The sequence below is a fragment of the Salvelinus fontinalis genome, chromosome 29, assembly GCF_029448725.1.
Source record: "Salvelinus fontinalis isolate EN_2023a chromosome 29, ASM2944872v1, whole genome shotgun sequence".
Lineage (NCBI taxonomy): Eukaryota > Metazoa > Chordata > Actinopteri > Salmoniformes > Salmonidae > Salvelinus > Salvelinus fontinalis.
Genome location: NC_074693.1, coordinates 29,700,997 through 29,753,407, shown reverse-complemented (window position 1 = coordinate 29,753,407; position 52,411 = coordinate 29,700,997). Strand labels below are relative to the sequence as shown.

The 52,411-nt window shown below is 42.8% G+C and overlaps 1 protein-coding gene, 1 long non-coding RNA gene and 1 pseudogene across 2 annotated transcripts; 1 reads left to right on the top strand and 2 right to left on the bottom strand.

Annotated features, from left to right (window-relative positions):
• Positions 1-11,724: 11,724 nt before the first annotated feature.
• LOC129827812 (uncharacterized) lies at positions 11,725-17,303 on the bottom strand. Its single transcript, XR_008755222.1, has 3 exons — positions 16,838-17,303; positions 12,115-12,153; positions 11,725-11,990 (listed from the first exon to the last, which is right to left on the bottom strand). It is a non-coding gene; the product is annotated as an uncharacterized LOC129827812 (long non-coding RNA).
• An 84-nt stretch (positions 17,304-17,387) lies between these two features.
• LOC129827811 (regulator of G-protein signaling 14-like) lies at positions 17,388-30,552 on the bottom strand (annotated as a pseudogene).
• A 1,706-nt stretch (positions 30,553-32,258) lies between these two features.
• On the top strand, positions 32,259-42,688 carry LOC129827810 (uncharacterized). The gene is made up of 7 exons (XM_055889009.1): positions 32,259-32,341; positions 32,578-32,670; positions 33,441-33,491; positions 41,500-41,520; positions 41,667-41,939; positions 42,195-42,293; positions 42,387-42,688. The coding sequence occupies exons 1-7, from the start codon at positions 32,278-32,280 to the stop codon at positions 42,446-42,448; spliced, it is 663 nt and encodes a 220-aa protein (XP_055744984.1). The 5' UTR covers positions 32,259-32,277; the 3' UTR covers positions 42,449-42,688.
• Positions 42,689-52,411: the final 9,723 nt, after the last annotated feature.

The window sequence follows — 52,411 nt, the reverse complement described above, 5'->3', positions numbered from 1 at the left end:
TGCATGCCAGGTGACAACCTCATGAAGCTGGTTGAAAGATTACTAAGAGTGTGCAAAGCTGTCACTAAGGCAAAGGGTGGCTACTTTGGAAAATCTAACATTTAAAATACATTTTGATTTATTTAACAGTTTTTTGGTTATTACATGATTCCATATGTGACATTTTATAGTTTTGATGTCTTCACTGCTATTCTACAATGTAGAAAATAGTAAAAATTAAGAAACCCCTGGAATGAGTAGGTATGTCTAAATATTTGACTGGTACTGTATACCAACAACTGTCTATAGCCATTGTGGTCCTCTTTTGTAGGCAAGGGTAGCACGGCAAAAATAATTGACATGGGCGCTATTTGCCATACATTCAATTTGAACTCAAGATGGGAGCAGTTTAAAACTTCTTAAGACTAGGGGGCGACATTTTCACTTTTGGATGAATTGGTGCCCAAATTAAACGGCCTCGTACTCTGTCCTAGATCATTTGATATGCATAGTATATTACTATTGGATAGGAAACACTCTGAAGTTTCTAAAACTGTTTGAATTATATCTGTGAGTAAAACAGAACTCATATGGCAGGCAAACTTCAAAACAGGAAGTGAAAATTCTGAAATGGGTCACTGTGAAAGGCATCGCCTATTCAATTGCCTTATATTTATGGATCTGTATTCACTTCATACGCCTTCCACTAGATGTCAACAGGCAGTAGAACGTGGAATGAAGCGTTTAGCCTGATGTGGGACCGAATGAGAGCCTTTGGAGTGACAGGTCAGGCATATTGCCAGTTCTTGGTCACGCACATTGGGAATGTCATGTCCTTGTCTGCAATGCGTTAGATAGACATGAAGAAATGCTCCGTCTGGGACGTTATTGGATAAAAATGAGAAAAACATCCTGAAGATTGATTCTCAACTGAGTTTGACCAGTTTATTTGATTTGTAATATCACTTTTTGAAGTTTTCGTTCATTAGCGTAAAGTTCTATGGACACGTGAACTACACATGCTAGCCAAAGTTGCTAATTCGACAGAAGTAATGGACATTATAAAACAAAAAAATGATTTATTGTGGAACTAGGATTCCTGGCACTGCATTCTGATGAAAGATCATTAAAGGTAAGGGAATATTTATGATGTAATTTCGTATTTCTGTTGACTCCAACATGGAGGAGAATGGCTGAGCGCTGTCTCAGATTATTGCATGCTGTGCTTTTTACTAAAGTTATTTTTTAAATCTAACATAGCGGTTGCCTTAACTTCTTGCAACTATAGGGGGTGCTGTTTCGCATTAGCATAATTTTCTCTACAGATTAAACTGCCTAGTACTCAATTCTTGCTCGTACAATATGCATATTATTGTTATTATTGGATAGAAAACACTCTCTAGTTTCTATAGCCGTTTGAATTATGTCTCTGAGTGAAACAGAACTCATTCTACAGCACTTTTCCTCCCAGTGTGTGAGATTTAGACATCTTGGCTTCTGGTTCCAGATCAGTTTTAAAAGTCTCTGTAAATCCTATGAGATACAAACACTGCCCACGCCTTCCTCTAGATGTCAGTAAGTGGTGACAATTTGAATGGAGTCGATTGCGCAATCATGGGCTCTATAAATGACAAAATACCGGAAGTAGCGTTCTTTCGGACTCTGCGCTCAACGCAAGAAGGATATCTGACTGGCCTTTTTCCAAGCCTTGGTTTAGCCAGTAATATAGCGTCGGTCATGTTTTTACTCGTTATAGGTGTTAGAAACATCATAAAGTAGTTAATTTAAACCGTTTTATAGCAATTTATATCCTTTTAGTGCGATTTTGAGGGATTGCTTTGTAATACACTTTGAAGCTCCGGGCACGTTTCGGGGTCCCGGTCGTACGTTAGTGGGCATTTCGACGGACAGATGGCATCTTTCGACCAAAAGAAGATTAGACCCAAGAAAGGATACATTGCCCAAGAATCTGATGGAAGATCGACTCATAGTAAGAAATATTTAAGATGATAAATCGTTGTTCTGTAGAAAAATGTCAAACGCACGTTCCGCCATTTTGTTAGATGTAGCTTTGCTTGGCGCAACCTGTATTGAAAAGTAAGGATAATTTAAAAAATGTAATTCCGCGATTGTATTAAGAATTAAATTGTCTATCAATCGTTGTCCACCCTATATTTTTTAGTCAAGTTTATGAGTATTTATGTATAAGACTAGATCACTGTCTAATATGGTGCACGACATTTTCTTACCAGCTGGTCTACTTTTGTCATTGTCTAACCATGATTTTGGTGGATAAATATGCATATTTTCGAACAAACTCTATATGTATGTTGTAATGTGATGTTACAGGAGTGTCATCTGAAGAATTCTGAGAAGGTTAGTGAAAAAATTTATATATTTTGGCGATGTTGACGTTATCGCTCTCTTTGGCTAGAATCAATGCTCTGGTAATGTTTGCACATGTGGTATGCTAATATAACGATTTATTGTGTTTTCGCCGTAAAACACTTAGAAAATCTGAAATATTGTCTGAATTCACAAGATCTGTGTCTTTCCATTGCTATGTGCTGTGTATTTTTAAGAAATGTTTTATGATGAGTAAATTGGTAATACTCTCTGTAGTAATTCTAGGAGCTTTGGTGAGATTTGTGATGGTGTCTGCAATGGCAAACTATGATTTATACCTGAAATATGCACATTTTTCGAACAAAACCTATCCTATACCATAAATATGTTATCAGACTGTCATCTGATGAGGTTTTTTCTTGGTTAGTGGCTATCAATATCTTAGTTTAGCCGAATTGGTGATAGCTACTGGTGGAGAGAGAAAATGGTGGACAAAGAAAAGTGGTGTCTTTTGCTAACGTGGTTAGCTACTAGATTTACATATTTTGTCTTCCCTGTAAAACATTTTAAAAATCTGAAATGGTGGCTTTATTCACAGGATCTGTATCTTTCATTAGGTGTCTTGGACTTGTGATTTAATGATATTTAGATGCTACTATTTAATTGTGACGCTATGCTAGCGATGCTAATCAGTGTGGGGGGGGGTGGGGGGTGCTCCCGGACCCGGGGTAGAGGCTCGTGAAAGGTTAAGAACCAGTGTATCTTTAATTATATGTTAAACATGTATCTTTCATCAAAGTTTATGATGAGTATTTCTGTATTTCACGTGGCTATCTGTAATTACTTTCGCTATTTTTGAGCCATTTCTGAACATGGCGCCAATGTAAAACCACGATTTGTGGCTATAAATATGCACATAATCGAACAAAACATAAATGTATTGTATAACATGATGTCATATGACTGTCATCTGATGAAGTTGTTCAAAGGTTAGTGATTAATTTTATCTCTATTTGTGGGTTTTGTGAAAGCTACCTTTGCTGTGAAAAAATGGCGGTGTGTTTTTGGATATTGTGGTGAGCTAACATAAATATATGTTGTGTTTTCGCTGTAAAACATTTTAAAAAATCGGACATGTTGGCTGGATTCACAAGATGTTTTTCTTTAATTATATGTACAACATGTATTTTTCATCAAAGTTTTATGATGAGTATTTCTGTATTTCACGTTGCTCTCTGTAATTATTCTGGCTATTTTGGAGCCATTCTGAACATGGCGCCAATGTAAAACCACGATTTGTGGCTATAAATATGCACATAATCAAACAAAACATTAATGTATTGTATAACATGATGTCATATGACTGTCATCTGATGAAGTTGTTCAAAGGTTAGTGATTCATTTTATCTCTATTTGTGGGTTTTGTGAAAGCTATCTTTGCTGTGAAAAAATGGCTGTGTTTTTTGGGATATGGTGGTGAGCTAACATAAATATATGTTGTGTTTTTGCTGTAAAACATTTTAAAAATCGGACATGTTGGCTGGATTCACAAGATGTTTATCTTTCATTTGCTGTATTGGACTTGTGATTTCATGAAATTATATTATATTATATCCCTGTGGCGCTAGGCTAGGCTATGCTAGTCAGCGTTTCTGATGACAGTTATCCCGGATCCGGGATGGGTGGTCCAGAGAGGTTTTAATAAAGAAACAAAAAGGCCAACCCTCTGTAAGTCCTTCATTTATTGTGAATATGCCAATTCTAGTCACAAGCTATAAAATGAAAAAAGTCAACACTAGCTTTAATTCCAAGGTTGAGACTGCAATACCTACATATCAGATAGACATGGAACAGGGACAAACGCTGCCCTTACCTTTCGTAACCCTCTCTGCTTTCACTGTGTTCATCCTTTCACCAGCTAGCTAAAGAGAAGGTGTGATAGCAGCCTTTGATAGCAGCTAGCTAAAGAGAAGGTGTGATAGCAATTAAATGTGAACAAAGGCAGGCTACATTGTATTAACTGACAGCAGTCCTTGATGTAAAGGGTCAACAGTCCTCTGCTCTCTGGCAGTACTCAGATAAACTTGTCTTGTAGACATCATCCCTACCAGTAAAGGCCTTGTTAGATGAAGATAACACTTCTGTTCTCAGAAACATCACTCTCCTCAGAAACATCACTCTCCTTAGAAACATCACTGTCCTCAGAAACATATCTGTCCTCAGAAACATATCTGTCCTCAGAAACATCACTCTCCTTAGAAACATCTCTGTCCTTAGAAACATCTCTGTCCTTAGAAACATCTCTGTCCTCAGAAACATCACTCTCCTTAGAAACATCACTGTCCTCAGAAACATATCTGTCCTCAGAAACATCTCTGTCCTCAGAAACATATCTGTCCTCAGAAACATCACTCTCCTTAGAAACATCTCTGTCCTCAGAAACATATCTGTCCTCAGAAACATCACTCTCCTCAGAAACATCTCTGTTCTCAGAAACATCACTGCCCTCAGAAACATCACTGTTCTCAGAAACATCACTGTCCTTAGAAACATATCTGTCCTCAGAAACATCACTGTCCTCAGAAACATCTCTGTTCTCAGAAACATCTCTGTCCTCAGAAACATCACTGTCCTCAGAAACATCTCTGTCCTCAGAAACATCACTGTCCTCAGAAACATCAATGTCCTCAGAAACATCTCTGTCCTCAGAAACATCAATGTCCTCAGAAACATCAATGTCCTCAGAAACATCACTGTCCTCAGAAACATCTCTGTCCTCAGAAACATCACTGTCCTCAGAAACACCTCTGTCCTCAGAAACATCACTGTTCTTAGAAACATCACTCTCCTTAGAAACATATCTGTCCTCAGAAACATCAATGTCCTCAGAAACATCACTGTCCTCAGAAACATCTCTGTCCTCAGAAACATCAATGTCCTCAGAAACATCTCTGTCCTCAGAAACATCTCTGTTCTTAGAAACATCTCTGCCCTCAGAAACATCACTGTCCTCAGAAACATCACTGTTCTTAGAAACATCACTCTCCTTAGAAACATCTCTGTCCTCAGAAACATCAATGTCCTCAGAAACATCAATGTCCTCAGAAACATCACTGTTCTTAGAAACATCACTCTCCTTAGAAACATCAATGTCCTCAGAAACATCAATGTCCTCAGAAACATCACTGTTCTTAGAAACATCAATGTCCTCAGAAACATCTCTGTTCTTAGAAACATCACTCCTCAGAAACATCTCTTTCCTAAGTTTCCCCTCTAAATTTCCTGTGCTTAAGGTCGTCAGACTGCCTGCCGACACTTTCTACGGAAATCAGACTCCCTTCCTTCAAAGTTGTCTTGTTCTCTCTGTAGGGGAAAGCTTTTTTCATGTCTAAACTGTCGCTTAGAGGTTTTCAGATCGGGGACACCTGCGGAGTTGTTAACTCTAATGTGTTCTTAAAAGCCTAGAACCTTTTCTGTGACTGTGAGTTGAGTAATTATTTTAGAGTGACGGTAGCACTCAGATGTTCTGTGCCATCTTGCTGGTTGAGCTGTGTGAGGAATCCAGGCACCAACAGAGTTACAGCAGGCTAATATATACATCTACAGAAAGAAGTGAGTGCAACTCTGAATTCCTTTATGTGAGTGTGAGTGTGTGCGTCTGTGATCGTGTGCGCGTGTTTGCGCCTCTGCGGGTGTGTCCGTGTGTGCCTTCTAATTCTACCTACATGATGTACCTCTCCAAGATGAGAATTATTTTGTGGTTTGTATTCATTGTAAATAATGATGAGTGAGAAAGTTACAGACGGTCAAAGATAATACCCCCAAGACATGCTAACCTCCCCTGTTATTGGTAATGGTGAGAGATTAGCATGTCTTGGCATGCACATTATTGTAGAAGTGTTTCAAAAGATATGATATTGTTATTTATGTTAAAAGTTACTCCAAAATGACAATACATTATTTATCATTCATTTCTATTTGGCAAAGAATCTTCTGAAACACAACCAAATCAAACTGCAAATGCATCCAACAAGTTTGCAAAGTCACAAGCTTGATGTAGTCATTTTGTGCTAGGAATATGGGTGTGTATATGCGTGCGCGTGTGTGCACGTGTGTAAGTGCGTGTGAGTATGTGCGATTGACTTCTAATTCTATCTACACGGTGTACCTCTACAAAATGCGAAATATTGTGAGGGTTTCTTGAAGCACAGCAAATCCCTTGAATCAATTATTAATAGGATATAATTAAGCAAGCATCATGATGGATGGGAGCTCTCCAAAGACAAAGCAATATGTATTCATTGGAATGGAGTTATGCATTTACATTTGTCATTCAAAATTGAATCATTTATGCAACTCATGTAATGTCTTTTGTATAAAGGTTGAACAGCTTCGAAACACTGGGGTTGCATACATGGTAAAGTAATGTGATGATCATTATCCTTAGTTTGTAGACTTACCTTTGGGCTTATCATAAAATTATACTATCACATCACTACATAGACCTTATAAAGTAGATCTCACATCACTACATAGACCTTATAAAGTAGATCTCACAACACTACATAGACCTTATAAAGTAGATCTCACATCACTACATAGACCTTATAAAGTAGATCTCACATCACTACATAGACCTTATAAAGTAGATCTCACATCACTACATAGACCTTATAAAGTAGATCTAGATCTTATAAATTAGATCTCACATCACTACATAGATCTTATAAAGTAGGTCTCACATCACTACACAGATCTTATAAAGTAGATTTTACATCACTACATAGATCTTATAAAGTAGATTTTATATCACTACATATATCTTATAGTAGATCTCACCGTGGTTTGTCCCTTAGCTTAATGTTCCTTTGATGAAGTGTGTCACCTAAAGTCACTCCCAAAGAAGAGACTCTTCATGAGGAAAATGAAGAACCAGTCGTATTATATACCAGCTGACTGAGTTTAAGTTTAAAAAGGGACACCACATGTCTTACTGATTAACTGGTCACATCATTGGGCCTCACACCATTAATCAATAACACCAATTGAGAACATTAATATCACATCACAAACTGAGGTATGCAGGATAGTGGCTGTTATGTTGTACCATTTTAGTTTATGTCATGGTTGAGCTGAGGTGGTTGTTCAATAGGGCATCATTTAATATAGACCCTCTGAGTGTAGATTAGAAACTGCATGGGAGGAGGAATTTTTCTATTTAATTAATAACTCAAATTATGTGCTTCTAAAAGCAGGGTAAATCTGACACCTAGTGGTGAGAGTGGAATATTCTAAAAGTTCTTCATTACGGACTGTCCGGTAATTCAAGGTGAGGTTTTCTCCACATTATGAATCTAGGATGCTTATTATGTATTTCTCATCAAACAGCACTGGTGACCTGATAAGACTCTGTAGAATGAATGCTTTAATGGAATAAGATGTCTTACTGAAGATCTTCTGAACACACAGCAAGCGAGCGAGAGAGAAACGGAGAACATTCAGGGCCTCCCGTAAGTTCCCCGGGGTAAAGGCCTCCAGAGAGAGGGAAATGTCGGATGTTAATTATTACTCTGTTCACAGAACTTTCATATCAGCAGTATTTTCACCCAGATCTTCTGAACCCAGGCAAGTAATAACCCCTGACAAACAAGAGAGAAACGGATTCAGTGTCTCCATTCTTCCTCAGGGGAGATGGGAAGGTCCCCCATGGAAGATACAGGATCATGATATTTGTAGGTCTTCAGCTGGTATTGAAAAGAGATTAAGATGTCGGTTAGCAGGTGGGAGAGAAATCCTGGATTTTAGCATCACACACAAACCCGTGATAGAGGCAGTCTGGCACAGGTCCAGGATCACCAGGTAAATCCTGGGTAATGTTGCTAATTCAGGCCAACTGTGCCAGGGCCAGGGCATTGTCTCTGCTGCCCAGCGTGGCACGGGGAGAAACAACACAGAGCACTAATGGGCCAGCCATAACACATGCCAGCCAAACTACTGCTACCTTCAAACATGCCAGTGTAACACTGAAAACAGTACCATGAGAACAGTGAAACATGCCAATTGACATTGCAACAACTTAAGGTAAAATGAAAACATGGCAACTTGATTAAAATGAAGGATGCGTCATATACTGTACACCTAGTGTGGAGGTACAGAAATGACCCATGTTGTGGAAGTACATTGGAGTCTGTCATAGTTGAAGTGTATCTATGATGAAAATTACAGGCCTCTCTCGTCTTTTTAAGTGGGAGAACTTGCACAATTGGTGGCTGACTAAATACCTTTTTCCCCCACTGTAAATGAATGGTAAATACTGTAGTGTCATTTTGGAGTCACTTTTATTGTAAATAAGAATGTTTCTAAACACTTCTACATTAATGTGCATGCGACCATGATTTTGGATAATCCTGAATTAATCATGAATAATAATGCATGAGCAAGTTAGAGCGTCAAAGATCATACCCAAGACATGCTAACCTCCCCTGTTATTGGTAAAAGGTACTCTAAAATGATAACATTATTTACCATTGATTTATATGGGGGAAAAACTCAGAAATAACCTGCAAATGCATCCAACAAGTTTGTCAAGTCACAAACTTGATGTTGTCATTGCATGCAAGGAATATGGGAACAAATACTCAACTTTGGACTACTTTTTTTATGAGAATGTTTAAGGGTGTCAATTTTGACACCTACCTTTGAAAAAAAATATTTTTAAATAAAATCTCTTTCTCTGAGCAATTGTTTTGGTACTCTTTCCATGAGAGACTGACTTGGTGAAATTAGTCTGAAAAGGGGATAATCCGTCATACTGGTGACCTTGCAATCACTGGAAAATAAACTGTATGAGCTCCGTTCGAGACTATCCTACCAATGGGACATTAAAAACTGTAATATCTTATGTTTCACTGAGTTGTGGCTGAACCATGACATGGATAATATACACAGTTGGCTGGGTCTTCTGTGCGTCGGCAACACAGAAGAGCTACATCCGGTAAGACAAGAGGTGGTGGTCTGTGTCAATTTGTCAACAACAGCTGGTGCGTGATCTCTAATATTAAGAAAGTCTCGAGGTTTTGCTCACCTGAGGTAGAGTACCAAATGATAAGCTGCAGACCATACTATTTACCAAGAGAGTTGAACTATATTTTCTGTAGCTCTCCATTCACCACCATAAACCAATTCAGGCACTAAGACCACACTCAACAAGCTGTAAAAGGTCGTAAGCAAACAAGAGAATGCTCACCCAGAAGCAGCATTACAAAGTGAAACCCAGACGCGAGCTGCCCAGTGAGCCTACGGAAGCCTACCAGAGGAGGTAAATGCCTTCTATGCTTGCTTCGAGGCAAGCAACACTGAACCATGCATGAGAGCACTAGCTGTTCTGGACAACTGTGTGATCATGCTCTCTATGTCCGATGTGCGTAAGAACTTTAACATTCACAAGGCCAGAGGGTCAGATGGATTACCAGGACGCATACTCAAAGCATGTGCTGACCAACTGACGAGTGTCTTGACTGACATTTTCAACCGCTCCCTGACCGAGTCTATAATACCTACATGTCTCAAGCAGACCACCACAGTCCCTGTGCCCAAGAACTCCAAAGTAACCTGCCTAAATGACTACCGCCCCCGTAGCACTCACGTCTGTAGCCATGAAGTGCTTTGAAAAGGCTGGTCATGGCTCACAACACCATCCTCCCAGAAACCCACTACAATTTGCATACCTCCCAAACAGATCCACAGATGACCCAATCTCCATTGCACTCCACACTGCCCTTTCCCACGTGGACAAGAAGAACACGTATTGTGAGAATGATGTTTGTTGACTACAGTGCAGCTTTCAACACCATAGTGCCCTCAAAGTGCAGCACTAAGCTAAGGACCTTGGGACTAAACATCTCCCTCTGCAACTGGATCCTGGACTTCCTGATGGGCCGCCCACAGGTGGTGAGGGTGGACAACAACACATCCGCCACGCTGATGCACCATTGATAGCATCCTGGCTGGTTGCATCACCGCTTGGTATGGCAACTGTTCGGCATCTGACCACAAGGCGTTACAGTGGGTAGTGCGTACAGCCCAGTACATCACTGGGGCCAAGCTTCCTGCCATCCAGGACCTCTATACCAGGCTATGTCAGAGGAATGCCCTAAAAATTGTCAAAGACTCCAGCCACCTTAGTCAAAGACATTCTCTCTTCTACTGCACGGCCAGCGGTACTGGATTGCCAACTCTATGTCCAAAAGGCTCCTTAACAGCTTCTACCCCCAAGCCATTAGACTGCTAAACAGTTAATCAAATGGCTAACCAGACTATTTGCATTGACCCCCTTTTTACACTGTTGCTACTACTCGCTGTTAATTATCTACGCAGTCACTTTACCCCTACCTACATATTACCTTGACTAACCTGTACTCATGTACAGGGGCTTCTGGTACTTAAGGGATCATAGCTTTCACCTGGATTCAAATCCATTTGTCACATACAACAGGTGCAGATCTTACAGCGAAATGCTTACTTACAAGCCCTTAACCAACAATGCTTTATTTTTTTATAAAGAAAATAGATTTTAATTAACTGCCGTAAGAAAAGTAACAACAAAATGAGGCTATGTACAGGGGCTACTCAGTTGTGTTACTTTTCTTACTGCAGGTATTTATTGATTTTATATTTTCTTTTTCAAAAAATCTGCAATGTTGGTTAAGGGCTTGTAAGTAAGCGTTTCACTGTAAGGTCTGCTGCACCTGTTGTATTCGACGCATGTGACAAATAAAATTGGATTTGAATCCAGGTGAAAGCTATGATCCTTTATTGATGTCACTTAAATCCACTCCAAATTAGTTTAGACGAAGGGGTGGAAACAGGTTAATTTATTTTCTTTCAATTGCAACATGGATTGTGTGTGTGTGTTCCATTCAAAGGGTGTATGGGCAAGACAAAACATGTAGGCGTCTTAGAACTCGGTATGGTAGTAGGCATCAGGCGCACCGGTTTGCATTAAGAATTGCAACACTGCTGGGTTTTTCCACACTCAATTTGCCAACACAACTGTGGGAAGCATTGGAGTCAACATGGGCCAGCATCCTTGTGGAACGCTTTCGAGACCTTGTAGAGTTCATGCTCCAGCTGTTCTGAGCGCAAGTGTAGTCATTATTGCTAATCTTAATCAAGGGCGTTAATTTCAGACCCCACTGTACATACACAAACACAGCGCTGAGCCTAATGAATCACACTTTTCCCCAGCCCAACTTGGTTCACAAGGAGAGGGACAATGTTGACAAACACTTTTTCTTGCTTAACTCAGAAAATGTCATAGTTCCTACTTAAAATCACATCAACAATTAAATGTTTTATCTTCTGTATTTTGATCAGGTCTAAGGGAAGAGATGGGTCCACTCAACGGGATTGATTTATTGTGAAGAATACACATTCAGTTTGGTAGATACAGAACCATCATGGGTATCCCTGTCGCATGTGTGTTTCTAATTACTCACCAACTCAGTGTTTGCTTTAAAGTAAATGTGGAAAGGCAAGTGACTAAGCATGCATGCATGTATAAATAATGAGCAGATGGAAGGCTCATGGCCCGATATTCCTGCAGGGCCAAGCAGTCGTCACTTCAGCTCCTCTGTAGAGGACGTCTCAGAACCTTCTGGGCCCTCCTAAAAATGGGCACACAGTTTGGGACATCACGGAATAAAGTACCACACACTTAATTCATCTTGAATTAGTGACTATTGATTCTGGTAATGCTGTTAGTAAATATAAGGATTCCAAACCACACACCTTGACTTTGTCCAGGTCCGGCCCACCTGGAAGGGATCTCTGTGGAAAAATAGAGAATAGGCTAGAGATGTGTCAGGGAGAAGGAGGGAGGGTGGAGGCAGGATGGGAGGTTGCTCACCCCCTTGATGGGCTGGATCTCGTCACTGGATATTGACCGGTTCTTCAACTGTTTCTGGGGGGGGGCACTGGCTAGACGGATCATAAAACAGGGAGTGGCTCAAATCAGAATCACACCAGTCAATAAAGCCTGGAGGCAACAGTACAGCCAAGTGCTGAATGAAACAGGATTTCTGTGGCATGTTCAAATGCCAGCCAGGAGTTACGATGATACAGCTGGAACTCACTTCTTTGATCTTCTGCTCCATGGCCGTTAGGTTCATAATTATAACAAATCTAGAGTTGGCTGTACACAAATGATTTAACTCCTGTGGCCAATCTGAGGAGGATAAGAGGATTAGCTCATTAGTTCATATATGTCAAAGTCCACCAAGTGGCAACACTCCCAAGGGAGAGTATTCAAATCAAATGGTATTTGGTCACAGGCACCAACCTTGCAGCGAAATGCTTACTCACAAGCCTTACACCAACAAGGCAATTAAGAAAAATAAGTTAAACATTTATCATCAAGAGAGCTGGTAATCACTTCACTGAAAAAAAGAAGAGCAGCAGTAAAATAACAGTAGCGAGTCTATATACAGGGGGTACCAGTACAGAGTCAATGTGCGGGGGCACAGGTAAGTCAAGGTAATATGTACATGTAGGTAGAGTTAACCTGACTATGCATAGATAACAAAACAGGGAGTAGCAGCAGCGTAAAGGAGGGTGGAGACATTGGAAATAGTCTGGGTAGCCATTTTATTAGATATTCACTTGTGGCTTTAAGCTGTTTAGAAGCCTCTTGTAGGTAGACTTGGAACTCCAGTACTGCTTGCCATGTGGTAGCAGAGAGAACAGTCTGACTAGGGTGGCTGGAGTCTTTGACCAGTTTTAGGGCCTTCCTGACACAACCTGGTATATAGGTCCTGGATGCCAGGAAGCTTGACCCCCGGCGATGTACTGGGCCGTACGCACTACCCGCTGTAGTGCCTTGCGGTCAGATGCCGAGCAGTTGCCATACCAGGCAGTGATGCAGCCAGTCAGGATGCTCTCGATGGTGCAGCTTTGAGGATCTGAGGACCCATGCCAAATCTTTTCAGTGTCTTGAGGGGAATAGGCTTTGTCATGCAGTCTTCATAACTGTCTTTGGGCCATGATAGTTTATTGGTGATGTGAACACCAAGGAACTTGAAGCTTCCAACCTGCTCCACTACAGCCCTGTCGATGAGAATGGGGGCATGCTCGGTCCTCCTTTTCCTGTAGTCCACAATCATCTTTGTCTCGATCACGCTGAGGGAGAGGTTGTTATCCTGGCACCACTCCTCCCTATAGGAGGCCAGAGTCTAGGCCTGCGAATGGTGTCTTTCAATCATGCTGTGGTAGCGTGACAAGCGATTGAGCCTGCGTAGGTGAAGGTACCCTGTGGATGAGGAGGGTTTATAATCCAACTTCCTGTAGGCTTCAGCCCTGTCTCCAACCATCTCATTAACTATGGATGACAGGTGGTATAAATTGACCCATTACCATGATGTGATTGTAGCTAATATTTGACCACAGGTACCATTCCATTTCCATGAAGCATCAAACCATTCATCTGGTCAACAACAAAAAAAGTATCCCTAGCCCAGCAATAGATTAACACTTTTTTCAAAGAGCTGACCCAACACCAGCTTGAACTGTTAGTATACCCTTACAAACACAGGGGCCACAATTCACACAAAACATTGATTCACACCACAGTTGATGCCTCATTACTCTTAAAAGGAGCAATGTATAGCAACATCATACACTGAATGTATAGTACATGATATTGCAACATTGTATTGAATGGATAATGCATCATACTGTAACATTGTATTTCAACAAAGAGTTACTGGCATGAGCATCTCTCCCTCAGCAGGTGGATGGAGTGTTATGGTAGTCTGTCAGTCTGAGGCAATTGAGCTAGATGTTGATTTCAGGCCTGACTGGACTCTTTCCTCCATTCCAGAATCCCTTGTTTTGTATAGCACTTCTACAACAAGGACCTGTAGAATAATGTTGCACTGACTCAGAAAACACTGCCTATCGATTAGTCCACATGACTGACTCAATAACAGCCAAGGTGACAGATCCAAATAGGACACTTAGATGTGTTTACTATCCACACAGCATCATTGGCACACAAACACAGCAAGAGGAATGTCCCCTTAGACTTCAGTAAGGTTGGCAAAAAACACCCTGGCTGCAACTCAAGTCTCTTCCCCCCCATCCCAGTTTCATCCCTCCACCATGAGACAGAAAAGGGTAGCTAGGTTTCCATCCAATTGGTGACAGATTCATGCAAATATTCTAAAATCTGCTGCATTTTCCCAGGGGGTAGCTGTAACGTACCATAGAAAATGTTTTCATTTGTGGATTTCCATCAAATGTATGAAATGTTACAAATTCTAAAGTTAGCTAGGTAGCTAACACTCCTTAGGTGAATAACATTAGCTAGGCTAGAGATTAGGGGGTTAAGGTCAGGGTTAGCTAACATGCTAAGTTGCAAAGTTGCTAATTAACTAAAATGCTAAAGATGTCCATGAAATTCAAACACGCGTTATAAGCCCGATCATCCTACTTCCACAATTAAGTAACCTTCTGTTTTTTGTAACCACACCAAAATGTATAATATTCTAATTTGAGCATCTTGGATTTACATTTACTACGTTAAGTTTAGTCTGAGACCAGGCTGACCGCCTTTCTAGCAAAATGATTTAAAATAAAATCAGTACGTGATGACGTAGCACACATATTTACTTCTGCCACTTAGGTTTTCATGTACCGAATAAAAATCAAAAGTTCAATGTGTTTCTATTATATTTGACTCTACCGATAGTGGTGACAATAAGACAATTTATGCTTGATCCAAAAATGTGGTCTGGGCCTTCGTATGGAAGGGGTGACAATTGCGGAGCCTCTGGAGGAATGCAGAGGCCAAAATGAGCACCATCGTGTGCCTCCGAAATGTTGTGACAATGCTGAGGGCTCCGTATTGACATGTTTGGTTAACGATAGGTGGGAGGGGGGGGGGGGGGGGGGGGGTCCTGTATAAACAAACTCACTTCCTTGGCAACAGCACAAGTAGTATGAATGCCCTGACTTCTGCAGAGGCTGTATCACCGTAACTGCAGATGCTGGATTGACCATGCGGCACCTGCCCGCACAGCATCTGTTGGCTCAAGTCTGTGCCAAGGCCAGAGTAGGCACATTTGCTATTTAAACACAACAGTTATAGCCGCTGCATGGTCAAATCTACAGTCCGCATTCACCACCTGCTGTTCTGAGTGAAGACATCACTAATCTGCAGTTCTGAGTGATGACAACCTGCCATCCACTCTTACACAGATATGACTTGATATTTACCTCGGTATTGAGTGCACTTATTCCCACAACCACTGAAATAATCATATGGTCTTTTCAAACTCAGTTGATCCCCCCCCCCCCAAAAAAATTGACATTTAACACCCCTCCTCCACAAAGTAGTGACCTGTCAGAGGCACATTATCACTTGAGCCAACCTATTGGGTGTAATTTAGCTACAGCAGCAGAGTATTAGAGTGGGTAGAAAACCCCACAGTTCTGTCACTCAGGTGGTTCCAAACACCTATTAGGCATTTCCCCAATGTCAGTCAATTCATACCTAATAAATAAACTGACAAGCAGAAACGTGGAGGGCCGAGTGTCACCACCTAGCTAGCATCTGTGCTGGTGACAATTCTATCAGAGATGTGGGAATTGGAGATTCACAATTACAGCCTACGAACACAAACGAAGTCATGAGAATCACAACCACCCCACTGATTCCAAGGACGTGTCCTACACAGTACATGATCACTGTCCATCAGCTTTACTACACTCAGTTATATACACCCTTTCTACGGATCCTGAAACAGTTAACAATACTGCCTCACTCTCCCTGGCATGGAGTCACAACTCAGCCATAGACGGCTCACCTGATCCTGAAATCAGTTCCTTAGGTCGCCCCAATCGCCCTCATTTCAGTGTTACCATAGAACAGTCTCCATCCCCCACTGGCCAAGCACACGTCCTGCCACTGTGTTGAGCCTATAGCCATTAACTCACCAACTGTTTCTACAAGCATTTACTGTCTAATGGATGGGTCTAGTTTTACACAAGCCATGCATTCCAATGCATAGCCTAATGCCTGCCGGAACAATGAGTATCTCAGCACCCATTAAATTAAAAGGATTGAGTTCAGAAGATTTAGGACAATTATGCCACACAACCTGATTTATATTCTACACATACATAGACCGGGATAATGTATATTACGTCAAATATGGAACACATTTGAACTACTGTGAATACCGTTTTCAAATGACAAAGCGCTCACACACCACACTTACCTTGTCCCCTGCCTGTTTCTTTTGGCACTACCTGGATATTACATATGGGTCTGCATGAGATTAGACCAAATTGCCTTGATAGCTGACAGCGTCAATTACAGCAAAGCATCATCCGAGAGCGAGATAAAACAGACAGAGGATGAGTACACGTAGAGCACAGATGACTGAACACGTCCAGAAATCGCCAGAGGAAAAATGACAGATTGCAAACCATGGGAGGGGGGGGGGATACTAACCTCTCCTTATTTCTTCCCTTTTCCTCTCAGATAAGTGCTGGTGGGGCGATCACTTGTGTACTGCTTCCTCTGACAGTCACACCCGTCACTGTCCATTCATAGTCCCACTGGCACACTAGGCATGTATGGATGCATACACACCCGCACTAGATGTGCATCCTCTGATCAGTCCGGTGTGTGTAATATAAAAAGGTGAAGACACTACTCCATTAACTTTTACATTTCTCGTACTGAAGGATTGTTTTTCTTTGACTGAACAGAAATGAATTGTGTAATAACTAATGCTTTCAAATCTGTCACACTATTCCCATCCAGAGACGGGGGAAGTGGCTTTAGAGGGGCACCGTCAAGCAACACGTTTATGGAGATTAAGCCAAGCTGCGATTGGCTGAAAGACAGGTGACCAACCAATCGCAGCCCAAGTGGCATGTGAAATTCAGATGACATCACTCAGATCAGAGAACTAAAATAGTGTGTAATTACGTTGGATGCTCGTAGTCTGTCCTTGAGACATTACACTGACAGACATGTGCAACCAGTCAGCTGGAGGTAGATAGATCAATGATACCTGATTTATTAATGTGTAATGCATGGAAAGATAAGTTAATACTGAAGTTAGACCCTGAATAGCACTCTGATAACACAGACAGAAGGATTGACCATCACAGAGGACCTGGCATTCAAAGGATTGACCATCACAGAGGACCTGGCATTCAAAGGATTGACCATCACAGAGGACCTGGCATTCAAAGGATTGACCATCACAGAGGACCTGGCATTCAAAGGATTGACCATCACAGAGGACCTGGCATTCAAAGAATTGACCATCACAGAGGACCTGGCATTCAAAGAATTGACCATCACAGAGGACCTGGCATTCAAGGGATTGACCATCACAGAGGACCTGGCATTCAAGGGATTGACCATCACAGAGGACCTGCCATTCAAGGGATTGACCATCACAGAGGACCTGGCATTCAAGGGATTGACCATCACAGAGGACCTGGCATTCAAAGGATTGACCATCACAGAGGACCTGGCATTCAAAGGATTGACCATCACAGAGGACCTGGCATTCAAAGGATTGACCATCACAGAGGACCTGGCATTCAAAGGATTGACCATCACAGAGGACCTGGCATTCAAAGTGCAAACACAGCAAACAATGATGTGCTCAAAAGTATTAAATGCCAGATAATTAAACTTTTACAAGAGAAGTGCTAAAATAAAACCAGTTAAATCTCAAATCACAAAGAACATGTACTCAAAGTGCTTAGTTAAATATAAAGTTAAACTTAGAGATGCAAGACCCTCGTGAATGAAGTCATTCCTTGATTCCAAAATAACTGAATTCAGGGGAGGAATTGGAACCTATAACAGACTCGGCATTTCATTTTGTACATAAGGTATGATAAGACATGTCTCTGAGCTTAGACAATCATAGGCAAAAGTGCTAGACTATTGTCCTCTTAATAGTTGGGGTCTTCATGTATACAGTGTTAAATTTAACACCAACTCCCCCCACACACGTTTCCTGTGAGCTTGGAACCTGATGAGTGACAGACTCCAGGCTCTGCTGCTACAACAGGGGTGGGAGTGGGATGGTTCTCTGACTCCTCAGTGTCTGTGGGGGCTCCATCCCCCTGTCACCTCTCCAGCCTCCCCCTGTTGAGTCTCCTGGTCGTGGACAGGGGGTTTCAGGAGGAACCGGGGCAGCTCCAGGTGTTCCTTGGTCAGCAGGCCTCTCTGGTCATCCACCCTACAGGCCTGGGCCCTGGACAACAGCTCTATCATCACTGAGAGACAGGAGGGAGGAGACATGGAGAAAGAGAAATACATTAAGTTTGTCTCAGACTAGGGCTAACGTGAGTCTTAAGAGTACAGGTACTAGGTAGTCTATGGCATTTAGTCCCATTACAGCTACTAGGTAGTCTATAGGGTTTAGTCCCATTACAGCTAATAGGTAGTCCATAGGGTTTATTCCTATTAAAAGCTACTAGGTAGTCTATAGGGTTTAGTCCAAGACAGGTGCAGTAAATAAGCCATGACCCCATGGTTCTGACTCGTACCCTCCATCTCATGGTTTTTCCTGACCCTGGGCTTGGCTCCGGGTCCGTCTGCCTGGGGAGACACGTGGACCTCTGGGCCTACTGGAGATCTACCGCTCTCCTGAAAAGGGATTTTCACATTTTACTTTAAGCTTTGGACTCCCAAACATCCTGTCTGTCAACAGTGCAGTACTCACCTGTGTGACTGGAGTTTGGCCACTGATCCTGGGACTGCTAACTGAAAAGACAACACAGCAGTAAGTCATAGGCTACTGAACACATTATGGGGTTTGATATCTGGGAAAACCTGAGAGTCACATAGAAGAATCAAACATAAAAAGACACACCCAAGTAACTCACAGTAATGATTAGTCCTCAGGGAGTGACCACTTATCTAAAGTGAAGGCAGTTGTGGTTACTGAGTTTAAAAAGGTCTGGAACACCAGTTAGGATACATAACACCAGAACAAAGCCTGGTCCTGTCCACCATCGGGACAAAGCACTAGTTAGCATGTGTGTGCTAATCTGTAATGTATTCACCTTTGTCCAGCTGCAGCTTCTTATTGGCCAGTTTGAACACACTAGTGCTCATGCTCAGTGGCACATCACTCTCACTCTGCAATACAGGGATGTTTACACGTCACTCCCACTCTGCAAAACGGGATATGTTCACACAAACCACACACTCAAAATCATATTTTCCCTAACCCATACCTTAACGCTAAACCCCCTAGAAATAGCATTTGACCTTAAGGGGATGAACAAAATGTACCCAGTTGGTCAAATGTGTTTGTTTACTATTCATTGGTACTTCTCGTCCCCACAAGTACAGGTAAACACGTCCATACACACCCACCATGGTGACCCGGGCCTGGTGTGATGCGAGTTGGTGTTTCTGTAGTACCGCAGACAGGGCATCCTGCAGAGTCTTACTGGACTTCACCATGATGCCCACTGTCTTACCAGTGAACACCACCTCTAACCTGAAACACACACAAGCACAACACAGTAAACACATTAAAAACACACAAACACACACGACCCTACGCGACGCCGTAAAAGGGGCAAACGTAGCGGTCTCCTGGTCAGGCTTCGAAGACGGGCACATCGCGCTCCACTCCCTAGCATACTACTCGCCAATGTCCAGTCTCTTGACAATAAGGTTGATGAAATCCGAGCACGGGTAACATTCCAGAGAGACATCAGGGATTGCAACGTGCTCTGCTTCACGGAAACATGGCTAACTCAAGAGACGCTAACGGAGTCGGTGCAGCCAGCTGGTTTCTTCACGCATCGCGCCGACAGAAACAAACATCTTTCTGGTAAGAAGAGGGGCGGGGGGGGGATGCCTTATGATTAACGAGACGTGGTGTGATCATCATAACAACACAGGAACTCAAGTCATTCTGTTCACCTGATCTAGAACTCCTCACAATCAAATGTCGACCGCATTATCTACCAAGGGAATTCTCTTCGATCATAATCACAGCCGTATATATTCCCCCCCAAGCAGACACATCGATGGCCCTGAACGAACTCTGACTCTTTGTAAACTGGAAACCACACACCCTGAGGCTGCATTCATCGTAGCTGGGGATTTTAACAAGGCTAATCTAAAAACAAAACTCCCTAAATTCTATCAGCATATCGATTGTGCTACCAGGGCTGGTAAAACCCTGGATCATTGTTATACTAACTTCCGCGACGCATTTAAGGCCCTCCCCCGCCTTTCGGAAAAGCTGACCACGACTCCATTTTGTTGATTCCAGCCTACAAACAGAAACTAAAACAAGCTCCCGCGCTCAGGTCTGTTCAACGCTGGTCCGACCAATCTGATTCCACGCTTCAAGACTGCTTCGATCACGCGGATTGGAATATGTTCCGCATTGCGTCCAACAACAACATTGAAGAATATGCTGATTCGGTGAGCGAGTTCATTAGGAAGTGCATTGACGATGTCGTATCCACAGCAACGATTAAAACATTCCCAAACCAGAAACCGTGGATTGACGGCAGCATTCGCGTGAAACTGAAAGCGCGAACCACTGCTTTTACCAAGGGCAAGGTGACCGGAAACATGACCGAATACACACAGTTTAGCTATTCTCTCCGCAAGGCTATCAAACAGGCTAAGTCCCAGTACAGAGACAAACTAGAGTCGCAATTCAACAGCTCAGACACAAGAGGTATGTGGCAGGGTCTACAGTCTATCACGGATTACAAAAAGAAAACCAGCCCCGTCGCGGACCAGGATGTCTTGCTCCCAGACAGGCTAAATAACTTTTTTGCCCTTTTTGAGGACAATACAGTGCCACTGACACGGCCCGCTACCAAAACCTGCGGGCTCTCCTTCACTGCAGCCGAGGTGAGTAAAACATTTAAACGTGTTAACCCTCGCAAGGCTGCAGGCCCAGACGGCATTCCCAGCCGCGTCCTCAGAGCATGCGCAGACCAGCTGGCTGGTGTGTTTACGGACATATTCAATCAATCCTTATCCCAGTCTGCTGTTCCCACATGCTTCAAGAGGGCCACCATTGTTCCTGTTCCCAAGAAAGCTAAGGTAACTGAGCTAAACGACTACCACCCCGTAGCACTCACTTCCGTCATCATGAAGTGCTTTGAGAGACTAGTCAAGGACCATATCACCTCCACCCTACCGGACACCCTAGACCCACTCCAATTTGCTTACCGACCCAATAGGTCCACAGACGACGCAATTGCAACCACACTGCCCTAACCCATCTGGACAAGAGGAATACCTATGTGAGAATGCTGTTCATCGACTACAGCGCCACATTTAACACCATAGTACCCTCCAAACTCGTCATCAAGCTCGAGACCCTGGGTCTCGACCCCGCCCTGTGCAACTGGGTCCTGGACTTCCTGACGGGCCGCCCCCAGGTGGTGAGGGTAGGTAACAACATCTCCACCCCGCTGATCCTCAACACTGGGGCCCCACAAGGGTGCGTTCTGAGCCATCTCCTGTACTCTGTTCACCCACGACTGCGTGGCCATGCACGCCTCCAACTCAATCATCAAGTTTGCGGATGACACTACAGTGGTAGGCTTGATTACCAACAACGACGAGACGGCCTACAGGGAGGAGGTGAGGGCCCTCGGAGTGTGGTGTCAGGAAAATAACCTCACACTCAACGTCAACAAAACAAAGGAGATGATTGTGGACTTCAGGAAACAGCAGAGGGAGCACCCCCCTATCCACATCGACGGGTCAGTAGTGGAGAAGGTGGAAAGTTTTAAGTTCCTCGGTGTACACATTACGGACAAACTGAATTGGTCCACCCACACAGACAGCGTTGTGAAGAAGGCGCAGCAGCGCCTCTTCAACCTCAGGAGGCTGAAAAAATTCGGCTTGTCACCAAAAGCACTCAAACTTCTACAGATGCACAATCGAGAGCATCCTGTCGGGCTGTATCACCGCCTGGTACGGCAACTGCTCCGCCCACAAGCGTAAGGCTCTCCAGAGGGTAGTGAGGTCTGCAGAAGGCATCACCGGGGGCAAACTACCTGCCCTCCAGGACACCTACACCACCCGATGTCACAGGAAGACCATAAAGATCATCAAGGACAACAACCACCCAAGCCACTGCCTGTTCACCCCGCTATCATCCAGAAGGCGAGGTCAGTACAGGTGCATCAAAGCAGGGGCCGAGAGACTGAAAAACAGCTTCTATCTCAAGGCCATCAGACTGTTAAACAGCCACCACTAACATTTAGCGGCCGCTGCCAACATACTGACTCAACTCCAGCCACTTTAAAAATGGGAATTGATGGAAATTATGTAAAAATGTACCACTAGCCACTTTAAACAATGCCACTTAATATAATGTTTACATACCCTACATTACCCATCTCATATGTATATGTATATACTGTACTCTATATCATCTACTGCATCTTGCCATCTTTATGTAATACTAGCCACTTTAAACTATGCCACTTTGTTTACATATCCTACAGTACTCATCTCATATGTATATACCGTACTCTATACCATCTACTGCATCTTGCCTATGCCGTTCTGTACCATCACTCATTCATATATCTTTATGTACATATTCTTTATCCCTTTACACTTGCGTGTATAAGGTAGTAGTTGTGGAATTGTTAGGTTAGATTACTTGTTGTTATTACTGCATTGTCGGAACTAGAAGCACAAGCATTTCGCTACACTCGCATTAACATCTGCTAACCATGTGTATGTGACTAATAAAATTTGATTTGAAACACAGTAAACACACAGGCACAACACAGTAAACACACAAACACAGTAAACACACAAACACTGCGGGTCAGTAAGACAGAAAGAGGAAGTGACAGATGACTCACGCAAACGTCACCCTCAGCTCCAGGGAGACCTGCTGGTCCCTCAGTATTGAACAGTCCTGCTCCAGAGATAGGGGCTTCTATAGGAGGACATAAGGGTAACTGTCATTTAGGATGTTGAGGTGAAGTGAGCATTGTTGACAACATTTAAACCTCTGGCTGGAAGACAATTCCCATTTTGGCTCACCCTGTCCTTGCCATGGAGGTAGATAATGATGTCTTTGAGGGGGAAGCCTCTCTTCTCACAGAGGCCAGACAGCATTTCTCTGAGGGGGAGGCCGGGCCATATGGGGGCCAGGGATGCACTGCCATCAGGCAGGTAGACACAGCAGTAACCTCCCTCCACACTACCGCAACCATCACCCTGCCCCTGGTCTGAGGGACCAGAGCGACCATTCTGGACAAGAGAAGTCAGGGAGAAAGAGGAGCAGATGGAGGAAAGGAAGTGAGGGAGAAAGAGGAGCAGTAGGGGTAGTGATGGAGAGAGGGGAACAGGAGGAGAGAAGAGTGAAGGAGAGGGGTGTAGTAGGAGGAGAGGGGGTGAGGAGTGAGGGAGAGGGGAGTACGAGGAGAGAAGGGAGGGTTGAGAATGAATGGTTATACTTAATCTTCCATGTCTATATTTGTTTAACTAATCTCCTCCCACATCCCAGATGACCAAGTATGATGAATTTACCTCTACACTGCTGTTGGACATCCGATAGTCCTTACGAGACACATTCACCTTAGTGTACGACACGTCTACTGAGAGGGGAGAGGGTGACGGGGGAGGACAGAGAAACAGACAGAGGGTAAACAAACTAGAGAATATCACAGATAGAGTTAGACAAGAGATTTGTAGGTTTATGTCTGAGGGGAAGCCTACCTCCCCACGATCCCCTCTTCTCCCGCTGCTTATCCTTCTGCTGAACACAGGTTACAAGCTATTACACAACCACACTGATTACACACATCCAAATGAAATAATGGAAATGTTCCTCATTAACGGTCAAAACATTGCTTTCATAGTCATTGTTGAAGTTCATCCATACCACCTTCTTGCGGTCATTGAGGGAGCAGCTAAAGGTGGCCATGTTCTCCCATGATCCTGTGCTGGTAGGTTCGGCGGGGATGCTGGGTAGTGGCCTGCCCTCCACACTGGCCAGGGTACACTTCTGGTAAAGAGGGGAGCGGACAAAGCGCCTGTAGCTGTCCATCTTCATCAACTTTAAAATCTGACCCAGGGAAGGAGGGACAAACAGACAGACACCAGTTACTGGCATGGCACTGGACTTTCCACACTATTACACTAGAGTTGGTCATGAGTTTGAGTTGCTCTACATCGATCTCCTTCAAACAGAACTGAATTCCAAGCGTATAACATGCGCTAGCTAGCTGGTCTGTGTGAGCTGTGTATGCGGCAGGCAGATGGCAGCAGAGCTGACCTGTTTCTGGGCCTTGTCAAACATTTCAGCTGTAGGCTTCAGCAGGTCCTTCTCCTCCACACGAGCCGTGTCGTCGATGTTCACAGCGTAGGGAGCGTGGTCAGACAGGTACGTCTGGAAGATGGCATGAGCCTCCTCACTTAACTATGGGAATAATACGAGTCCCATAGTGACACCCAATTCACCATTTAGGGCCCTGGTCAAAAGTAGTGCACTATATAGGGAAATGCTTACTCAGCTGTGGTGCAAATAATAAGTGATCTGTTACCAGTGTGATCATAAACCTCAAGTTTAGAAATTGTTAATTGTCTACCAGTCATACATCAGTCCAGCTCCACATAAATACATCAGTACAGCTCCACAATCTGGTCCAAACAGACACACATGCAACTCTCCTTCCTCAGTCCCTACTTCAACACATCTATTCAACTGTTACCATTCAATTAAGAGAAGACAGAGGAATAAGCCCATACCTCTTTCATCCGGCTGGGTGGAATCTCCCGGAACTTCTCGCAGGCCTGATAGAACAGGATATTCTCCGCACTCACCTCTGACCTCAGGAAGGCCTGCGTGACAACATAGACCTGATGAACAGATGACCTACCATACAGCTCCCATCAGATCTTGTCAACAGATGACCTGTTCACTAAATACAATTTAAAAAATGCCCATACGCTCCAAAATATTTAGCTGTACAACCTGGAATTGTATTTGTGAGTTATGATCAGGCGTCGCTGTACCGCTGCCATATCCCGCAGGCCCAGAGAGTAAATCAAATGCGTCTATAGGTCTACGGCTAGCCAATCAGATACAGGCATCAGTCCGGTAAAATAAAAATAATTTCAATGTATGCTTACTCAGCTGTGGTGCAAATAATATAAGTGATCCGTTACCAGTGTGATCATAAACCTCAAGTTTAAAAATTGTTAATTGTCTGAGAATAACATTGGCTATGCTTGAATTGCCCTGCCAATACGCAGGGATAATGCTTTGGGCCTATAGCCTACTGCACAAACCTCAGTACACTGTTTTAAATAGGTTATTGTTTAATATGCTTGCATTTGTTTTTAAATCTGAGCAGTAGATCTCAGCTAGCAGGTATTTTAACTTTTTTTACCCCTTTCTCTCCCCAATGATGAACTTGTCGCTTCATCGCTGCAACTCCCCCAAAACATGACCCGCCAAACCACACTTAAAACCCGCCCGCTTTACCCGGAAGCCAGCTGCACCAATGCGTCAGAGGAAACACCATTTAACTGATGATCGAAGTCAGCCTGCAGGTGCCCGGCCCACCACAAAGAGTCGCTAGAGCGCGATGAGCCAAGTAAAGCCCCCTCGGCCAAACCCTCCCTTAACCCGAACGACACTGGGCCAATTGTCTGCCACCCTATGGGACTCCTGGTCGGTTGTGACAGCCTGGGAACGAACTCGGGTCTGTAATTACCCCTTAAACACTGCAGTGCCTTAGACCGTTGCGTCAATCAAGAGGCCTAACATTTTAGCTTTATAAAATAATCAAATCTCAATCAACAAATAAAACCAATTCTAGTGCTCCTAAAAAAAAAATGTTTTAAAGGCCTGCTGTATGACTCCTCCCGTTGCTTTACTCTGAGAAAAACATGTTTGCGTTTGCTGAGTGGCGACAAAGGATTCATTCTTCTCAATTAATAGCAATGATTTCTGAAGGTGAGTGTGTGTGGCTCACCTTGAAGTAGCATACTCCCATGGGGTCTTCCAATAGCTTCTCGAAGCACCCAGCCCAGCTGAGGACACTGCTGGCCTGGGCATCTCCCCCTTGGGCCCCTGGCAGACTGGTACAACTGCCCCCACAGCCACGACCAGACATGTTCAGCTCTGAGAAATCACACACTAATAAAAACCATACACACCCCGAAGCCTCAGGGTAGCAGACTGACACTGCTTCCCGCACAGGCATGCTCATATTTGAGAAACAGCTCAGAGACAGACAGGTACAAACACACACAAGCTTACCGCCATCTGACACTGCCTGGCTCTGCAGAGACAAGGGGAAAGTGTGTCAGTCTCAGTCAAATACAATATCACATGATCCATCAATACAAAACACAGTTCCACAGACATTAAAATCTAAAGTCAGTAATGTAGAAGTGGAGACCAACTTCATGGAATAGAAACAGACCAACGCTATAGACCAGAATATCATTCAAAAATATTACAATCACTCAACCAGGCATTGACAATGAGAAATCTCAGGCAGTGAATGAAGTGAAAAACACACCAACGCAGCATCAGGAAGTGATAGTGAAGAAAAACAGCTGCATGTCTTTGTTCTGACAGCTCTCCTCTACATTAGAGCACTCAAGCAGGCAAGGCCCCAGCTCACACAGGAAGAGTGGGTGTCACTGTACTGTTCTCATTCAGCTTTCAGGACAGAGAATGTTTGGTTTTCAGGTGCAGTGAAGCTTAGACTTCATGTTCTTTCCCAAAGAAAGGTGAAGTCGGGACAGGAATGTGCATGCTGTACTGAATGCAAACAAAAGACAAGCAGACATTCTACATTTCAGAGCACACCAGATGGACCTAAGCAATCCTACAGCCTCATGCATAAGGTGCATGCTAACTGCTAAGATGAGCAAACATAACTTTATGAGTCCACTAGGAGTGTGCTGGTTCTGGGGAGGTGTTCATACAGCATCGAGTAGGAGTGCTGATCTAGGATCAGGTCCCCTCTGTCCATTAAGATACGAAGTTAACTAGTCCTAGATCAGCACTCGTACTCTGAGACGCTTTATAAATACGGTCTCTGATGAATGACAAGATCCTTGGAACTCACTGTGTTGTGTACAATAGTGATGACAATGATGCTGCAAATTATGACAATATGTCCTTATGACAAGTCCTTCCATAAGACCATCATAAGCATGCATTTCTTTGAGCGTGGACACTCCAATCACAGGTCACTCCTCGTATCCACCCGGACTCACTTAAGATGTCTCAACAGCCTCCTGAGGATATGAGTCACTTCCCTGACATCACCACCCAACACCCAGTGTTATGTGACTCAGTCATCAGTGATTGCGCCACAGAGGCAGAGGCAGAGGCACAACACCACATGCCATAGAGATCGGATGTGATATCGCTGAGGAGGGCAATCTGTAAACAATGTCTGTATACTTTGTTTGACAGTGGCTTAGATGCCTAGTTGGTTTCACTAACAGCCAACATTGTCTTGTAGCAGCTTTGGTATCACACCCCAGTCTATTTGGCAGCAGCTTAATAGTTATTAATAAAATCACAATTTATCATCCGGTCTTCATCTGAAAGGCATTACTCAAAAAGAAACAGCTGTTTAAAGCATAGCCCTTTTCTCCATTGATAGCTGAGCACAAATGTCAGGAAACCCTTTAAAAGCAGGATAAAGCCTGATCATCAACAGGCTTGTGCTAACTCCTCCTATGGAACTAGCAATTATTAAAACGTTTTAAAAACAATTATAATAAAGTCGAGAGCTGCAGAATGGATGAAGATACTCCAAACTTGTAGAATGTTTATAATCCAGATGTTGACTGAATTATAGCACATAAAACATTTCTGGCACAGACCGATGGAGTTCAGTAATTGGGGGGAATTAAGGTTTCAATTTGTCAAATGTCAGTCTTTTATTTTTGCTAACACACTTATACATTGTTATTGTATCAGGTATTTTGTTAATATATGGTGCGTCATTTGCATAACTACACTGGGTGTATTTACCTATATAAATTAGAGGAACAGAGCTGCAACCACCAATCACCTAGGCCTACCTGCACTGTCTATACGTCCTCATTAATTACTGTTGTCACGATCTGTTGTAGAATTTACCAAGTGTGATAATATCAGGATACCCTTTTTTAAAATAAATTTAGCTCGAGATTACACATACTTCACATTATTTGTGAGATCAGACAAAATCACTAATCTGTGTTCATTTTCAGAAGTTGCTTTCATTTCAACACATTTGTAAACATTGCAACTGTATAAAATGACTTCAATTGCATTAAAAAAATGTACACCCATCAAAATAAGGATCTTTGTGATGTAGGTGTCTAGACGATGCATTAAATCCCTGTCAAAGCTTTAGCGTTATTAAAGATTCAACGGAAAGACAATGTATCCCATTTCAGGCATTACACACAGACAGGTCATTACAAACACTTTCACAGCTGTATCGTCGTCGGGATCGGTTTCCCTTCCACGGGACGGTTGAGCTAACGCGATTAGCATGAGGTTGTAAGTAATAAGAACATTTCCCAGGACATAGACATATCTGATATTGGCAGAAAGCTTAAATTCTTGTTAATCTAACTGCGATAAACTTCAAAGTGTTTCCTTTCAAATGGTACCAAGAATGTGCATATCCTTGCTTCAGGGCCTGAGCTACAAGCAGTTATTAAACTTGGGTATGTCATTTTAGGCAAAAATGAAAGGGGAAAAAAGGGGCTAAACCTTATGAGAAAAAAATAAAATCAAAATCGGCACAAACAAGAGTATAAAAGAGTTACAGGAGTAAAATAAAAGGAATCAATCCTACGAGATTTGTGTCAAATGGATTTTGCACCCCTCATACACAGGAAATAGATGGCTGAAAGACAGATCCTGAGGTGGGTGGGGCATGCGCTTTGCCAATAGATCCTTAGGTGACCCAGAACAAATCTTGACTTGAGGCCAGCTCTAGATAGGGCAGTTTTTGAACATTACAGATAGAATTTTGTTGAGTTGACTCCTACTGTACATGGCAGAGATGCAGGTCTGTTCACATGATATATGTCTATCTGAAAAGTATGTAACATTACACCTCACTAAATTCAACCCAAGTCTACAGAGAAACTGACAACTTACCATCTGACCAACACCAGGAACACCCAGAGTCTTTATGTTCTTAGACATGGCTGAAGTAACGGTGGGATTCCAAAATGATGATCACCCATTGAGGGTGTCACAACAAAGTGAACCACCCTGCACTGACATACTTACATCCTCCTCATTCAGGACTCCCTGTCATTTCCTGTCTAAAAGGGAAGAGTTGCTGTGGCAATGGGCCGCAAAAGGGGAAGCAGGGTTACAGTGATAAAACTGCTCTCGTCTTGGCTCTTGAGAAACTCTGATGTGGGTGGTGTGCTTGTGTTCCTGTCCTACTGTATTTCAGACTAGACAGTGTAGGCTATGAGACTTAACTCAGGTGAAAACTTGCCTGAGCAAATATAGCTACCGGATATAGCACCAACAGCGCATTATGAGAACAGGTTGTGAATCCAACCACAAGAGCTGTGACTCCGCTTCCCACCCCATTAGAGATAGCGTTGTCACCAGCCAGCCCTATGATTGCCAGTGGATAAAGGCACATCCAATCAAATACTTTAAAAACATTCAATAGGCTACTCAAAGTAAATATTTCCGGTAGAAAAATTGTCAAATTTATTTCCAAAAATTCCAACAAGTCGTTTGAGTCTTTCTACAATTAGGCATACCTTTATTTGAGTTGGTGGACAGGTATTGTTGTAGGTGTTCAGTTTCCCAAACTTGTACTGAGCAGTTCTCTTCGCCAGGCGAGAGAGACTTCGGCAGAGCCCGCTGAAGGCCACCATCTTTCAGGTAAAAAGCTTTTGGGACTGAATTAAAATGTTTTTACATAGCACTACATGAGAGAAGTGTTTGATAAGAAAGCAGTTAAAAAGATAAACTACTGCTTGAAGAGTCTGCAAATATTGAAAAGGAAAGATGCATTTGAAGAAGACATACTATTTACAAACACAAACATAAGAATACCTGTTATAATTCAGACATAGGGTTATAGCCTACCTACAAAAACTGTTTGGATCACCAATTTCGTTCACCCTTGCCTCTCTCCAAGTCAAAGTTCAGGGCATGGTACTAGAAACACCTATGGATCAAATCTAAAAGCCAATGAAGTAGAGCCAATCAAGTGGAGCCAATCAGGTGGAGCCATTCAAGTGGAGCCAATCAAGTGGAGCCAATCAAGTGGAGCCATTCAAGTGGAGCCAATCAAGTGGAGCCAATCAAGTGGACCTTAAATGCATGTCCGGCGCGTGATCAAAATGAAGAAAAAGCCGCTCGTCTCTCTTATAGTAGACCTTTTCGTACTAGTGTGGCTTTTCGTGTAACAAGCCAACGTTTACAGAACAGATTCTCTTCTTTTTTTTATGAGGCGGGATGTGGCCCTTCCATCCTTGCTTTAGGGGACAGTGTTGGGACAGTGTTGTAATCTCTCAGGCCAATAGAATGCCATTCCATCAGCAGAGGAGAGCAGAGCAGAGGCTGTAACAGGAATATATGGGTCAGGGGACCTTTCCTTCTCCTGCCCAGACTAATAGGAATTGATTTATTTGAGCTCTCTGGGAGGAGAAATATGTGTTTATCCTCAGTTAGGCAGGCCTGAATAAATGACGGCAAATCACTGCAAGTTTTAAATGGTAAAAGAGACCGAAAGGGGGAGAAATGTGATGGGTAACTGTATTTGTTTGATCAACAGCACTCTCTGGTGGCCACAGAGGAAGTGAATCTGAAGTCCAGAGAACAGACCTTTATGGCTTCAGAGCCAGACTGACAGGTAGTGAGGAGAGTTGAACTTCATATCCCATGATGCAGTGTACTTTTGTACTGTACTGCTCATAATTTTTTGAAATGTGCTGTCTGTGAAAAGGGCTCCTGATCCTTTGGAAGTCAACATGCAATTTGCATGGTTCAACTATAAAGTCAGCAATTAATTCTGATAAGAGGTGCATTGACATCAGTCTTTCATGAGTTATAGTGTGTGTGCAAATATGTGTTGGAGGCAGACATGATGCCAAGTTATGAAATATTGTAGCCATGTCCAGGTTTGACCGCTGGCATTTTGTTCAAACCAACTCAATGGCCTTAGGGTTGACACTCTAACCACGAGGTTGGGAGTTCAATCCCTTGCTGAATCATACCAAAGGGTGTAAAAATGGAACCCGATGCGTCTTTGCTTGGCACTCCGCATTAAGGAGCTAGATTGAAGGTAAGGCCATGCGATAGACTAGAGTCCTGTCCAGCGGGTCCATCAAACTGCCTCATGCTACAGAAACAAAATATTTGCTCCTCGGGAAAGGCTACTTACTAAATGTGTTCTGAATCTTGTAAAACAGTCCAATAGCACCACCGACAGTCTTATCACTCCTTTCCATGAACATCAAACTCCAGGTGCCAAGCAGGGCACGAACATGCTCCGGTATTATCTGTATATCGCTTGTGTTACTGTCTGGTAGCCGTGGGCTGTGGGTGGTGAGGTGATTTGCATTCATATCAGTGTTTATATCAGCCACAGTGTACAATAGCTTTCTGTAGAGACGCTCACTCACACCTCGTCCAGGGAACTCCGTGCATGACCAGAGATCCAGCACAAGAGGTAACATATTTGATTCAATGTAATGATGTAGGCTAATGTATTTAATGATCCTATCAACAGGTTTTATTTTAAAAGTTTTTAGTAACATTTCTAGGTTTTTGACATTGAGAATGTCCTGAATTAAATATTGTTTGTGGGTTTCATTTACATTTGAACCCATTTCTATTTTGATTAACTTTTTGAATGAATAGAAACTGACTGACATCTCATCTTTGTCAGATGGTACTAATGAAGGCGAGGACAGGGACAGGCTTGTATTCACTTGCTAGCCTTCTCATGATCAGTAAGGAACAATCCCATTTCCCTTTTTTTTTTTAAATCCAGTTTAATATTACCTGGTGAATATTCTGGATTTATGTTAGTTACTATTGAAGCCTTCACTTTTCCCCCTTCTCTGTCTCCTGTGACCCAATCCTCTACTTACACACACACCTCTCTCTTTCCCTTCATCCCTGCTGTCATTCTTCCCTCTCTTTCCCTCTCTCCGCCTCAACCTTCTCTCTATATATTTCTCTGTAGGTAGTGTCTGTTCTACCTGTGTTCCCTTGATGTGTCTAAGGTGCAACTTAACCCACTCACCTGGAATATCTGCTACGGGATTACCAGACAAGGGTAACCATTCCACTTTATTACTCCATCCTAGGGTTGCAAAGGGAGGGCATATTACTGGTAACTTTAAGTTTACCATTAAACTGCCAGAATTTTACAAATTCTGGCAGTTTAATTTCTGGCCCTCTGTGTGGCCTTATTTGCCATGTGATAAGATAATTTTTAAATAAGAAATAGAATGACGGAACTGTAAAGCCTTATCCTAAATATAAACCTTAAACTTAGTGAATACCATTGGTGTTTGATAAAGGGTTTCAGCATGAATATCCTTTTTTTTTAATGTATTTTACTATGTCAATATGTCTTTGTAGTAAATGTTTGTGTGCTAAATTGGTGGCAGTTGTGAAAAGTCAATTGGTCGAAGAGTTAAATGAAAATAATGCATAGTTGATAAGATGCTTTTTTCATTAATTAGGCTTTTGTCTTGAACCATATGGTCTATCCACTAGAAACTCATGGACAATATGGACACAGATATAAAATTCAATCCTATATATAAACATTTTTTTTACTTATTCAAGTATAAATTACAAATTTGAATAGATTGCCATAGATTACATGTTAATGACCTAAATTACTGAATGTTCCGGTAACTGTTAAATTACCGGTAGCTTGCAAACCTACTCCTTCCCCTGACCTTCAGACTTTTACATTAGACCATTACAGTATTCTAGCTTGTTGTATTTGTGTTAACTTGATCTTTCTTGAAAATCAGACAAAATCTATATTCAAAGCATCTATAGTCTTTCTTCCTCTCCATCCAACTCCCTCAGCCTTCTGTGACAACCTGTGCTCAGACACTACCCAATGCTTCAATGCTACTGGTCAGTATTCATTTCATATACTCCCTACTGCCAATGGATAGTTGAGTTATCAATTTTTATATGGTGGTTGTTTGAAATGTTAGTGGAATGAGTGATTGTGTCATGGCATCAACTACACATACAGTGGGGAGAACAAGTATTTGAAACACTGCCGACTTTGCAGGTTTTCCTACTTACAACGCATGTAGAGGTCTGTAATTTTTATCATAGGTACACTTCAACTGTGAGAGACGGAATCTAAAACAAAAATCCAGAAAATCACATTGTATGATTAAGTAATTCATTTGCATTTTATTGCTTGACATAAGTATTTGATACATCAGAAAAGCAGAACTTAATATTTGGTACAGAAACCTTTGTTTGCAATTACAGAGATCATAAGTTTCCTGTAGTTATTGACCAGGTTTGCACACACTACAGCAGGGATTTTGGCCCACTCCTCCATACAGACCTTCTCCAGATCCTTCAGGTTTCGGGGCTGTCGCTGGGCAATACGGACTTTCAGCTCCCTCCAAAGATGTTCTATTGGGTTCAGGTCTGGAGACTGGCTAGGCCACTCCAGGACCTTGATGCTTCTTACGGAGCCACTCCTTAGTTGCCCTGGCTGTGTGTTTCAGGTCATTGTCATGCTGGAAGACCCAGTCACGACCCATCTTCAATGCTCTTACTGAGGGAAGGAGGTTGTTGGCCAAGATCTCGCGATACATGGCCCCATCCATCCTCCCCTCAATACGGTGCAGTCGTCCTGTCCCCTTTGCAGAAAAGCATCCCCAAAGAATGATGTTTCCACCTCCATGCTTCATGGTTGGGATGGTGTTCTTGGGGTTGTACTCATCCTTCTCCTTCCTCCAAACACGGCGAGTGGAGTTTAGACCAAAAAGCTCTATTTTTGTCTCATCAGACCACATGACCTTCTCCCATTCCTCCTCTGGATCATCCAGATGGTCATTGGCAAACTTCAGACGGGCCTGGACATGCGCTGGCTTGAGCAGGGGGACCTTGCGTGCGCTGCAGGATTTTAATCCATGACGGCGTAGTGTGTTACTAATGGTTTTCTTTGAGACTGTGGTCTCAGCTCTCTTCAGGTCATTGACCAGGTCCTGTCGTGTAGTTCTGGGCTGATCCCTCACCTTCCTCATGATCGTTGATGCCCCACAAGGTGAGATCTTGCATGGAGCCCCAGACCGAGGGTGATTGACCGTCATCTTGAACTTCTTCCATTTTCTAATAATTGCGCCAACAGTTGTTGCCTTCTCACCAAGCTGCTTGCCTATTGTCCTGTAGCCCATCCCAGCCTTGTGCAGGTCTACAATTTTATCCCTGATGTCCTTACACAGCTCTCTGGTCTTGACCATTGTGGAGAGGTTGGAGGCTGTTTGATTGAGTGTGTGGACAGGTGTCTTTTATACAGGTAACGAGTTCAAACAGGTGCAGTTAATACAGGTAATGAGTGGAGAACAGGAGGGCTTCTTAAAGAAAAACTAACAGGTCTGGGAGAGCTGGAATTCTTACTGGTTGGTAGGTGATCAAACACTTATGTCATGCAATAAAATGCAAATTAATTACTTAAAAATCATACAATGTGATTTTCTGGATTTTTGTTTTAGATTCCATCTCTCACAGTTGAAGTGTACCTATGATAAAACATTACAGACCTCTAAATGCTTTGTAAGTAGGAAAACCTGCAAAGTCGGCAGTGTATCAAATACTTGTTCTCCCCACTGTATATACATGCACACGTAGTGGCTTGCAAAAGTATCCACCACCCTTGGAATTTTTCCTATTTTGTTGCCTTACAACCTGGAATTAAAATAAAACAAGAAATAAGACAAAACAACTGAAAATGTGCATAACTATTCACCCCCCCCCCCCCCCCCCCCCCCCCCCCAAAGTCAATACTTTGTAGAGCCACCTTTTGCAGCAATTACAGCTGTATGTCTCTCTAAGCTTGGCACATCTAGCCACTGGGATTTTGCCCATTCTTCAAGGCAAAACTGCTCCAGCTCCTTCAAGTTGGATGGGCTCCGCTGGTGTACAGCAATCTTTAAGTCATACGACAGATTCTCAATTGGATTGAGGTCTGGGCTTTGACTAGGCCATTCTAAGACATTTAAATGTTTCCCCTTAAACCACTCGAGTGTTGCTTTAGCAGTATGCTTAGGGTCATTGTCCTGCTGGAAGGTGAACCTCCATCCCAGTCTCAAATCTCAAAGACTGAAACAGGTTTCCCTCAAGGATTTCCCTGTATTTAGCACCATCCATCATTTCTTCAATTCTGACTAGTTTCCCAGTCCCTGCCAATGAAAAACATCCCCATAGCATGATGCTGCAACCCCCATGCTTCACTGTGGGGATGGTGTTCTTGGCGTGATGAGGTGTTGGGTTTGCGCCAGACATAGCGTTTTCCTTGATGGCCAAAATGCTCCATTTTAGTCTCATCTGACCAGAGTACCTTCTTCCATATGTTTGGGGAGTCTCCCACATGCCTTTTGGCGAACAACAAACGTTTTTGCTTATTTTTGTCTTTAAACAATGTCTTTCCTGGCCACTTCTGTAAAGCCCAGCTCTGTGGATTGTTAATAGTGACGTGGAAGGTTACTGTTAGTCATGTGAATTGTAAGCAAATGGTTGTTTAGAAACTCATCAAGACAATCAGAATAATTTCTTCAGGCAAGTTCCTGTGTCTCCACCACCATGCTGACTGATGGAGTTCCTGTCTCCACCACCATGCTGTAAACCTCCAGTTCTGCCATCTGTAATACATTAGCAACAATATGATGGAGTTGAACATCTTTATTCAGACCCTTGGTTCAGAAGCTGGAACACACAGGTTGTGTATTTAAATGAGGCGTTGACTTACAGAGCAGACAAACACTCAAATTGTCTGGCGCCATTTATGGGTCACAACTGTCCATTCACTCAGATCCCAGACGTTCCTGAAGACATTGCTGCAATAAAATACAGGATTTTGTTATGTACCCGGCAACTTTTGCAAACTCGTTTCACGAAACTAGGTGTATGTCGCTGGTCACTACTTCACAGGAGAGCCGTTTGAAAGTAAATAAAAAAAAAATTCTAAATGTGTTTTTTGGCAGAAATGCCTTCTGGAAAATGTGAACTTCCATGTGCCTTAATAACAAACGTGTGCTATGTGTAAATACAAATTAAATTGTTAAATTAAGAGCCTAGTTGGTTTAGCGACAGAAAAAAAAACAGCAACCTTCCCGCTAGCCATGATTGGCTGAGATAATGAGTGGGCTGGACATGCCGAGAGATGAGTTCGGATTGGTCTGCCATATAGCACACTTCTGTCTATTTGAGCTGGTCAGTATATCTACGTATCCTGTCCAATGCGGCTTTAAACTTTTTATTGTGTAGTGAAACTGCATAAGTGTTCCTCTCCACTTTCTGGAGGCCCGAGTTTTGAATCAGTGGAATTCCAGTACGATAGCTAAGGAGATGGAGAAAACACCTGTCTCCAGATTACATCTTCAAACTAAGGGCAACCATGGCATCCATGACAGGGAAAAGCATCCATCCATGATGTATACAGGTAATATAGTCTAGCTAGCCACATTCAGATATTACTCACTTCTAACTTTGACAAAATGGTTTCATTTCAAGTTAGTGTACTGTTATCTACCTAACGTTAGCTGTCTGGCTCGCTAGCTAACGTTACGTGTATGATCTCAGAGCCATTTGCTTTGCTAGTTACAGCCTACTGTTAGCTAGCTAACATTGAAACTGGTTGGTTAGCTACCTGAAGATTCATCCAGGGTAGAAACGCCATGAGTTGGGATTATGGTTCATTGTGTAGCTAGCAAATGACTTAACAAAATATTCCTATTCAGGTATCCATTTCAATAGAATGTCACTGCAACAACTGTTGTCAGCTGGTAAATTCGCTCTGGCCAACTACTCCGATTTCAGAGCACTGGTAAAATAGTTTGGCTAGCTATGTTTTCAAATGTTACATTTCTAATTTTGACATTGGTTTTCATTTGAAGTTAAAGTGTACTGTAAGGTCGCTAGCTAACGTTACGTGTATGATCTTATTATTCGTATCACAGAGCCATTTGCTTTGCTAGTTGGTGGTGGTTGGTTAGCTACCTGCAGATTCATGCAGGGTAGTAACGTCATGAGTTGGGATTATGGTTCGTTGTTTAGCTAGCTAGATGTCTTAAAGACTCCACTTTGCAAGCAACCATTTTGGGTGTGTTCGTAAATTCAGTCTGGCCATCTTCTCAGATTTCAGAGAACTCTCGTCTGAGTGTGCCAGAGCGCAGAATAACTCATGAATTTGTGAATGCTCAACACCCGTTGAATATGGCCGGTGTCAGTAAACGTCGGCAAAAAAGCATAATTAAATTATTGCCAGCAGCACAGTTAGTCACCAACGCTCTGGATAACCAGCTCTGCTAGGGTGAGTAAAATGGTCAGAGTGGGGTGTTCTCTCATTTGTGTCTGGAAGTAGATAGCCAATGTTAGCTTGAGTGCTCGACTGCCGTTGTGAGGTCAGAACACTCGGATCAACCCACTCATCGGCCAGAGAGTCCACTGCAGTGTGCACTCTGTACGCTCCGAGAGCAAAACGCTCTGGATTTATGAATGGACAATCGGACAGCACAGTTGCAGTCACCAATGCTCTGTATAACATAAAAACAGCCTAACCAGCTTTGCTAGGGTGAGTAATGGTCAGTGAGCTGTTCTCTCTTTTGTGTCTGGAAGTAGCTAGCAAGTTAACCAGTTAGCTTGGGTGCTTGACTACTGCCGTTAGTACAGAACGCTCGGATCATCCCTTAAAGAGATGGGTGGGGCTAAAGCTTAAGAGGGTGTGAACGATGCTGTACGGGTGTAGACGAAGAAGAGCTCTCCACTAGGTACCAAAACATTCAAAGGCCATTTTCTCAAGTTTATCAACTTTCAAAGCAGAATTACTTTCCCATTGTTCGTCAAATGCAGCGTATGTTATACGATTTTGTAGCTCTGTGTCTCTGCTTTTATCCCATGTATAAAACACTACAAAACAAAAACAATTTTGCTACATAAGACAGAATCAAGGCGGTCTGTCACAGTTTTGTTGTCTGAGTGAGAAATGCTGTAAATTTAAGGACTATGTATTTTGAAAGGTGATGTTGATTTATAATAAATATCACTTTGATCTCATACAAGCCAGCCAAACACCTGTGAGTCTAAATTTGCATGTTACATTTCAATAGTATAAAACCCATGTCAACATTTATGATCACTGTTTGATGTACAGTAACAAGATGACATGTCATAATACCCTGGGTTGTTCTTAACAGAATGAGCCTGTTTGTGAAGAAAATTAACCGTGGCACACGAATCGGAATGTACTCATGATAACTCCTTTCACCAAAATTAGGATCTGTTTCTCTGAATTGCATTGTGAAAGCCAAACACTATCATTGTGTAACTTAGCTAGTCATGTTGGCAATAGAGCAAGCTTTCAAATGACATCCACCTGATCCAGATTGTGATTTATATTGACTAGTTTCTGCATTGCATAAACAGTAATTGTGTGATGGTGGGGATGCAGGGTTGTGTTCCAAACAAAACACTTACAAGTGTGCTTGCATGCTTGCCCTATCCATAGGCCAATAAAGGGTTAATATACCTCTACTTCACATATTTTGAAAATGTGACTCACCACCTGGATTCAGTCTTATGGAGCAATAAGTCAAATAGTTTTTTTTACATTAGATAAAAGTAGACTGAGAGCTATAAAATGGTACATCATACACTGCATTTGAGGAACAATGGGAAAGTAATTCTTTTAAAGTTGATCAACTTGTAAACTTACTTTTGAGAAAATCACCATTGAATGTTTTGGTGTCTAGTGAATAACTCTTTGTCTACACCCATTCAGCATCGTTCACACCCTCGTAAGCTTTAGCCCCACCCATCTCGTTTCACTTTAGGAGCTCGCACTTGACGATGATTTGTTTACCTCTGGATAACATAAACTGCCTTGACAGCTCCGCTGGCAAAATTTCATTATGCTTTTTTGCAGACTTTAACTGACAGGCCATATTCAACTGCTGTTGTACACATGTAACGTTAGCTAACGAGCCAGCCAGCAGACGTTAGCTAGTTAAACAACAATGAACAAAGTGCCAACAATGCCACAGTGCTGGGAGCTAACCAACCAGGTCCAATGTTACCTAGCTAACGTTAGGCTCTAACTAGAAAAGCAAACTGCTCTGGGAAACAATGTCAGTTAGGGAGCCAGCCAGCTAATGTTAGCTAGCTAGCTAACAGTACACTTAGCATGAAATGCAACCACTGTCAAAATTAGAATGCGTAAAATCTGAAAAATGTAGTTAGTCTAGCGTCAGCTATCTTACCTGTATACATAATCATGCATGATGGGCACGTCTCCCTGTCACGAATGCCATACCACGGTTGCCCTTAGTTTAAAAATGTAATCCGGAGACAGGTGTTTTCTCCATCTCTTTAGCTATTATACTTTAATTCCACTGATTTCAAAACTTGATGCTCCAGAAAGTGGAGAGCAACACTTATGCAGCTCCACAATAAAAAAAAATGTTTTAAAGCTGCGTTCGACAGGATAACCAACACAGACTGACTAGCTCAAATAGACAGAAGCCTTCAATATGGCAGACCAAACCGAACTCCTCTCTCGGCATATCTAGCCCACTCATTATCTCTGCCAATCATGGCTAGTGGGAAGGTTGCCAACTTGTTCTGTGGTTTAACCAACAAGGCTTGTAATTTTAAACAATTTTATTTGTATTTACAGATTGCATACACATGTATTAAGGCACATGAAAGTTCATGTTCGAGAAGGCATTTCTGCCAAAAATGCATTTTGATTAAAAAAATGTTTTCCGTTCAAATAGCTCTCCTGTGAAGTTGTGACCAGCGACATATGCCTAGTTTCCTGAATCAGGCCACAATTCAAGTATGGAGAGGGATGAGGTTCCCCAATAAGATTGAATTGGCTAGCCAGTAAAGGAGAAGTAACGTCAACTTGTGATGACTTGTGACTGAGAAAGATAGAACATAAGCACTAACCTAGTAGATAGATCAGCAGATGTTCCCAGGTCCTGTTTTGAGAGAGCCATCTTGAACAACTATACTGTATGCACTGTCAATAAAAAAGCAGAGTCATGTCTTTGCAATCGCAACAATCTCCTCAAACCAACTCGCAGCAATTTGACGCGCGAGTCCGGATTGGCAAATGTAGAAATGCACATGCCCAAAGAACAGCTTTAAGGTGAGGGAGAGCATGTGAGAGAGACATCTACACGAGCTCAGCTGTCCACACACATGGATGCGTGTGCTGTAAGAAATTATACAACATGACGTCACAATCAGAAAGATTGGGAACTATTTCACACTGAGAATATTTTTACCTGTCACCTACAACTACTATACCCCGTTGAAAGGCACTTAAATCTTTTGTCGTGTCCATTCGTGTCCACGGATTGGGTTTGAGTGCCATTCAGAGGGTGCTGAATGGCACTCAAACCCAATCCGTCTCATGGCTTAAAATCCTTATTTAACCTGTCTCCTCCCCTTCATCTACACCAGGGGTTGGTAACTCCTGTCCACTAGGGCTTGATTGGTGTCACATTTTTTCTCCGTCCCTAGCAAACACAGCTGATTAATTAAATTGCATTCTAAACTGAAGATCATGATTAGGTGATTATGGGAGTCAGGTGTGTTAGCTGGGGCTGGGGCAAAACTGTGACACCAATCAGGCCCTCGAGGACTGGAATTGCCCACGCCTGATCTACACTGATTGAATTGGATTTAACATGTGACATCAATAAGGCATCATTGCTTTCACATGGATTCACCTGGTCAGTCTGTCATGGAAATGTTTTGTACACTCAGTGTATACATGGCTCTCTCTGACATTATGTCTCTGAGAACATTTACGAGGAGATGAAGATGATGTATTGTACACCAGAGGCAGGGACTCTCTAATATTCTCTTTTTCCTTATTTGCCTCTTTCAGTTCAACAGTACTGCTCAAAAGGTATTGTGTGTGTGTGTGTGTGTGTGTGTGTGTGTGTGTGTGTGTGACCTAGTGGAATGAGACAACCAAAAAAATCACAACTCTTGACCCTAACTATGACATACAACACTTTTTAACCATTTCTTAACCTCTCTTCAACCCTACAGATTTTAAAGTGCTACTGAACACCAGTTCTGGGTTCAAAGTGAAGGAGGGTGATACCCTCAACATTGAGTGTTCCCATAACCTGCCAGTGGAACCAAAAAGCCAGCTGGTGTTTGTCTGGCTGGTGGATGACGTCTGCCTGGAAGGCGAGAACAGTAGCCAGCTCACCGTGAAGAAGGTCGGCATAGATACCTCTGGCAAGGAGAAATACGCCTGCACCATCCAGAGTCCCTGTGGCAACTTCACCTCAGAACCAAAGGAGATTGAAATTGAAGGTAGACCTATTCGCCAGTCATATGAGAGTTGAATATTTACAATTTTTACACTTGGAGCTGTGAAGATATTGCTTTGTCTTACTACTCCGCAAATGAGCCTATTGTGTGAAAATTATTATTTCTATTTCCTACCAATTCCTGGGTACATCTGTCCCTCTGTGCTGTCCCCATGTCTGTCCCTCTGTGCTGTCCCCATGTCTGTCCCTCTGTGTTGTCTCCATGTGTGTCCCTCTGTGTTGTCTCCATGTGTGTCAGCCATGGAGCTGTTGGTCATAGTGATCTGTGGTGTGTCTGCTGTGGTGCTGATCCTGGCCATGGGTATAGGCATGAAGATCATGCTGAAGAATGAATTTGGTGAGTGATCCCAACAAGAGAAACAAAGAATAAAACAGTAAATGTGTATCTTTGCATGTGACGTAAACTCTCTCTCGCTCTTTCTCTCTACAGCGAAGACCAAGAACAGGAGGCAGCAGAATGCTCAGAACCTACAGAGAACTACCACAACATAATAGTGTTTAATTTTCTGCAAATTCCACCAAATGTCCTTCACAAGAAAACGGCAAAAATCTGACATGATTACACTGTAAATGGATGAATATGTAGCTAACAATTTATTGTTGTATTTGCTACAATTATGTTGATTAAATTGCATCTCAGTCACAGTGTTGTTAACATGGAAGAGCCACAGATACTTATGTTGATCCTCTAGTGCTACACAGCTAGCTTGGAGATTTGTCCCAATAAATAATATGCCAATTTAATAAGAAACATTTATATGTGTATGTTGTTTGTATTTATATTGTGAATGGGGCCTAACATAAGTGTCCAGAGGCCTCGTGTAGCCGACACATGATAATCAGCAGTTACATTTATAGAAGCCAGACAAGTAGGTTAAGTGATGTTTTCTATTGGGTACTTTATGTAGAGTAGCCTAAAAATAGTAGGCTGCTAGCGTTGTGACGACTTGAATAATGAATGAAGCAGGAGTTGTCCGGTTCCTGCAGCTATCCCCACTTTACAGTAGTGCAGCATAGAAATAATATATTACTGAGCCCGAATAGCTGACATTTTATAGCCGTCAGATCAACATGCCTAAATTCTCAGCAATCTACACACAATACCCCATAATGACACAGCGAAATCAGGTTTAATTGATTTTTGCAAAAGTATAAAAAATATGTATTTACATATGTATTCAGACTAGAGGTCGACCGATTATGATTTTTCGATACTGATTATTGGAGGACCAAAATAAGCCAATACCGATTAATCAGCCGATTTAAAACAAAATCTAAATAATTATAAATTATTTATTTTATTTGTAATAATGGCAATTATAATGATACTGAATGATCACTTTTATTTTAACTTAACATAATACATCAATCAAATCAATTTCGCCTCAAATAAATAATGAAACATGTTCAATTTGGTTTAAATAATGCAAAAAAAAGTGTTGGAGAAAGTAAAAGTGCAATATGTGCCATGTAAAAAAAGCTAACGTTTAAGTTCCTTGCTCAGAACATGAGAACATATGAAAGCTGGTGGTTCCTTTTAACATGAGTCTTCAATATTTCCAGGTAAGAAGTTTTAGATTGTAGTTATTATAGGAATTATAGGACTATTTCTCTCTATACCATTTGTATTTCATATACCTTTGACAATTGGATGTTCTTATAGGCACTTAAGTATTGCCAGTGTAACAGTATAGCTTCCTTCCCTCTCCTCGCCCCTACCTGGGCTCGAACCAGGAACACATCGACAAACGCCACCCTCGAAGCATCGTTACCCATCGCTCCACAAAAGCCACGGCCCTTGCAGGGCAAGGGGAACAACTACTCCAAGTCTCAGAGCGAGTGACATCACCGATTGAAACGCTATTAGCACGCACCCCGCTAACTAGCTAACCATTTCACATCGGTTACACCAGCCTAATCCCGGGAGTTGATAGGCTTGAAATCATAAACAGCTCAATGCTTGAAGCATTGCGAAGAGCTGCTGGCAAAACGCACGAAAGTGCTGTTTGAATGAATGAGTACGAGCCTGCTGCTGCCTACCATCGCTCAGTCAGACTGCTCTATCAAATATCAAATCATAGACTTAATTATAACATAAAAACACACAGAAATACGAGCCTTTGGTCATTAATATGGTCGAATCCGGAAACTATCATTTCGAAAACAAAACGTTTATTCTTTCAGTGAAATACGGAACCGTTCCGTATTTTATCTAACGGGTGGCATCCATAAGTCTAAATATTCCTGTTACATTGCACAACCTTCAATGTTATGTCATAATTACGTAAAATTCTGGCAAATTAGTTTGCAACGAGCCAGGCGGCCCAAACTGTTGCATATACCCTGACTGCGTGCAATAAACGCAAGAGAAGTGACACAATTTTACCTGGTTAATATTGCCTGCTAACCTGGATTTCTTTTAGCTAAATATGCAGGTTTAAAAATATATACTTCTGTGTATTGATTTTAAGAAAGGCATTGGTGTTTATGGTTAGGTACTGTAGTGGCTTCCTTTCCTTTTTACCATAGCCACTGCCCAAGCCTGAAGCGGGTTTGTTTCATACACATACAGTCCACACTCAAAGTTTCCAAATGGCCAAACATTCAATGAGATCCAGCGATATGGTGCAACAAAAATGTTTATTCTAATTTTAATTAACTAACATTTTTTTAAGTTATCCAATCAACGTAAAGCATAGATTACTTGATTTGGAAAATACATAATATAACCGGTTTGTATGTCTGTCTGTCTGTATGGTCAAAAAACTATACCGCTCCCGCGTCTAGCAAGGACTCCTCCCCCCGAAGGCCCAACTTCCAGCCTTTATCCTAACACACTTACCACAGTACAATGAATGGGCAAGTGGGGGGCCAAAAACTAAGTTACACTAACAACAAATGAATATATCTCAATCAGGTAAATATAAATCATAAAGCTACGTACCTAATATTTCATCATATACATTAATATATTTACACAAATGTACATGGAACTCTGTTTGTTCTGTCTTTTATACAAATATGTCCAAATCGGCTCTAACAGGTACAGTCGTGCAACAATTGTGCTTTTTTCGCAAATGCGCTTTTGTTAAATCATCCCCCGTTTGGCAAAGTTGGCTGACTTTGGTAGGAAGAAATAGTCTTCACACAGTTTGCAATGAGCTAGGCTTCCCAAACTGCTGCATATACCCTGACTCTGTTGCAAGAGAAGTGACACCATTTTTCCTATTTAAAAGAAATTCATGTTAGCAGGCAATATTAACTAAATATGCAGGTTTAAAAATATATACTTGTGTATTGGTTTTAAGAAAGGCGTTGATGTTTATGGTTAGGTACACATTGGTGCAACGACAGTGCTTTTTTCGCGAATGCGCTTCTTAAATCCCCCCGTTTGGCAGGATAGGCTGTGATTCAATGAGAAATTAACAGCCACCGCATCGATTATATGCAACGCAGGACACGCTAGATAAACTAGTAATATCATCAACCATGTGTAGTTAACTAGTGATTATGATTGATTGATTGATTGTTTTTCATAAGATAAGTTTAATGCTAGCTAGCAACATACCTTGGCTTCTTACTGCATTTGCGTAACAGGCAGGCTCCCAGTGGAGTGCAATGTAATCAGGTGGTTAGAGTGTTGGACTAGTTAACCGTAAGGTTGCAAGATTGAATCCCCTAGCTGACAAGGTAAAAATCTGTCGCTCTGCCCCTGAACAAGGCAGTTAACCCACCGTTCCTAGGCCGCCATTGAAAATAAGAATGTGTTCTTAACTGACTTTCCTAGTTAAATAAAGGTGTAAAAAAAACAAATCGGTGTCCAAAAATACCGATTTCCGATTGTTATGAAAACATGAAATCGGCCCTAATTAATCGTCCATTCCGATTAATCGGTTGACCTCTAATTCAGACCCTTTGCTATGAGAATTGAAATTGAGCTCAGGGGCATCCTGTTTCCATTGATCATCCTTGAGATGTTTCTACAACTTGATTGGAGTCCACCTGTGGTAATTTCAATTGATTGGACAGGATTTGGAAAGGAACACAGCTGTTTATGTAAGGTTCCACAGTTGACAGTGCATGTCAGAGCAAAAACCACGACGTGTGTGTGTGTGTGTGTGTGTGTGTGTGTGTGTGTGTGTGTGTGTGTGTGTGTGTGTGTGTGTGTGTGTGTGTGTGTGTGTGTGTGTGTGTGTGTGTGTGTGTGTGTTTTTCCCCCATCCAATTTTAGAATAAGGCTGTAAAAAGTCAAGGGGTCTGAATATTTTTCCCAAGGTGCTGTAGGTAGGTAGGACTGGGGTCTGAACGGATACTGTAGTTCTGAGTGTATGTAAACTTCTGACCCACTGGGTATGTGATGAAAGAAATAAAAGCTGGAATAAATCATTCTCTCCACTATTATTCTGACATTTCACATTCTTAAAATAAAGTGGTGATCCTAACTGACCTAAGACAGGGAATTTGTACTCGGCTTAAATGTCAGGAATTGTGAAAAACTGAGTTTAAATGTATTTGGCTAAGGTATATGTAAACTTCCGACTTCAACTGTATGTATAGTGCATATGTTATTGTCACGTTCCTGACCTGTTTTCTCTTGTTTTGTATGTCTTTATTGGTCAGGGCGTGAGTGTTGGGTGGGTAGTCTATGTTTTGTATTTCTAGGTTGGGTTTTGTGTTCGGCCTGGTATGATTCTCAATTAGAGACAGGTGTGTATCGTTTGTCTCTAATTGAGAGTCATACTAAGGCAGCCAGGGTTTCACTGGGGTTTTGTGGGTGTTTGTTCCTGTGTCCACACATGGACAGTTGAAGGTTAGTCACGTTTGTTGTTTTGTAGTTTTGTAGTGTCTTGTTTGCTGTTTTCATTAAAAGATGGCTTATTTCCCTCAATCCGCATCTTGGTCCTATCCATGCTCCTCCTCGTTTGAGGAGGAGAACAACATTGACTGCCTTTACAGAAACACCCACCACAACAGGACCAAGCGGATTGAGGAGAGAGAAAAGGAACTAAAGCAATGGAGAGAAGAGGAATGGAGTTGGGAACAAATATTCAACGGAGAAGGACCCTGGGCTAAGGTTGGTGTGAATCGCCACTCGCGGGAGGTGAAGAAGGCAGCCACAGCCCAGGAGCGCTGGTATGAGGAGGCAGCACATAGGAGAGGCTGGAAGCCCGAGAGGCTCACCCAAAAATTTCTTGGGGGGGGGAGGCTAAAGGGGAGTGTGGTGAAGCCGGGTTGGATACCTGAGCCAACTCCCCGGGCTTGCCGTGGAGTAAGTACTCCACGGCAAGGAGCGTCGTACTGGTCAGACACCGTGTTATGCGGTGAAGCGCACGGTGTCCCCAGTACGCGTGCTTAGCCCAGTGCGGGCTATTCCACCTTGCCGCACTGGGAGGGCTAGGTTGGGCATCGAGCCGAGTGCCATGAAGCCGGCCCAACGTATCTGGTCTCCAGTACGTCTCCTCGGGCCGGCGTACATGGTACCAGCCTTACAGGTGGTGTCCCCGGTTCGCCTGCATAGCCCAGTGCGGGCAATTCCACCTCGCCGCACTGGCAGGGCTACGGGGACCATTCAACCTGGTAAGGTTGGGGAGGCTCGGTGCTCAAGAGCACGTGTCCTCCTTCACGGTCCGGTATATCCGGCGCCACCTTCCCACCCCAGCTCAGTACCACCAGTGCCTACACCACGCACCAGGCTTCCAGTGCATCTCCAGAGCCCTGTTCCTCTTCCACGCACTCTCCCTATGGTGCGTGTCTCCAGCCCGGTACCTCCAGTCCCGGTACCACGCACCAGGCCTAGAGTGCGCCACGAGAGTCTAGTGTGCCCAGTTCCTGTTCCCCGCACTCGCCCTGAGGTGCGTGCCCTCAGCCCGGTACCTCCAGTTCCGGTACCACGCACCAGGCCTATAGTGCGTCTCAGCCGGCCAGAGTCTGCCGTCTGCCTAGCGCCAGAGCCGTCCTGCCATGACCAGCCGGAGCCGTCCTGCCATGACCAGCCGGAGCCGTCCTGCCATGACCTGCCGGAGCCGTCCTGCCATGACCTGCCGGAGCCGTCCTGCCAGGACCTGCCGGAGCCGTCCTGCCAGGACCTGCCGGAGCCGTCCAGCCAGGACCTGCCGGAGCCGTCCAGCCAGGACCTGCCGGAGCCGTCCAGCCAGGACCTGCCGGAGCCGTCCAGCCAGGACCTGCCGGAGCCGTCCAGCCAGGACCTGCCGGAGCCGTCCAGCCAGGACCTGCCGGAGCCGTCCAGCCAGGACCTGCCGGAGTCCCTCAGCCAGGACCTGCCGGAGTCCCTCAGCCAGGACCTGCCGGAGTCCCTCAGCCAGGACCTGCCGGAGTCCCTCAGCCAGGACCTGCCGGAGTCCCTCAGCCAGGACCTGCCGGAGTCCCTCAGCCAGGACCTGCCGGAGTCCCTCAGCCAGGACCTGCCGGAGTCCCTCAGCCAGGACCTGCCGGAGTCCCTCAGCCCGGACCTGCCGGAGTCCCTCAGCCCGGACCTGCCGGAGTCCCTCAGCCCGGACCTGCCGGAGTCCCTCAGCCCGGACCTGCCGGAGTCCCTCAGCCCGGACCTGCCGGAGTCCCTCAGCCCGGACCTGCCGGAGTCCCTCAGCCCGGACCTGCCGGAGTCCCTCAGCCCGGACCTGCCGGAGTCCCTCAGCCCTGTGTCCACACATGGACAGTTGAAGGTTAGTCACGTTTGTTGTTTTGTAGTGTCTTGTTTGCTGTTTTCATTAAAAGATGGCTTATTTCCCTCAATCCGCATCTTGGTCCTATCCATGCTCCTCCTCGTTTGAGGAGGAGAACAACATTGACTGCCTTTACAGTTATCGTGTGTATGTGCATGTGTCTGTGCCAATGTTTGTGTTGCTTCACAGTCCCTGCTGTTCCATAAGGTGTTTTTTAAATCAAATTTTACTGCTTGCGTCAGTTACTTGATGTGGAATAGAGTTCCATGTGGTCATGGCTCCATGTAGTACTGTGTGCCTCCCATAGTCTGTTCTGGACTTGGAGACTGTGAAGAGACCTCTTGCGGCATGTCTTGTCGGGTATGCATTGGTGTCTGAGCTGTGTGCCAGTAGTTTAGACAGACATGTCAATACCGCTCATAAACAGCAGTAGTGATGAAGTCAATCTCTCCTCCACTTTCAGCCAGGAGAGATTGACATGCATATTATTAATATTAGCTCTCTGTGTACATCCAAGGGCCAGCCGTGCTGCCCTGTTCTGAGCCAATTGCAGTTTTCCTAAGTCCTTTTTTTGTGGCACCTGATCACACAACTGAACAGTAGTCAAGGTGTGACAAAACTAGGGCCTGTAGGACCTGCCTTGTTGATAGTGTTAAGGCAGAGCACTGCTTTATTTTAGACAGACTTCTCCCCATTTTAGATATTGCATCAATATGTTTTGACCTTTACAGTTTACAATATAGGGTTACTCCAAGCCGTTAAGTAATCTCAACTTGCTCAACTTCCACATTATTTATTACAAGATTTAGTTGAGGTTTAGGGTTTAATGAGTGTTTGTTCCGAATACAATGCTTTTAGTTTTAGAAATATTTAGGGATAAGTTATTCCTTGCCACCCACTCTGAAACTAACTGCAGTTCTTTGTTGAGTGTTGCAGTCATTTCAGTCACTTTAGTAGCTGACAGATATAGTGTTACATAGACACTCTGACTTTACTCAAAGTCAGTGGCATGACGTTAGTAAATATTTTAAAAAGCAAGGGGCCTAAACAGCTACCCTGGGGAAATCCTAATTCCTAATCTGTATTATATTTGAGAGGCTTCCATTAACACCCTCTGTGTTCTGTTGGACAAGTCACTCTTTATCCACATTATAGCAGGGGGTATAAAGCCATAACACAAGTTTTTCCAGCTGCAGACTATGATCGATAATGTCAAAAGCTGCACTGAAGTCTAACAAGACAGCCCCCACAATCATTTTATCATCGATTTCTCTCAGCCAATCATCAGTCATTTGTGTAAATGCTGTGCTTGTTAAGTGTCCTTTCCCTATAAGCGTGCTGAAATTCTGTTGTCAATTTGTTTACTGTGAAATAGCATTGTATCTGGTCAAACACAATTTTTCCAGAAGTTTACTAAGGGTTGGTAGCAGGCTGATTGGTCGGCTTTTTGAGCCAGTAAAGGGGGCTTTACTATTCTTGGGTAGCGGAATGACTTTAGCTTCCCTCCAGGCCTGAGGGCACACGCTCTCTAGTAGGCTTAAATTGAAGATGTGGTAAATAGGAGTGGCGATATCGTCTGCTATTATCCTCAGTAATTTTCCATCCAGATTGTCAGACCCCGGTGGCTTGTCACTGTTGATAGACAACAATAATTTTTTCACCTCTTCCACACGGACTTTACGGAATTCAAAAGTACAATTCTTGTCTTTCATAATTTGACCAAATATACTTGGATGTGTAGTGTCAGTGTTTTTTGCTGGCATGTCATCCCTTAGTTTGCTTCTCTTGCCAATGAAAAAGTAATTCATGTAGTTTGCAATATCAGTGGGCTTTGTGATGAATGAGCCATCTGATTCAATAAATGAAGTAGCCGAGTTGACTTTTTGTCCCAAAATTTAATTTAAGATGCCCCAAAGCTTTTTACTATCATTCTTTATATAATTTATATTTTGTTCATAGTGTAGTTTATTTTTATTTTGTTTATTCACATGCTTTCTTAATATGCAGTACGTTTACCAATCATTTGGGCTGCCAGACTTAATTGCCATACCTTTTGCCTCATCCATCTCAACCATACAATTTTTCAATTCCTCATCAATCCAAGGGGATTTAACAGTTTTTACAGTAATTTTCTTAATGGGTGCGTGCTTATTAGTTACTGGAATTAGTAGTTTAATAAATGTGTCAAGTGCAATGTCTGGTTGCTCCTCATTACACATCATAGACCAGCAAATATTCTTTATAACATATGAATCACTACAAAACTTACTGTATGACCTTTTATACACTATATTAGGCCCATCCTTTGGAACTTTGGTTTTCCTAGATATGGCTATTTTATTGTGATCACTACATCCTATAGATTTGGACACTGCTTTAAAGCAAATATCTGCAGCGTTAGTAAAGATGTGATCAATACATGTTGATGATTTAATTCCTGTGCTGTTTGTAACTACCCTGGTAGGTTGACTGACAACCTGTTGCAGGCACTGGTTACAGTTTGACGTTTTTTACTGAGTGGGCAGCTTGATGATAACCAGTCAATATCTAAATCACCCAGAAATTATACTTCTCTGTTGATATCACATACATTATCATGCATTTCACACATATTATCCAGATTTTGACTGTTAGCACTTGGTTGTCTATAACAGCTTCCCACAAGAATGGGCTTTAGGTGAACCTGTAGCCAATTTACTTCAGCAGTATTTAACATTAGATCATCTCTAAGCTTTACAGGAATGTGGTTCTGAACATAGACCGCAACACTGCCTCCTTTGGCATTTGTGTCTTTTCAGTAGATGTTATAATCATGTATTGCTACCACTGTATCATCAAAGGTATCATCTAAGTGAGTTTCAGAGATGGTCAGAATATGAATGTCATTTGTTACAAGCAAGTTGTTGACTTCATGGACCTTGTTTCTTAGGCTACATATGTTAATATGGGCTATTTTTAGCACTTTTCTGGGTTGCTTGATTGTTTTTAATGCTTTACTAGGAAGCTTATCGGAGGTAGACTTACTCATGTTATTTACATTGGAGCTGATAGTTCAGGGTGAGCTGCATAAAGTGGTCTTCCTGCTATTGCACACCGCCTCAGTGCTAACAATGTAACTCTGGTTTATAGGCTCATGATTACTGCTTACAATAGCTGTAGGATAAACAGATGTATTCAGTGCAATTAGGTGTACATAAATTACATTTCTTACGTTGTGTTTGCCAATGCCCCTAAGATCATGTACATTTGATGAAGCATTATGACAACTCATTGTCACAATGGCAGGGATTAACTGAGCTGGTCCTGGATCACTAACCAGTCATTGTTTCAACGCAGCCTTGAAATGCGTGGATAGAGTCCAGGAGCCAAGATATGGATGGACTCCGTCATTCCTGTAGAGTATCTTCAGTTTCCAGAAGGTGTCAAAGTTATCAATAAAAGTGACTCCAGCAGAGCTACAGTAGTATTTTAGCCAGATGTGTAATACCAGCAGTCTGCTGAATCTTTCACACCCGCGGCCCAACGATGGTACTGGACCTGAAATTATTGGCCGTTTTTTTTGTCTTTTAGGAACACTCCATGGTGAAATGGCGTAGTGGATGACAACTTAGTGATGACGTGATTTATTTTAGAAAATTGCAAGTTTTTTTATTTTTTATTCTTTAAAATACATTTTTAAAATGTTCCGAGCTAGCCCTCCTGATGTCGTTTGACCCCACATGGACTACAACAGTGTCAGCTCCCGGCATCTATGGTAGAACAGTCGGAAGCA

Excerpts from the sequence above, each read along its gene's own strand:
- LOC129827810 (XM_055889009.1), top strand. The coding sequence starts at position 32,278 with ATGGTACTAATGAAGGCGAGGACAGGGACAGGCTTGTATTCACTTGCT. Across the intron at positions 32,671-33,440 it reads TACGGGATTACCAGACAAGG|CCTTCTGTGACAACCTGTGC; the intron begins GTAACCATTCCA and ends CAACTCCCTCAG. Across the intron at positions 42,294-42,386 it reads CATGCTGAAGAATGAATTTG|CGAAGACCAAGAACAGGAGG; the intron begins GTGAGTGATCCC and ends TTCTCTCTACAG.